The sequence below is a fragment of the Pinus tabuliformis genome, chromosome 4_1 (genome assembly GCF_031772625.1).
Source record: "Pinus tabuliformis cultivar Carrire ecotype Pingquan chromosome 4_1, CPIR1, whole genome shotgun sequence".
Classification (NCBI taxonomy): Eukaryota; Viridiplantae; Streptophyta; class Pinopsida; order Pinales; family Pinaceae; genus Pinus; species Pinus tabuliformis.
The window spans coordinates 360018345-360090433 of NC_142303.1; the positions used below are offsets into that span (position 1 = coordinate 360018345).

Below are 72089 nucleotides of genomic sequence, written 5' to 3' on the forward strand. Positions count from 1 at the left end.
ATGTCCATATGGGGTATTTCCCAGTGCAGAAGGTTGAATTCATTACCCAAGTGATCTCTCAATTGTATTTTCATAGCAAGCACCATAAGTGTCTGCAGTCCACTTTGCATGTGGTTAATAACTCTCTCCAACAAGAATTATAATGACTCAAATTTCCCTTTCTAGGTGGTTAACAACTATACAACCAACTACATAATGATTTGGCCATCCATTAAGATTCCATTAACCAATTAGGTTTGGACACACACACTCCAACAACCTCAAGACATCAATATAGGGGATAACACCCCAATTTTAGAGCATAGGGCTCAGTCACAACTCCAACATTGATTGATGTGCTCAATGCTTAGCATCCAAAGAAAATTCTCTTTCTCCAGTCACATCCTTCTTTTCTAGCATTCCTCTTTTTCTTTTTCTTTTTGCTATGTTCTCTACGCTTTTCTTGCATCTCCTTGTGTGTCTGCGAGAATTCAGAGCTCCTCCCTTCCATCATGTTGCAGAACACGAAAATGTGGATACTTTTCCCCATCCAATCATGTATTTTCTATCTATCAAGTGGTGGTTCAATCTGTTATGCCACCTTCTCCATCTTCAAAAGTGAAAGTGTCGTCCTCCAATTCTCCACTTTCCCTTAAACTTTGATCCATATATCCCTTCCTTCAGACAAACATTCTATTTTTTATTATTTTAAAAAAAATAATTTAATATTTAAATTGTTTACAAAATTTGTTCCAACTAACGATAGTTATAATCACATATACAAAATAGCAATGATTTTTTTATATATTAAAAAACACACTATTCAAATCATATGATTGAAATTGAAATCATTTACATATATTATTTCAATAGGCACTTTGATTATTAAATAACTTCTCCGTTAATTCATGCAAAACACTCATATTTGAACTTAAAATCTCTTGAAACTTATATACTATTTGGAAAAAAATTCAACTTCAAACCTCTTAACGTTATATACTATTTGGAAAAATAACTTTTATTATACAAATTTGGAATAAGATGGTGTACCAATCAAGACACACAGTCCATTCAAATCATTCTTTGATTGAAAGTGCAATCATATATTATTCGGTACAAGAAATTTTTAACCATACATTAAGTACGCTTGAATTTTATAACTATAATTTTTTAAAGTAACGTTGAATACTGTTCGGAACAAAATCTTTTTAATAACTTTTCAGTCTCTTCCTAAGAGAAATTAAATTGAAGGGTTTTAAATTCTCCACAGACATCCGATAAAATTGCAATAATGCAACACATCCGATAAAGATGACACGCACAAATCGAACAATAGTCCAAATTGAAGTATTTTCAGCCACAAAAGTCGCTCAGAAAACTAAACTTTTACACCATTTCCAAAACGGAGTGCTTTTTATATACGGCAATGTCGATAACCAGATCGACAATTACGTCCACGACACACCTAGATTGAAACTTTTGGAACCTCACCCTGTGTACAATGTTTGATGTTTTTGTCCTAATAATTTGTTTATTTCGAGCATTATTTAAAAAATTTAATATTATTTCAAAGATTTATTTAAAGAAGTTTAATATACAGCTTGATGTTTACTTATGGATTTTTATGCAAAAATAATGGATAACATTTATTGAATATTTGAACAAATTCATAAAATAATAATGAATCACATTTGAATATAACAAAGAGAAGTAATTTAGATAATCTTGGAGCAAAATAGAGATATGTGCACAGATAATTTTGGTTGAAACATTAGCCCCAACATCATCGTTAGTTACGAATGTTAAGAGTTTATTGAAATTTGTTTGTGCACGTTTTATTCCATCTTTAATTTATAAGACCAAATAAGGAGAAGAAATTACAATATCTAGTATTTCATATCAAATAATGCGAGATCCTGCTCACGTGCAACACTATTAATCGCTGGAGTATGCAAGCAACATTAACTCATTTACACTTTCAAATTACTTTTCTCATTCATTGAATCTCCAACAAATTTCTAACATATATTTTTATTTTTTCTTCAAAATTGCAAAAAATGAATACATACTTCCATAGATAATCATTTATCTAATTCTTCTTCTATCGTTACTAAAATTACTAAAATTTGGATGAGTTGAAATTTTTCAAAAAGGAATCCAAGCTCCCTGTTTTTCTCCAAAAAGCCCTAAGCTTTCTTCAGATTTTTTTTTTTTTTTTTCACAATTCTAATCTATTTTCTAAACTTTATAAAAAAGCTACTTCCATCTCTATCCACAAAAGAAAATAAGATTTCTTATCTTTTTCTAACATCATTCCTATCCAAACATTCCAATCTTTAAACTAAAACAAAGTTAATTTACTAATAAAATAAAGGAATCAAATTCCGTTCGCATTTCATTTGTTTTTTTTCCAATTTCATTTGTAAGATGCTCTTGCATCAGACTCCCGGGGAAAGAAATTATCCATGATCTCTTGAACATTTAAGCAATGGTTTGACATCTTTGCAACAGTCATCCAAGTAGCATCCTCCAATGGCTGATTTCTCCACTTCACCAAATATTAAAAGTACTCTTTTCCTCTAGTTTTCTTCACCACTTTTCGATCTAATAGCCCTTCAATTTCCTTTGGAGTTGCTTTGGGCAGTTGTTGCTTCCATTCAACAATATGATCTACTTCACTGGAAGACTCATCATCTGAAACTTTTCTTGTTCCCTAAAAGGAATACAAATCAGAAACATTAAAACTTGGGGAAATACCAACATTGCTTGGAAGCTCCACTTCATAAGCATTTGAGGAAATTTTTCTTAAAATTTTACAAGGTCCAATCTTCTTGAGTTTTAGCTTGTTGTAAGTTCCTTTAGGAAATATTTCTTTCCTCAAATGTACCATCACTAAATCACCAATCTCAAAGTTTTTCTTCCTTCTTTCTGAATGGGCCTTTTGTTTGTATTTGTTGATGCTTTCTTGTAGTTGTTACTTAACTCTTTCTTGCAATTCTTGCATGCTCACTGCAAATTCTTCACCTTTTGCACTTCTTATATCTTGTTTTCCCAAATTCCTCAATTCGTATACTCCCCTTGGACGAATTCCATATAAGAACAAGAAGGGAATCATACCTGTACTTCTGTTGGGTGTATCATTGTATGAAAATTCCGCTTGAGCAAGAACCTGATCCCATTTTTTGGGAGTTCACTTACCAAGCTTCTTGGGATGTTTCCCAAGATCCCATTCACAACTTTTGTTTTCCCATTAGTTTGTGGGTGATAGGCTGAATGGAAATTAAGGTTAGTACTCAATTTCTTCCATAGTGTTCTTTAAGAATGACGGACAAACTTTCTATCTTTATCCACGAGGGATTCACTTGGGGAGAAATACCATACCACGTGGGTTCATATTGGGGGATATTTATTGAGGAAAAAATGACACAATATATTGAGCATATAATAGGGGGTAAGGGTTTTTAATATTGGGAGGTATAAAAAATGGAGCTCAAAATTAATCAAAAAATATAAAGGGGTATAAAAAATGTTAATAAAAAATGGAAACCTACAATATCTAATGAAAGTAAGGGTTTTTTAAATTGGGAAGGTGTATTGGGTTTGTATTGGTAGGGGTTAAATAATGTGATTTTTAGAGGTATTTTCCAATATGTAGTCAAATTAAGGGTATTGTTTAGTATGCCACGAATGCACGTGCTATGTTAGAGGTTCATTGAGTGAAGCCCCTGTGTCTTTATCAGATACAATGCTTCTAGGAAATCCGTGGAACCTCACCACCTCTTTAAAGAACAAATTGGTAACATTGGTGGCATCACTAGTTTTGCTACAAGGTATAAAATGTTTCATTTTAGAGAATCTATCAATCACAACATAGATAGAATCATTACCTCTTTGAGTCCTTGGCAATCCCAATATAAAGTCCATGCTCATTGAATCCCATGGCCTAGTAGGAATCAGTAATGGCTGATATAAACCTGTATTTTGACTTCTTCCCTTCGCATGCTAGCATATCCTACATTTTGAAACAAACCTTTTCACATCATCTTGCATGCCTGGCCAAAATTAAAAATCATTCAATTGACCAAATTTTTTATCTTGCCCAAAATATCTTGATAATCCTCTGCTATGCTTTTCCCTGATAATATTTTCTCTCATAGAACATTTGGGTATTCACAATCTGCTATCTTTAAATAACAATCCTTCCTATAACATAAAAATCAACCATGAAGTTATATGACCACTAACTGGATTTGTACAAGCAACATATGAATATTTAAAATCAACGTCTTCCTTATACATTTCCCTCATTTCATCAAATCCTAAAGTGTTGATTTGAAACTCATGCAAAATCAAATTTATTCTACTTAATGCATCTACAACCTTATTTGATTCACCACTTGTATGTTTGATGACAAATGTGAAATTTTGCAAGAACTCCACCCATTTAGCATGCTTGTCATTCAATTTTGCTGACTGTTGATAAAATGTAGAGCATGGTTATTAGTATAAAGAACAAACTCTTTGGACATAAGATAATGCCTCCATTTTTTTAAATCTTTAACTATAGCATAGAACTCTTTATCATTAGAGGAATAATTTTGTCTTTCTTCATTTTATTTTTCACTGAAATATTCAATTGCCCTTCCTTCTTGACTTAGTACAACTCCAATAGAAACTCCACTTACATCTGTCTCAACTTTAAAAAATTTGTTAAAATATGGTAAGACTAATACATGTTGTTTAGTTATCCTTTGCTTAAGTATTTTAAAATTTCTATCAACTACTATAGTCCATTTAAATGATTGCTTATTCTCCTTGATTGTGTCAACAATGGGTGCACACAAACTACTAAAATTCTTTATAAAATTTTGATAGAAACTTGCAAGACCATGAATGAATCTTACCTCAAACACATTCCTTGGAATAGGCCAGTTAATGATTTCCTTCACGTTAACTAAATCCATTTTCGATCCTTCTTCCAAAATCACAAATCCCAGGTATACCAACTCATTCTTCATGAAGCTACATTTCTTTAAATTTATCAACAACTTCTCTTGCTGCAGGGTGCTCAAAACTAATTTGAGATGCTTGAGATGCTCTTATTTTGTTTGGATATACACTAAAATGTCATCTAGATAAATAATAACAAATTTACCTGTAAATTATTTCAAGAATTCATTCATTAATCTCATAAACGTGCTAGGTGAAATTGTAAAGCCAAAAGGCATTACCGACCACTCATACAACCCATTGTTTGTTTTGAAAGTTGTTTTCCATTCACCCCCCTCTCTAATTATAATATGGTGATAACCAATATTTAGATCAATTTTAGAAAAATACTTAGCACCACTCAAACAATCAATCAGATCTTCAATGCAGGGAAGTGGAAATCTATACCTGATTGTAATTTTATTGATGACCCTTGAATCAATACACATTCTCCATCCACCATCTTTCTTTGGGCTGAGCACGGTGGGAACAACACATGGACTTAAGCTCTCTTTTATTAATCCTTTGTCCAACAACTCTTGCACCTGTTTCTTTATCTCTTCATTTTCTTGTGGAGTCATGCGGTATGTTTCTTTATTCAGAAGACTTGCCCCTAGAATTTTATCTCTCTCTCTCTCTCTCTCTCTCTCTCTCCTATATATATATATATATATATATATATATATATATATATATATATATATATATATATATATATATATATATATATATATATATATGATGACTAATGCTTCGAAAAGGAGGCAACTTACTTGACAACTCATCAACAATTATATCTACAAACTCATCCAACATAACCTTGAATTCTTCAGGAAAATCGTTTAAACTTGTGCTGGTAAGAATTACCTTGAGGTTAAAAATCAAAGGAAAATGAATTTCTTCTTTCTTTTTGAGCTCTTGGAATAGTTCCTTCCCATCCATAAGTAGCACATTAGGACTAGCTTCCTCTTTCAGATCCTTATCCTCTAAAGGTACTAGTGGATGCTTTTGGCCATTTTTCTCAAGGTGTAGGTGTTTTGCCTGCCATCATGAATGGTTTTATTGTTATACTACCATGGTATTCCCAACAACACATGGCACACATCCATTTGCATTATATCACATAATACCTCATCCTTGTAATTACCAATCTAGAACTCCACTTTACACTGCTCATTCACCAATATCTGATGGCCTTTTTGCAGCCAAGACACCTTGTAAGGTGTAGGATGTGCTATTCTCTACAACCCCAACTTCTCTACCATTTCTATGGAGAACAAGCTATCTGTGCTACCACTGTCAATCACCACTTTGCAACACTTGCCTCATGAGTTGCATGTGATTCTAAATAAGATTTTTCTTTGTGCTGGTTCCTTAACTTCTTTTTCAGACTTAATCAATATTCTCTTCATCAATAATGATTCTCCTACCTCTAGTGTTTCTTCATGGATAACTGCAACTACATTTTCTTCTTGTGCTTCTGCTATATTTTCTATTTGGCTTGTAGGATTATTTTCTGGACAATCCCATGACATATTTCCCAATTTCCCACATTTGTAACATTGAACTTGGTAGCCTTTGCCTCAACCACATCCTCTTGAGAAAGGCCTTCTTCCTCTTGATTCACCTCCTATTGATGGTTGATTGCTTGAACTACCTTTGCCTTCCTTTGGAGATGAGTTTTCTCCTGGTAACTGGTTTATCGTCCCCCCTTACAGGACTTCTCCCTCTATTCCCTTGGCTCTACTTTCTAGCCAATATTTCCTCCGCTTTCAAGGCAAACTGGTAAGCATCTTCTACAATTTGGGTGAAAATAGGTTAAACTCATCTTGAATCTCGAACTGCAGCCCATTGATATATCTAGCAACCTTTTCAGGTGTTTCTTCGATGTATCCTGCTCTAATATTCACCTTGTAAAATTCTTCAGTATACTCTTTAACAATCAATGACCTTTGTTTCAAATTTTGCATTTTCTTGAATAAAGACAACTGGTAATCTTTGGGAAAAAATTTACCTTTCAACTTTGCCACCATTTTGCTCCAGCTTTTGATCTTGGCTTTGTTTTTTGTTCTCCTTTCTTCTTGGACTCCATCCAACCAAAGAGCTAGATGTGTCCTTTCAATCTAGTAACAACAAGCTTCACTTGTTTGTCTTCAACTACCTCCTCTTACTCAAAATGTTTATCTCAAGCATTGATCTAATCTATTCATTCTTCCAGTTCCAAGCTACCACTGTAGGTAGGTATCTTCGTTTTAGGCCTCGAAATAACCTCGATCATTGACCTCATCAATTTAATTTCTGCAAACTGTCCGACATGTTCTTCATCTTTCGCTGGATACTCTTCCTTGGATTCGCTAATGTCTCCAACCTCTGGATCTCTTTGCCTATTCATCTCTAAGGCTTATAGCCTTTCTTGGACACGTCTCATGTCCTCCATATCTCCAACATCAAGTTTGGCTTCCCCTTCGACCTTGTCTTCCCCATTGAGCGTGAAATGCCATTTCACACTTTTTTTTATATGTGTTGTAGCTCTGATACCATAATCAATGCTTGACCTGCAACAAGATTAATGGTTGTAGTTTGCAAACAACATTAACTCATTTACACTTTCAAATTGAATTTCTCATTCAAAGAATCTCCAATAAATTTCTAACATATATTTTTAATTTTTTTTCTTTTGAATTACAAAGACTAAAAACATACTTTCATAGATAATCATATATCTAATTCTTCTTCTATAATTACTAAAATTACTAAAATTTGGATGAGTTGGAATTTTCCAAAAAGAAATCCAAGCTCCCTGTTTTTCTTCAAAAAGTCTTATCTTTCTTTAGATTTTTTTTCTTTTACAAATCTAATCTATTTTCTAAACTTAATAAAAAAAACTACGTCCATCTCTATCCACAAAAGCGGATAAGATTTGTTATTTTTTCCTGACATCATTCCTATCAAAACTTTCTAATATTTAAACTAAAACAAAACTAATTTATTAATAAAATAAAGGAATCAAATTTCTTCCACATTTCATTTGTTTTTTTTCCAATTTCAAGAGTAAGATGCTCCAACATCATTCAATTTCCACATTTCATTTGTTTTTTTCCAATTTCAAGAGTAAGATGCTCGAACATCATTAATATATATATATATATAGAATAAGAGAAAATAAATAATTTATGGTAGAATCTCTATGTTGAAAAAATCAAATTGATATGAAGTATCATAAGTAGTCTAAATGGGGTGGCAAAAAATTCATATGTAATAAAATCTCTAATATAAAAAAAAAAATAAAAAAATTAGTTACACAAAGTCTTGCTCAAGGCAAGTGAATTTATTTTAATTTTATTTTTTTTCTCTAAGTTATGATTAAAATTGTGACACAAAAGAGAAAATCTTATTTATAATTGTAAGACAAAAGAGAAAATCTTATTTATTGTATTGTTGAGTTAAATTTTATTTTTGATATTGCATCATGATTTAAAATTGAATTGTCATTTAAAATTAAATTGTGAAAATATATAATATAGGTAAGGTTTATTGAGGAAACTGATTGAACCAATTTGGATTAATTTATTATAGAAATTCATAAATCAAGATTTAAGAGTAAGATTTGATGTTAGGTTGTTATAAAAGAATAAGATTTGTAAGATTTGATGGTACATTATAATAAAAAATCAATATGGATTATAATGATTATAGTAAAAGTGTCAATTTTATGTATTTTTTATATTAAAACTAAAACATTATCACAAATTTATTTTAAATTATTATTATTATTATTAATTATAAAAAATAATATATATATATATATATATATATACATAACAAAATTTTTAAATATAGAGATTTACTTTCACTTTATTATGTAGATTATTAGTTTGTAAATATTCTTTACTACAATAATATGGCTTATCAATACCACATTCCCATAAAACAATTCATTTATCAATTAATTAGTATTAATTTAAAAATATATTTTATTACAATAGTATGGCTTATCAACACCACATCCCCATAAAATCACAATTCACAATTCATTTATTAATTAATCAATTTAATTAAAAGAGAAAAAGAGCATAATTACTACTAAAATATTAAATGGAGATTAAATCCCTACTATCCCTTTAAAAATCATTGATAATTAAATTAAAGTTCTAGAAGCTTTATTCAAAAAATAGAGAAAGTTGAAAATCTTATTCCAAAATTTTGAAAATCCTATTATAAAAATGTATAAATAGTATTTTAAAACATTAAATTTATTTATACTTTCATGTATTTCAAATAAACAAAAATTCATAGTGTATTGGGTAACATTGTGGAGGTTTTTCAAGTGTATTTTTTGTCAAATTTTCACAAAATCTTGTAGTAAAAGCACAAGTTTGAGCAGTTACAATCCAAGTGATCTAGAGGTTTTTGAAAGTATTGACAGTCAAAAATCCATTTTAAATAACAAAAATCAAAATTTCACTAATTTCTTTTAAAAATATAATATTCAAACAAAACCTTATTAAAAAAAATTATACTCTAAATTTCTAAAAAAACCACGAAAACAGATAATAAAAAAAATTATACTCTAAATTTCTGAAAAAACCACGAAAACAGATAATAAGCTTATTCTCAAATAATAAAAGATAATTTTATTTCAAATTTCTGAAAAAAACGACCACTCATAGTTAGCCTTTGCAACCAGACGTGAAAGGTTACAAATCTAGAATACCTTTTTTGAGAGAAATGCAGCAGGCCTGCACGGTAGAGCTTTCCTCATAAACTACTATTTGGAGTAGTCATTTCAATCTAGAATACAATTTGAAAGAGGCAATACATGTAGAAGTTTTGACAACGTGTTGAAAATTGAACAAAATCATGATGCCTTGGAGCACCTGAAAATTTGGTAGGAATTGACTGCTGCTGTGCATTGAGTTATGTGAAATTAAGAATTTTTCTTTTTGACTATTAGCTAAATTATTGAATTATTGATTTTGTCTGTTTCAAAGTGACAAATTTACTTTACAACTCTTTACAGTTGTTAGACACAATTTAAAGGAACATTTGAGACTGAAAAATGTGGATGCCTTACGTTAACGTGGATGCCATACAACGTTAACGTTGAGGGCTAGAATTCTCTGATTTCTCGAACGTACGCCAAGTGCAGCAGCCAGGCTTGAAAATCTGTTCCGTTAAATTGCTATATATGCAAAGAGAAAAAGAGAGAGAACTGTCTGACTGGCATTGGTTAAGTGCTAAAATTTGCTAGACAAATTGGTGGCTAACTACAGAGAGAATTTTTGGTGATGGAAGGTAAGATCGAGGATAGAAGGGTTTGTATCATAGGGGCAGGAATGAGTGGTCTCCTTGCAACCAAATATTTACTGAGTCGAAATCTGAAGCCCACGGTGTTTGAAGCAAAACAAGGAATTGGCGGCCTGTGGAGAGAAACATTTTCTTCAACAAAGCTACAGACTAGTCGCCCAGCCTTCGAATTTACTGATTTTCCATGGCCAAGCCATGTAACTAACCAATTCCCAACGCACTCTGAGGTGTTGGACTACTTCCGGAGCTATGCCATGCATTTTGGATTGCTTGATTACATTCACTTCAATTCCAAAGTTGTGGAGATTCGATATATTGGCCAAGAATATTATGAGAAGAGTCTGGAACATGCTGGGTTATGGGGTAAGAACGGAGGTCCATATGCCAATAATGCAGTTTGGGAAGTGGGTGTGCAGAAAACCAATGGAGAATCCACAGAGGTAGAGACAGATAGAGGATACAATATGGTTGTTTCCTTTTATGCATGGTACCAGTTAATTAATCACTTCAACCAAATATCATAATTATGAAGGCAATAGTAAAATAAATATAGCAATTTATTATTATTATGACTATCGTGTATAACAAATTGGATAAATTGGCGAGTACAACCTGAATACTTTTTCATATGAAGTTTAAGTTTAGTTGATTTTTTAATTTTTTTTAGTAGAAAAAATATTATTTTTCATTAATAAAGGTGATTATAATAGCTGGTTTCTGATATATATTTTTCACAAAAATATATTTTTGTCATTTTACTGAATAAAAATTTAGTTCAAAATCTTATTTACTTATCATATCTCCATTATCGCTTATGATTTCATTTTCAAAATATATTAGCATACCTTTTTTTTTCTGAAGTGTCTCTGTCCTCTATTTATACATAATTGCTTTGCTACAAAATCTCAATAGTTCCTTCATTTATTATTGCACCTTGCTGGAAAGAATGAAAGTGAATGAAACATGTTTATGATGCAATGCCCCTTTTTGATAACATGTGTGCAACCCCATTCTGTTCCTAGTACACATGCCTATATGTAATCTGTAGAAGGGTCTGCTCCAGAATCTGGATACATCCATGCAGAAAGATTGATAGGATTGAATTGAATGTTCCCTGTACCCATTCAATGACACATTTTGAGTCCCTGAATATCTTTATGGTCTCAATACCCAACCATTTTTCCCATAGTAGTGTCCCCTATAATGCTGTGATTTCTGCCAGACTATTTATGCCACTTCCTCTTTCCCACTAAAAATGATAAAACTTACCAGGTTCCAATACAATATATATCTCACATCCATATTTCCCTAAGTACACCCCATAAAAAAACCACTAACAATTCACTCCAAATATCAATTTAAGTGTAAATCCAAATATCAATTTAAATGTAAATCCAAATATCAATTTAAATATAAATTTAGTTTAAATGTTTTAAGTTTTAGTTTTTAAAATTAATTTTGAAGTTGTTAGAATTTTTTAGGATTATAATTTACATTTGAGTTATTTATATATATATATTTTGAAATCAAATGCTTTCAATGAATTAATGATTATACCACATCTTCTAATTTGAAAGAACAGCTAGATTCACTTGGTGCCACGAAAATTTCCCTGCCATCGAGGAATATATTGAATTGTTTTGGTTTCCCTTGGTTCATGCAGTGGCATCATTTTGAATTCTTAATACTATGCATTGGTAGATATGGGGATGTGCCCAAGATCCCATCACTTCCTCCTGGTAAAGGGCCGGAAGTATTTCAAGGAAAAGTTTTGCATACATTGGACTACAAAGGGAAAAAAATTGTAGTTATCGGTATTAGGAAGTCAGCAATGGATTTAGCGGTGGAATGCGCTGAGACAAATCAAGGTATATATCGTTAGATAATATAGACCTTACACCATAAATGTTTTTTGATTCATTAAGTATACTAGGGTTACTGATGAGCTCTCTTTAACATTTGATGGGGAGAAGGTGGCCATCCCTGTACGCTGGTGTTCAGAGCAGCGCACTGGACAATTCCTTCCTACAGCGTTTGGGGAGTGCCCCTATCATTTTTTTACGGTACACGTTTTGCCCAGTTGTTACTTGAAAAACCCGGGCAAGGGTTTCTGTACAGCCTTATATCGCGCCTATTTGCACCGATGGTATTCTTTTCTCTATTTCATTGGAATCTCGGATAATATCAGGAGTAATTTGTAGAAGTTGTTTCTAAAAATTCTGATTTTTTTTAAATTACTGGTAATATGTGTGAAGTTTTTCACTTACTTCTACACAACACCAAAAATTCCATACATAAATCTGTATAGACACACTTAAAATTCACAATAAAAATAGTAGAGTGAAGATAACGTTATAGAAAGTAGCCCCTATTTCAACAATTTTATTATTTAAATTCATGTAGCCCCTATTTCAACAATTTTGTTATTTAAATTCATGTACAGTGTAGGAGTTCATTGTTTGTCTCCCTTTTTCTGCAGAGATGGGCAATGTTCAAGTTTGTGGAGCTCTACCTTATTTGGAAACTTCCTTTGCGAAAGTACGACCTTGTTCCACGTCACAGCTTTCTTCGGGAGTTAACTTCTTGTCAAATTTCATCGCTTCCAGATGGTTTGTTTTCAAAAGCAGAGGAAGGTTGCATACACTTTCGAAAATCTACCAACTGGGGTTTTTGCAGTAAGGGGATTGTATTAGATGATCAAACAGTGGTGGAAGCTGATCTTGTGCTGTTCGCTACTGGTTATGACAGTGAAAAGAAACTTAAGAGCCTACTTCCAAAGATTTTTGCAGAACCTCTCGAGAAATCAGCTGTAGTTCCTCTATACAGGTTAGTTATTCACTACAGCTCTGGACTCTTTAATGTTTTCCTGTTTATTGTCGTTGTTAATACAAGTGCTTCAATTGAGGTGAAAATGTTGGTGACTGATGAAGGTCTGACCCCTAACGCCTAAGTCACTTTTCTACTGAGAATAAACAGGGGGCTCATCCATCCACGCATTCCTTTTATGGCAATTCTTGGCTATCCGGAATGTTTATCAAATCTACATTCTACTGAAATACGTACTCAGTGGCTAGCCCATTTTCTGTCGGGAAAATTTGTCCTTCCAAGTATCAGGGATATGGAGGCAGATATCGATAGCCATTCCAAGCATATGAAGAAATTTACACCCTTGTATTCGAAAATCTGTCTCGACAGTTTTCAGATATGGGACAACGATACCCTTTGCAGAGACATGGGACGGAATCCAATGAGAAAGAAGAATTGGTTTTGCGAGCTTTTCTCTCCCTACAGTAATTTTGATTATCGAGAGTTGTAGACAGTAGTGTGTCGAGGAACATATAAGGCTGTCTGCATAAAGTGCATGTGTATTTAACGTAGGAATAAGTTTGCTTAACTTGCTTTTGACTGTTTTCGGTCGTTGAAAATCTCTAAATAGGGTAGAAGTGAATCAATTTCTTATTTAACTGCTGCTCTGAAATTTGAACGATCCCATTTCTATATAACTGTATCTGATTGAATGATCAAATGAAAATTAGCATTGTACACACTTGCAAAAGCACTCAATTTATGAACTTGGTCTTTACACTGATAATCTTTGTCAAACTCCTTCGCGCAGCATGTCCAAGAGGGTAGTAAATGCATCTATGTATAGAAAAGACAAATATCAGACGGGGTAATGAGCTTAATGATAGCTTAATCGATGCATTCTAATGGGATTACATCAAAACGAATAAAAAATGTTGGATTTCTCAACTTGGTCTTTATACACATCGAATCCTTATCAAAATGTTCCATGTCATTATACTATGTTGAAAAATTGAATAGGATCATAATGGCTTGGACCCACCTGACACTGGTAAGAATTGAAATGACCAGCAGGTTACTGTGCATTGAGTTCTGTGAAACTAAGGATTCTTCTTTGGACGAACGCTAAATTATTGATTTGGATTGTTTCAAAAAGACAAATTTACTTTACAAATATGGTGTATAATTGTACTAAAATTTAAAGAGACATATGAGACTGAAAAATGTGGATGCCACGAGCTAACGTGGATGCGACACAATGATAACGTTGAGAGTTGGAATCAGTGATTCTCGGATGTAACATTTTGAGACTGAAACGTGGATGCCATAGAAGGTTAACGTCGAGAGTAAAAATTTCTGTGGTTACTCGAATGTTACTCCGAGTGCAACAGCCAGGCTTGTGGTTACTCGAATGTTACTCCGAGTGCAGCAGCCAGGCTTGGTAATCTGCTACATATACACAGAGAGAAAAAGTCAAAGCAGGGTTCTTTTTCTTTTTTGGGGGTAAATGTCAGGCTGGATATCTATTAATAAGAAAAGTTTACAGTTTTACAAAATTACTATCATAGATTTATTTCTTTAGGAACCTTGGCATTTTTATCGATTTACATATTTGAGACTATTAATAAGAAAAGTTTACAATTTTACAAAATTACTATCATAGATTTATTTCTTTAGGAACCTTGGCATTTTTATCGATTTACATATTTGAGACTATGTAAAAACTAGGATGTACTAGGAGCATAAGCTGGCTGTCGCCTGTAGCCAGTCATTTATAAAAACACAATATATGTAGATCAGCACCTAATGAACAGTTAAGGAATAGCTAGAGAATAACACGACGAACAGCTAAATAACAACTGTAGGCTAATAGCATTAGACACAATAAACATGACTGAACAAAAAAATCAAAACCTATCGCTAGACTTCTTAATCACAAAGCTAGTGTTGGTGCATTGATGACACCAGGTCCTTCACGATTCAGGCTTATTGGCACTGTGGGTTTGTAGTTTGGTTAAATGCTAACAAACTGCAGTGGGTAGATAGACTGTAGTTTGGTTAAATGCTAACAAACTGCAGTGAGTGGATTAGAAGGGCGTGTATCACAAGAGTAGGGATGATTGGTGTTTGAACCAAAACAAGAAATTGGATGCCTGTGGAAAGAAACATCTCTTTAACAAAGCTACAGACTAGTCGGCCTGCCTTCCAAGTAGGGTTGTTTCATGTTATGCATAGTATATGTGAGGTAGTCACTTTAACTGCATGGCTATGAGGTAGCTAGCGAAATAATTTTGCTGAGAGGGGCGAAAATATTCTCATAGGGTTTTAATTAATTAAAAGATACATAATTAAGCAGCACAATTTATTGGGGCAACAACACTCCAAACAACAGGAGGAAAACGACTGTTCTCAACAGTTAGTGGATGACTATAGCGAGAGAAAAACTTTTAACCGAGCAATGATTCCGTTACTCTTGATATGGTTGCTCTTTCTGGCAGAGCAGCTCAAGGGACAACAGCAGCGGCCGCTCCGTGCTCACTACGGCTAGGGCTCTTTATGAATGGTTCATTCCATCGACTATTCAAATTGCGGGGAATTGCGGTTGTGCAAAAGGCACAACTAGGGATTTTTAAATGGCAGTAGGTCTGCGAACCCTTTTCTGATAGAAATCGAGAGATGAGGAGGATTGATTATGCCCACAACAAATCATATTATAATATTTTTATTGATTATAATAATATATATATATATATATATATATATATATATATATATATATATATATATATATATATATCAAAGACATAACACAATCGCATCTAGACTATGATTTCAATTTCTCTGATAGAAATTAATAGGTTCTAGACTTAAGTTTAGAGACTTAAATGATAATCACATATGACATAGAAGCATTACTTCCAACTTTATCACACTACTATATGAAAGATACGTTTAAAACATTTTTTTTTATGACAAAAGAGATGTTTGTCTTAAAAAGTCATTTTTTTATTTTAATTATTTTACATTAAAATTTAGTATTAATTGAAACAATTTGAGACAAAAATACTATAAGATAAAAATAGCTTTCTTATTTTAAGACAAAACTTTATATTTACAATGACAACTAAGACAAAAACAATTTAAGATAGTTAACAATTAACGAAAACAATTTAAGATAGTTAACAATTAAGACAAAACCATACCAATTTAAGACAATATTATCTAACACCTGCAAAATTGACTCTACTACTAAGTCCTCAAGTTTGCAGGCTACTATTGTTCCTACTTCATTTACCATTCATGTTATCTTATATAAAAACAACAATTTGTTGGGGTCTTCTTTTTGTGGGGTAGCTGAATGTGAAGAAGGCGACAAGATTTCCCAAACATCAATTCCTCTTATGTCATCTCAATCCCTGCTATACTATTAGAGACAACTTATTTGTCATTGCATTGAGGAACTTTGCACAAAGATTCCATGAGTGGAAATGTAATAATTATATTTTTAATTTTTTAAAATAGATATTCAAACCACATTAAATTTAATCATATCAATTTATTATTATTTATTATTAATTCTTTTTAATTAAATATGAAATTAGAATATGATAATTATATTAATTTTTTAATATAAAATTAAAATATAACATTTTGAAAAGTTAGAATATCTTAAACTAATTTTTAAGTATTTAATTTAATGTATATTTATTTGAAAATTATATTAAAATTTATATAAAGATAATTTGATTTGGAAACAATTACAATATTCATACTATATTCTAAAAATATAATAAATAAATAGATAAACATTATTATTTTTTGGTTGGCTTAACTCACATACCACATTCTAAAAATATAATAAATAAATAGATACAGATTATTATTTTTTGGTTGCCCTAATTCACAGAATTTTGAACTTTGAATCTCATGATTTTACATAATACTTAGTAACAAGGTGATTGTCAATTGTGATTTTTTTTTAATTACTTCAACTAAAACTTTGATATAAATTTGTAAGAAATTAGATACAATATAACTATAAAAATAATTAATATAATTAAATATTTTATCAATTGTTATATATATATATATATATATATATATATATATATATATATTTCAAAACTATACATAAAGTAATCCAAAAAAAAAATACAAATTCATCCGTATATGCATTTTAAACCTTCATTTTTTCTTTCCAAATAAAAAGTGAAAAATTTGATTCTTGCATATGTCTTATACTCACATTTCAATTTTCTTTTCACTATTTAACAAATATATCAAAGAGATAAACTAGCACAACCATATTTACCAATACAGTTGATATACGCGGATAGGTGTATATGAAGCATATATACAACCACATATTCCAATGTGGTTGATATAGGCCGATAGGCTTATATCAACTACATTAATAATTATTATCCGTATATAGGATTATTAATAACTATATAAATAACTATATAGGATTATTAATAACTATATAAATATTAACAACCAGATTATTTATATAGGATCTTCCATCTCTCTGAGAGTAGGGACATCGATGATGAAAACCACTTCCTCTTAGAGTGCCTGGGGTACAACTACATTAGATCTCAGTTTCATAATATTTGTCACAATATTGACCTTCCTAGCCTTTTGCAATGTCAAAATTATAGTGAGCTCGGGAGGCTTCTCTCCAAGCTCTTTGAGCATAGGAATAAAATCTTAAATAAAACTAAATAATTTGTTTCCTTGGGTCCAATAGACCAAAGTTTGGTCTTGGTGGACGTTACCCATAATATACAAATATAATTACCATATTATCACAATAATATAATCAATATTATTATAATATTATTAGGAGTTTATATTATTATTATTATAATATTAATATAATATTTATATAATAATATATAGAAATAATCTGGTGGTTAATATTTATATAATTATTAATAATATTCAATTATAATAATATTAAATTATTATTATATTATTATAATAATATACAAATATAATTATAATAATAATAATAATATAATCAATATTATTATAATAAGAACACTAAAGACCAATTATTTATTATTTATGATAATTAATAACTATACAAATAATAACAACTATATTATTATATAATTATATATTAATATTATTATATTAATACAAACTATTATTATTATTGTTGTTGTTGCTGTTGTTATTATTCTTAGGCTTTATTATTTTTAATATTTATTTTAGGGTTTGTATACATGGGATTAATTATTAGCAGTATTTAAGATTATTAATAACTATATAAATATTATCAAACAGATTTAGGATTATTAATAGCTATATAAATAAATATATAAGATTATTAATAACTATATAAATATTAACAACTAGATTATTTATATGTTACTGTATAAATATTATAATAATTATATAAACTCCTAATATATATTAATTAATAATAACAATAACTCATAATAATATTAGATTATCAATATATTATTTAAAAAATTTAATAATATAAAATTATAAAAAAATAATAACAATTATAGTTCCCCCATACTTAAATTCAAAAAGAGTCAAGGGATCTCTACCTGAATGGTTCATGAGGCACAATACTTGCTAAGGTTTTGCAAATGGGGTAGCAAGCTAAGTGGGCTTGATTGTGGGAAAAACTCCACAGTTAAGCGCGCTTGAGCCAGAGGAGTTCTGGGATGGGTGACCTCCTGGGAAGTCTTGGTTACCGGGTGCAGGCCCCGGAAGTGATGATTGATGCTATGTGATTCGTTCTCCACATTTCACTAGTTTCAATCCCACTTCTTCACCCCTGTGAGCATCACCCGATGCAATGAGTGCTAAGTGAACTATTCAAGAATCATGAGAAATTAGTCACTTTACGACTACCTCTCATGGAAATGGTCATACTTTGAATGACTTACTTAACGCAGTTGAATCCCAAAAATGATATCTAAAACAATTATAGTGTATAATAATAATAATAATAATAATAATATTTGATTATATTATTATAATAATATAGAAATATAATTACCATATTATCATAATAATATAATCAATATTATTATAATATTATTAGGAGCTTACATTATTATTATAATATTAATATAATAATATATTGAAATAATGTGGTTGTTAATATTTATATAGTTATTAATAATATTCTATTATAATATTATAATAACATTATATTATTATAATAATCCACAAATATAATTATTATTATAATAATAATATAAACAATATTATTATAATAAAAACAATAAAGATCAATTATTTATTATTTATGATAATTAATAACTATACAAATAATAACTTTATTTTTATATAATTATATATTTATGATTATTATATTAATATTATTATAATAATACAAAATCATATTATTATTATTATTATAATACTACTTAGGCTTTAGTATTTTTAGTATAATATTTATATAATAATATATAGAAATAATGTGGTTGTTAATATTTATATAGTTATTAATAATATTCGATTATAATATTATAATAATATAATAATATTATTATATTATTATAATATTATAATAATAATATTATTATATTATTATTATATTATTATAATATAATATTATTATATTATTATAATATTAATAATGATATAATAATATTATTATATTATTATAATATTATAATAATATAATAATATTATTATATTATTATAATAATACACTAATATAATTATTATAATAATAATAATATAACTAATATTATTATAATAAGAACAATAAAGACAACTTATTTATTATTTATGATAATTAATAACTATACAAATAATAGCAACTTTATTCTTATATAATTATATATTTATGATTATTATATTAATATTATTATAATAATACAAACCTTTTTTTTTTCTAAATAAGACTATTCTATTATTCACATTAAAAGTGTACCAGCTGTCCAAAAGAGAAGGCAGCATGAAACAGAAAGTGTCCAGAGCATAGATGTTGGACAAGACCATGTTTTGCAGTCCCGTGCAGGGGATCCAGAGGAACACAATTTAGCCTTCCCGAGCTTACCAGTTTACAAAAAAACAAACATAATTGACCTCGACACAACAACAAATACAAAAGATTATTAGTATTGACAAAAAGCCCTCGCCACTGGGTTGCATAACCTCAAAAGAAGCTGCAAAGCTTGGTTTAAACTTCAGGAGTCTCCTCCACGATCCTGCACCATCCACCATCAGCCAGGTCCTGAGCTTGGGCCTCCTCATTCGCAGTCGAAACCGGGGGCACAGGCTCCATCATTGTGTCATTGACGTTGCTGGCCGGCGTTTCCATGTCTCGCGAGGAACCTGCAATTGGCATCGGAACTGTTCCCTGGTCCTCCCAAAGAACACTGGATTCGCCCTCTTCTTGGGCTTCCTCAAGAAAGAGCACAGATACATGGGCAATGATCCGAGGACGGTTCAGGGAGCAGTTGAATGTGAAGATTGCAGAACCGAAGGAGGGCGAAGACGAGGAACCTGGAGAGCTGGGTTCAAGAAATTGACTGGGCCTCAGAATGCTCCCTCTTCTGCTGCGAGTGCGAGGGTGCTGACTAGAAGTAGCATCACCAGAAGAAGGGCGAGAAGGTGCACCCCGAGAGGTGCCTCTGCGGCTGAGCATTCTTTAGTGGAGCCGAGGCATGACAGCAGAGACAACGCCTTTATGGATTACAGAACAGACCACCGGAGAGATATGTCTAAGACCATACACACAGGCTATCGGACGGGAGCCCAAAGCAGCAGCGGGAGTCGGAGAAGTAGACAGAGGCTTCGAGCTAGCTGAGCCAGAGCCCAACCAACACAACACAAGGAACAACAGAAGAAACCCATGGCGGAGTCTGGTTATTATGCACCTTCCCCTGCCTCGAGACACTCCCGCCATAACTGTGGCATTCATGGGAGCCGAGAGCCAAAACAAGACAGCGCGTGCGGAGGTGAACGGAGTATTAATGTCGCCAGCATACATTCCTTTAAACCAAGTGAAACCCACCTGCTTGTGATCCTCCCTCCACATGGATCCGGATCTGCTGTACAGGGCTGGCAGGTGGCGGCTCTGCTCAGCCCACTCTAGTCCCATCGCAATGAAAGCGGCCTTAGACACCCGCATCCGGGGGGGCAGCATCTCTTTGGACCAAAAGTTTGCATTCCTGTACTTGATCATGGTTCGATATTATGTCTAGAGTTCCTGTGATTAGAGTATGCTCATTTTCCACACCCACATTGGCTAGGAGGTCAGTGACCTTGTTGCCTTCCCTCTTAACATGATTGAAGATGATGGCCCTATTGTTGAGAAGCGCTTGTTCTATGGCCTCCAATCTAGCCTCGAGTCTCCAACTAGTGGCTATTTTCCTCGCATGAGATCCATTTAGGAGTTGCTTGGCCATGTTGACAAGGATCAAGGAGTCACCTTCGACCTCCAGGGGATGGAAGTTGTGTTTCCATGAGAGGAGGAGACCTTGCCATAGACCCTCCAATTCAGCCGAGTTATTGGTGTCCCATCCAATGTTTCCAAAGTAAACCAGTAGAGGCAAGCCTGTGTGATTTCTGAATATTCCGCCGAAACCTGCTTTTCCAGGGTTGCCCTTTGAAGCTCCATCAAAGTTGAGCTTGAAGGTGTGCTTCGGAGGAGCTATCCAGGAATCCTTTTTTATGTTGATGCTTTTTGAGGGGGCGTTAATGTGAGTTTCCTGAGGGAGTTGCATATTCCAGTTAGCCCAGATGGCTTTCTCATTATCTAGAGAGGGAAGGTCATCCTGAGTCTAGGAGCGGAGCATCAGAGTCTCTTTGAGATTCATACAGAATTTGCTCCAGATGATTTCTAATGGAGAACTTTGATCTTTAAATATGTGCTTGTTCCTTTCTTTCCAGATGCCCCAGATGAGGAGCCCGGGAATCATCCTCCATAAATGGTTGAGGATTTCACTTTTGTAGGGATTCTTTTGCCAATGACGTAAGGAATTGGTGATGTCGTCCGTCACTCTGCATCTTCTTTGACATCTGAAGCTTTCCTTCTTCCATAAATGATTGGCCAAAGTGCATAGTCCAGAAGGTGCTGGAGAGTTTCCTCGTGGGATTTATAGTTGACATAGATAGAAGGGCCATGGTAGTTTCTTCGCCTTAGCTTATCCCAGGTGAGAAATCTCTGATGCCCAACCAGCCAGAGGAAAAGGGAGACTTTGGGCCACGTGCCTGAAGCCCATATTCTACCCCAAATGGGATCGGGGGGCGAAGGGTCTGTGCATATAAGTTTGTAGGCCTCTGAGGTGGAAAAGGTTCCTTTAGGCCTGTAACCCCATCGTAAAATGTCCCTGCCTTTAGAGTATCTTATACATAGTTTTTGGAGCTACCTTTCCAGATCCTTCATAAAAAGGTGATCCGCATTCCTGATTAGCCTGTCACCTTGCTTCCATTGTCTGTAACCTTGCACTGTCTCCTGAGTCCAATGCTGCCAAATCTTTTTCTGTTGCTGTTCCTCCCCGATGTAGCTTGGAAGCGGGTGGAGAATGTTGTTGAGCTTTGGTAATTGGTTCCATGCATCCGTCCAGAATCGAGCTGTTCTACCGTTTCTTACTTCCCAAAAACTATGTTGCTCAATCAACAGGAAGTGTTGCTTGACAACATTCCATATGAGTGAACCTTTTGCATTGGGAGTGAAACTTATTAGCTCCTCCTGAGGTATATGATTGGCATATTTGGCAGTCTAGATGGTGGCCCACGACTTATCAGGGGAAGAGAGCCATTGCCACCAGATTTTGGCGCACATGATAGCATTGCTGTGATTGGGATCCCTCAGGCCAATGCCACCTTTTTCTTTAGGCATACAGGCTGTGGTCCATTTTACCAGAGCCCATTTGCGGTTAGTGGCTGTATTTCCCCAGAGGAAGTTACGCTGTAGATCCCTTATTCTTTTAATTACCCACTTAGGCGCTGCAAGGATAGAGAATAAATAAAGCGGCATTGCCTGAAGCACAGCTTTTATGAGCACCACATGACTTGCAATGTTCAGCGTTCTGTGCGTCCATAGATTGAGACGGGATTCAAGCTTCTCGATGAGGATGCGCCAGGAGGAATGCTTGATGGCCGAATCAATAAGGGGGGCTCCAAGATACTTGGAAGGGAGAGTGTCTACGGGGAAGCCCAATATCCGAGCTATAGCATGCTGCATGACAGGGGGGTATGGAAGAAAAAGATCTGCGATTTTGCTTTATTGATGCTGGTTCCTGAAACCTCAGAGAAGTCATTGAGCAGGGATTTGAAGAGGGAGGCTTCCTGGACTGATGGGTAACCAAAAAGCATGTTGTCATCAACAAACTGCTGATGAGTTATAGCTGGGGAGTGGTGAATGGAGAGACCTTTGAGCTACTGGGTGAGGAGGGCCTGTTTGATGTGACGACCCAGGCCTTCAGCCATTAACACAAAGAGGAAGGGGGAGAGAGGGTCACCCTGCCGAATTCCTCTAGAGGGACTGAAGGGACGGGAGGGGATGCCGTTCACAAGAATGGAGAAGAAGGATGAGGAGATAAGACTCATAATCCAGCGAACCCACATAGGAGAGAATCCAACTGAGCTTATCAAAGGCTTTTGAAAGATCAAGCATAAGTATCATACCTACCTGTTTGGAGTGCTTAAGGGAGTGTATGATTTCATGCGTGAGGATAATGCCATCCAAGATCTGTCTCCCTTCCACATAACCAGATTGTTCAGGCAAGATGAGTAGGGGCAGAAGTGGCTTTAACCTGTTGGTGATGACTTTAGAGATCACTTTGTAAATGACATTGCAGAGAGCAATTAGGCGGAATTTATCCGGAGTGTTGGATTTCTCCTCTTTTGGAATGAGCGCAATGAAAGTTGAGTTGAGAGAAGGTAACAGCCAGTGAAGAGCTCTTGATTCCTCCACCACTTGCCAGAACTCAACTTTTATCATCTCCTAGAAAGTGCGGAAGAAGGTGGTAGTGAAGCCATTCGGGCCAGGGGCTTTGCCCTCCTTGAGTTGGTTCATAGCTAGATCCACCTCCTGGGATAGGATTGGGCATAGAAGAAGCTCATTATGTTCCTCAGTGATAATTTTTGGCACATTTTGGGTGATTTTTTCTATAGCAGGTCGTCTATCTGCGAGGGGCTCTTGATGAACTTGCCTGAAATGCCTTAGAAACTCCTCCTCGATTTCAACATGCTTTTCCACTCTTACCCCTCCTTGCTTCTGTATGAATGAGATATTGTTGTGCATTCTTCTTTGAACAGTGGTTCGGTGGAAGAATTTAGTGTTCCTTTCTCCCTCTTTCAACCATCTAATCCTGGATTTCTGCTTCCATAATATCTCCTCCTGCTTTCTCCTCTCCTCCAGTTGATTGTGAATGCGTTGCTCCTGTTCCAAGGTCCATTCAGTGTGTCCCCCTGTAATTATTTGTTGCTGGAGATCTGTCATTTCCTTGTTTAGGTCTTGTTGCACCTTAAAGATATTTCCAAATGTCTCTTGATTCCAGTGCTTTATTTGGGATTTTAGATGCTTGAGTTTCTGTTGGAACTGAAACATTTTGGATCCCTCTGGCGGTAGGAAGGTGTTCCAAGTAGATCTGATGAAGTCCTTGAATGAGGGGTGGGTGAGCCAGAACTCTTCGAAGCGGAAGGGCCGTTTGGTGGCGTTGCCTGGTCTTTGCCACTGGAGGGAGATAAGCCAGTGATCAGAGCCGGAATGAGGGAGAATTGCTGCCACTATATTCCCTCCCAAATGAACTGAGTTGTCAGATATGAGGAATCTTTCTAGTTTGGAAGTGATTTGATGCTTCCCGGCTCTGTGATTGCTCCATGTATGCGTGCCATTACAAAATTGCAGGTCGATTAGAGAATTGTTTTGGATGAAATCTTTGAAGTGGCCATTTTCCTGTTCCATCCTAGTTCTCCCTCCTTGCTTTTCCTCTAGCTTAGTGATCATATTGAAGTCCCCTCCAATGATCCAAAGAGGATGCCTTCTGTTAAGATTCAGAGCTTCTATTGTGTTAAGTAAAGAAATTTTGTTCCCTGCTTCCTGTGGGAAGTAAACATTGGTAAGGTGGCCATGAATGTTAGTACCTATAATGTGAAAGGTGGCTTGGATAATGTGGTGAGATGCATGAAAGTCGGAGAGAGTTAGCGATTCCGTATTCCAAGCAATGGCTAGCCCGCCCGATGCGCCCGTGGCATCCACTGCAATTGATTGACAACCTGGCCAAGCTCTAGAAAGGATGCTCCCTAGAGTGCTGCTATTACTCTTTGTTTTTTGAAGAAAGCATATTTGCGGCTTCTCCATCTTTATCATGTTTTTTATTATTCTTAGTTTCCCTGGGCTATTGAGCCCCCTTAAATTCCATGAAGTAAGCTTCATGATTCACTACTGATAGAGGGTTTGTAGTACTTCGTCAATTTTGCATAACTGCCTGAGTCCACCAGGATTTTCCCTACTGTAGTTGTTCGTTGGAGATCCGTTCTTCTCCCTCTATTTTTGGAATATTTTGGGGGGAGGCCACCATCCCAATAACTACTTGGCTGGATGCCTAGCTGTTTCTGCTGATAAGCCTTCGAAATGACAACTTCCAGTTTGTTGAGTTGAAGCTCTGGGATTTTATCATAGTCCTTCTTTTTGCATGCTAGTTCAAGCTCAAGAATGTCTAGTCCTTCCATATCAATACTTTCTGGATCTTCATCCATCTGTTGCACCTGACTATTTTCTGCTGTAGATGTATCTAAGCTCAGGGGTTGGTTTGGAGTGCCGTCAACTTCCATATCATTTACTTTCCCATCAAGTCCCTTTTGGCTCTCCTTGGGGTTTGCATTGTCATCCTTGGGGGAATGTGATGCGGGGGAAGAACCAGGGGGGGGAGGGAATGCAGAGGAGGAGATGGGCATGGAGCTGTGCTTTGAGTTCAAGGGTTGCTCTTCTGAGGCTTGAGCAAGAATTTCAAAACTATTGCTCGTAGAAGGGATAGAAGCAGTATCTTGCTGGGGTTTTTTCTCGGTGGAAGGTTTTTTGTGCGCTCGTTTGCGGCTAGGAACTTTGGTAAAGCCATCTTGGGCCGACAATTCAGAGGGGTCGGAGGCGATGGCTTTGGCATTTAGCAGACAGTCCCTAAAGAGATGCCCGTGAGCATGACATTTACGGCAGCGAAAAGGTACATGTTCATAATCCAAGGGTTGAATCCATTCATAATCATCATGAAAGAGACTTACCGAGTCCGGCAGGGCTTTGTCCAGGCGCATGAAGACACAGATGCGGGCATAGGATGTGTATCTTCGAAGCTTCGTCTCTTCCGCTGCTTTTATGTATTCCCCCAGCCCATTTCCAATGTCTTTGAGCAGCCCTTCATCCCAGTATTCCTCTGGAAGCGAATACATTCTGATCCACACTGGTGCCCAGGTGAGGTCTTCCTTGTCCGGGTTAAATCTTGCTACCCAATCCCTTAGATACAATCCTGCTGAATTGAAAAAGTATGGCCCCTCGTCCATGATTCTGTACTTGTCTTCTAGGCATAAGAAGATCACAGTAAAGAACCCTTTCGGTCCTAGCTGCAATGTGATATGGCCCTTGGGTTTCCATTTAGCAGCGATCCAGCCATACAGGGTTTTTTCTGTCGGCCAGAATCCTATAAATTTCCCGATGAGTGCATGATCCATCATATATTGGATTCATTCATTGATCTTCTGACTGGGCAGTTCTATCTTGGGTCTTTCAGCTGCTATTGGTTTGCAGGTTTTCGAGGTGACCTTGGGCATTTCCTCTGGCTTGTCTTTTCTTTCTGGTGTTTCACTGCTCTTGTCTGACTGACTGGCAGATGCATTGGGCTTATTCTGCTGCGGTATCTCACTGTTATTCGCTTCTTCATGGATCGACCCAAAGACTAAAGACCCCGTTTGCCCTGGCGGCGCGATATTGGACAAGGGGGAGGGCTTTGAGGCCCCCCCCTGGGGGGATCCATGTGCTCTGTTGTTATGCCTGTGGTACTCTGTCGAAACCAGGAAGTCAGACCCTCGGTGAATGCTGAATCGTGCCTGTCTGCGCCGTCTCAGAAAGTCGCCAGAACCCTAGTTGCAGAGCTCATTCGATTCTTCATGGTCTTCATCTCGTGGAAAATTTATTTTAATACAAACTCATTATTATACTTAGGCTTTAGTATTTTTAATATTTATCTTAGGGTTTGTACATAGGGTTAATTATTATTAGTATTTAGGATTATTAATAACTATATAAATATTAACAACCAGATTATTTATATGTATTACTATATAAATATTATATTAATATTATAATAATTATATAAAATCTTAATATATATTAATTAATAATAACAATAGCTCATAATAATATTAGATTATCATTATATTATTTAAAAAATCTAATAATATAAACTTATAAAAAAATAATAAAAATTATATTGTATTATTATAATAATAATAATTATATTTATATTTATATTTGTTTATAATATTATAATAATATTATATTATTATAATAATATACAAATATAATTATTATTATAATAATAATATAATCAATATTATTATTTATGATAATTAATAACTATACAAATAATATCAACTATATTTTTATATATTTATATATTTATGATTATTATAAGAATTTTATTATAATAATATAAACTCATAATAATATAAAATCTATGATTAATACTATAAACCTAAAGAATCTATATTAAACATTGGTTAATATTATAAACTCTATCAATAATATTATATGCTAAGAATATGAACCCTTAGATTAATAAATCCAAGGGATTGATATTATAAACTTAAGGAACTAATAACAACAAGGGATTAATACTAAAAACCTAAAAAATCAAAAGGATTGATAGTATAACCCAAGGTATATAAAACTGATGTAGGGATACCCCCGCACATACCCATAGTATGCATAAAAATGAATAAATGCATCAGTCCCAGGTATTTAACTCTCAAAGGAGTCAAAACATCACCCAAAAATGGTTAAGGCCCTCTTTTATCAATTCCTTTATATCAAAACCCAATCACCCCGCTAAAACCTCCTATCGGAACTTTAATCAACCTTTGAGCCTTCATATAAGACTTTATTGAAGTATTTCATTAAACCTTCCTATCAGCACCTTAAAACCCTTCATAACCTTTGTTTATGACTCTTAACCCCGTATATATAACCTTTTCCTTTATGAACCATTTGTTATATATAATTAACACATGAAAACCCTTTATCGTCGCTATTTCTCTTATAGCCCATTTACAATGGAAAATACATGCAAACCATACCTTTTCCGCTTTTGGTACGATCTTGGCACACCTAACAAGGATCACCTTTATCACTATTGCAACTTTCCATTCCCATGGTCATTTTAACACACGACTCCATCTCCTCCGATATGCGATTAACATAACAAACATCAATTCATATAAGCCGCGCCTAATAAATCTTCGGGTGCACTCTTATCATATACCCCAATACTCTTTACCCCGATCAAAATACACTGAGAAATCACGCAAAAACACTTAGCGGATCTGTAAAGTGGACTTGAAAACTTATAAAAGTTTCCCTATACCCTTATCAAGTCCGAAAGTTTGGTCAGATCGACACTTTGGAGTGAATGGGGACTGACCATTAAAAAGCCAGATTGCGATAATGCGATGCATCATGGACTATCAGATTAAGAGTCCAGATCAATGGTCCAGATGCGATCGACGATCGCATATCGGGAGGTCAAGGACTAACAGTTTATGAATGTTGTGATAGCGCGATGTGGTGGAACGCTGATACGCCAATAGCGATAAATTGGTGATTGGAGGAATCGGAAGTCGGGTGTCGGCAATTGGAGCTGCGGAAAGGTCGGAAGAGCGGACCCGATTGTCTTTATAGATGTGGGTGTATGAATTTTGAAGTCCGAACTAAGGTTTTGGAGCGGGTTTTCATGGTTTTCCAGTGTATTTCCCGTATTCCGATAGATGAATGGTTAAAAGGGTTTTAAGGCTTAAAGGCCTATATGTAATGCTTCCGATAGTATAAAAGCCCCGATAAAGTTATATGGCTCCAATTTAATGTAAGTGCACGGTTGAAAGACTCAAGGCCTAAAGAAATTCTTCTGATAGGCTTAGTGGGCCATAATCCACAGGCCTCAAGATTGATATTTTTTTAAGGAAAGGGATTTTGGTTAACCCCCAAGATCTCTTTCCATCAAAAACCTAAGATAAACAAAAGAGACTAATATTATAAACTCAAGGAACTAATAAACCCAATGGTTTAATATTATAAACCCAAGGAATTATTGAACCCAACAGATAAATATTAAAAACCTAAGGGATAAAGAAGTGGAAGGGATTGATATTACAAATACAAGAGATTAATAAAGATGACCATGATTGATATTATAAACCCAAGTTAATAATAAACCCAAAGGATTAATACTAAAACCCCAAGGGATTATTGACCTAAGGAAATAATATTAAACCCGAGGGACTAATATTATAAACTCACCATTGGTAAACCCTAATATAAATTTTAGAAAAACTAAAATAAACATGCTTTATTTTCATGGTGAGACAATCCTTGTCACGATGTGACATTCAACCATGGTTGACCATGGTTGTCTATGATTGACAATGGTTAACCATGATCGATATTATAAACCTAATGGAATAATAAACCTAAGGGATTGATATTATAAAGATGACTATGATTGATATTATAAACCCAAGTTAATAATAAACCCAAAGGATTAATACTAAAACCCCAAGGGATTATGAACCCAAGGAAATAATATTAAACCCAAGGGACTAATATTATAAACCCAACATTGTTAAACCCAAATATAAACACTACAAACACTAAAATAAACATGGTTTATTTTCATGGTGAGTCAATCTTTGTCAAAATGTGACATTCAACCAAGGGACTAATATTATAAAACCAACATTGGTAAACCCAAATATAAATACTACAAATACTAAAATAAACATGGTTTATTTTGACACTAAGAAAAATCTTGTCACAATACGACATTCAACTATGGTTGACTATGTTTGGCTATGATTGAGAATGGTTTACCATGATTTGTATTATCAACCAAAGGGAATACTAAACCCAAGGGATTGATATTATAAACCCAAATGAATAACATACCCAAGGGATAAATACTAAAACGCAAGGGATTATGAAGGCAAGGGAATAATATTAAACCCATGGGACTAATATTATAAACTTCACATCGAGTAAAGGAAAATATCAATACTACAAACACTAATTATAAACCCAAATGAATAATAAACTGAAGGGAGTAATACTAAAACCCCAAGGGAATATGAACCCAAGGGAACAATATTAAGCCCAATGGACTAATATTATAAACCCAATATTCGTAAAACCAAATATAAACATTAAAAACACTAAATTAAACATGTTTTATTTTCATGGTGAGACAATCTTTGTCAAAATGTGACATTCAAGCATGGGACTAATATTATAAACCCAACATTGGTAAACCCAAATATAAATACTACAAACACTAAAATAAACATGGTTTATTTTGATGGTGAGACAATTCTTGTCACAATGTGACATTCAACCATGATTGACCATGTTTGGCTATGATTGGCAATGGTTTATAATGCTTGATATTATAAACCAAATGGAATAATGAACCCAAGGGATTGATATTATAAACCCAAATGAACAATAAACCCAAGGGATTAATACTAAAACCCTAATGAACAATAAACCCAAGGGATTAATACTAAAGGCCCAAGGGATTATGAACCCAATGGAATAATATTAAACTGAAGGGCTTAATACTATAGACCCAACAATCGTAAACCCAAATGTAAATACTACAAACATCAAAATAACATGATTTATTTTGATGGTGAGACAATCCTTGTCAGAATGCGAGAATCAAACATGGTTGACCATGATTGATATTATAAACCTAAGGGAATAATAAACCCAAGGGATTGATATTATAAACCCAAACGAATAATAAAACTAAGGGATTAATACTAAAATCCCAAGTGATTATGAACCCAAGGAAATAATATTAAACCCAAGGGACTAATATTATAAACCCAACATTGTTAAACCCAAATATAAACACTACAAACACTAAAATAAACATGGTTTATTTTCATGGTGTGTCAATCTTTGTCAAAATGCGACATTCAACTGAGGGACTAATATTATAAAACCAACATTGGTAAACCCAAATATAAATACTACAAATACTAAAATAAACATTGTTTATTTTGACGCTAAGAAAATTCTTGTCACAATGCGACATTCAACCATGGTTGACAATGTTTGGCTATGATTGAGAATGGTTTACCATGATTTATATTATCAACCAAAGGGAATAATAAACCCAAGGGATTAATATGATAAACCAAAATGAATAATAAACCCAAGGGATAAATACTAAAACCCAAGGGATTATGAATGCAAGGAAATAATATTAAACCCATGGGACTAATATTATAAACTTAACATCGAGTAAAGACAAATATCAATACTGCAAACACTAATTATAAACCCAAATGAATAATAAACTGAAGGGAGTAATACTAAAACTCCAAGAGAATATGAACCCAAGGGAATAATATTAAGCCCAAGGGACTAATATTATAAACCCAAATATAAACATTACAAACACTAAATTAAACATGTTTTATTTTCATGGTGAGACAATCTTTGTCAAAATGTGACATTCAAGCATAGGACTAATATTATAAACCCAAATATAAATATTACAAATACTAAAATAAACATGGTTTATTTTGACGCTAAGAAAATTCTTGTCAAAATGCGACATTCAATCATGGTTGACGATGTTTGGCTATGATTGACAATGGTTGTGTGTTTATTTGAATTAAATATGTTTTTGTTTTATGTTAAGGAGGGATATTTATGATGTGTTTTTAAAATGCATAATGTTTGATGAGATAGTAAGAATTTATTATTAATTATAATATTGTGAGTGTTGTGTATTTTTGAAATATATTGCGATATTGCTAGTAACTTATATATTTTAAAAGTATTGTGCTATTCTTATTTTCATTGAAATTCTGTAATAAAACAAAAAAATAAATACATTATACAACACAAAAATAATTAAACATTTAAACTTCCATCATTATAAAACATTTTCTAGTAAATTAATTTTTAAAGTGTATATGTGTTATTAAAATGTAAAGTGTTTCATTAGGTTTTTTGAAAAAAATATTATTAATTAGATTATTTTGAGTGTTATGTATTTTTGAAATATATTGTGATATTGATAGTCACTTATATTTTTAAAGCACTGTTATATTATTTTTAATTTTTCCTATACACTTTTGTGATCTACTAACCTCACAACTCTATAAGTTATAAGATTATTTGTGATCTACTAACCTCACAACTCTATAAGTTATAAGATTATTAGCATGTAGTCCTTTCTTATTGAATAAAATGGATGGCTTTTCCCTTATGGTTAATATTGATAATGTTTTTTTTGTTAAAACATAATGTTTTATACTTATTTAGTGTTTACTATATTCAAACTCTTTATATATATCTAAAATATTATTTTCAACCGAATATCATTATAAAGTGGATACAACATTTAATTTACTTCTTGTAAAATATAAAATTTGTACATTTTATTATATATACTTTTATGAAATTATAGTGATTATTTATATTTTTTGAATGTATATTGATTAATAGTTTTAAAAAATAAAAAATAAAAAATGTTGAATTAAATCAAAATATAACATTTAATTTGATAGTTATTTGTATATATTATTTGATTTGTTTTAAATAAATTTATTAAATTAAACATTTATATAAATTAAGATGCAACATTCAATTTATCACATAAAATGTGGTGTATGTATAACATTATTAAACACATAGAACATTGTTGAATTGAGATTTCTATGATCCATAACAATTATAAGAAGAGCTTCGGCATAAATCACATATAGAAAGACCTTTGTTGACGCGTTTTGAACCAACCAGTGTGGTTTATCGTCAAGACAATTTGAAGAAACAGATCCAGCTTAATAGGTTAAATAGTCTGAGCAGAGACTCCAACGGCTAAATCGACCAACGAACACATATTTCATTAAATTTGGAATTTTTTTGTTATAATGACATCACTATAATTGATCTTTTTGGTTATTTTCAAATTCTATATACATTATTTTATTCTAAATTTAGTGAAATATGTGTTAACGGCTAATTTTGACCTTCAGACCCAGGTCAAATTATTATTCATTAATTTAATATTATTATTATTTTTAATATTAATACATAAAATATTTTTAATGGTTAGTTTTAAAAATTAATTAAGTAATTAATTAATGATTATATATATATAAAAGTTATAACATTAGATTATTAAGATAATTATCTTCTTAAACTAACCACTATAAGTATTTTATTTATTTTTTAATCCTAACTTTTATCTTAATAACCTAATATTATAACTTTAATTTATATATATATATATATATATATAAATAATTATTAATAAATAAATAAATTAATTTTTAAAACTAACCATTAAAAATATTTTATGTATTAATATTAAAAATAATAATAATATTAAATTAATGAATAATAATTTAACCTGGGTCCGAAGGTCAAAATTAGTTGTTGGTCGATTTAGCCGTTGGAGTCTCTGCTCAAACTATTTAACCTGCTAAGTTGGATCTGTTTCTTCAACTTGTCCTGATGATGAACCACAATGGTTGGTTCGAAATGCGTCGACAAAGGTCTTTCTATATGTGATTTACGCCGAAACTCTTTTTATAATATAGAACATTATTATATAAAAGATATACTATCAAAAATATACAAACAAAAAACATGTAATACAAAATAAAAATACAATTATTAGATTTATATTATACAAAATAAAAATACAATTATTAGATTTATATTACAAAATATTAAAATATATATTTATTAATAAAACATGAAAAAAGTGCTATGTTAATTAAATTGAATACTAATATCGAATAAATATAATATTAATTATGTTAAAAGTAAAATAAAAATTCAAATGTATTGAAATCAAATATAAATTAAATTAGCACATTTAATCTCATAGTTGTGTATTTTTGAAATGTATATTATTTTTGAATTTTTTTTTATTAAATTAAATATAAATACAACATATAAGTCTTATATATATACAAAATTATTACATGCATATGAAGACAAACAAATCAAATTATAATTAACAAACATATGCAATAAAATTAAAATCCATATTGTAATTAAAATACAACATTTAATTTGATATTTGTTTTTATTCTTAGGAAAAAATAATTATATGAAATTAATGAATGTGAATTACAATATAACTATGCCGTAAAACTGCTTCTGCTTGGCTAAGAGCTCGTCTTCCTCGGACGTAAGGAAACAGGTTAACGGCCCAAGACCCAGAGGCATCTCGCAGGAGTGAGAGCCTGCTCCCGATTACGGACCACCAGCAGGGTTATGCCAGGTGGCGTGGTTTTCCTATTTAACAGTGATGAGTCAACCCAGCATTCGCGGATAGCAACCAGAGATGGCTGTCCTCACTGTTGGTTTGACATCTGAGTTGATAGGTTTTACCACCTTCGGAAAAAAACATCCAACTTCTTGCATATGATTTTGTGTGCTTAAAATTATTACACCTATTCAACGTTTCATTCCAATTTTTTTTACCGTAAATTTAAAACAATATTTAAACAACAATTCATTTTGTTAAATGAAAAATAATTTTATTTATATTCCAAATTTCTTCTTACACTTAATTTAAAACGATACCTGATATATATTTAAACAAAATATTATTTTTTAAGTTTCCATTTCATATTTCTGATTACACTTAATTTAAATCTATATCTAATGTATATTTAACAATGCGTTTGATTTCGCTGAAAGAAAAATATTTTTATTTCTATCTGAGATGTCTTCTAACACTTAATGCAAAACCCAAAAAACAATAGTAGTCCCAAGATCGAACAAGAGTAATTAATTTCAACGGCAGTCAAATAATTTCTTCTTAAATTCTCTCGTCCCAAGATAGGATTGACTGGGCGTTGCTGGGATGATATTTCTAATCAAATCATCAAATCTCTTGACCACGCTTGGAACTGTCTATATATTAATTTTGATTTTAAAAAGTCACTAATTAAATTTACTTGCACGACAAACCTGAGTAGTTGATCTGCTTATATTAGATCTTACCGCTGTTAAGAATATTGGGCGGAAAAGTAGCGCGAGGAAAACCCGCCCGATAACGGTGGTTTCCTCTCTCCTCCCTGCAGCTACGTGTTGATTGGTGAGTGACATCGGATGCATTCCCTAAAAAACTACTTAGGGGATCGAGGTCGCCTGAAAAGCACTTTAACTATAGCGAAACAACTTAAAAATGATAATTATAATAAAAATTTAAAAATACAATGTATCCATTGTTACAAAGATTAAATTAACACCTCACACAACCTAATATTAGAAGAGCCATAATTTTTCAATATTATAATCTATTAAAATAACTCCTACCCTATAATATCTAAAGTCGAACGTTTCTTTCCAATTTTTTTTTACCGTAAATTTTAAACAATATTTAAACAAACATTTCATTTTGTTAAATGAAAAATATTTTTATTTCTATTCCAAATTTCCTCTTACACTTAATTTAAAACAATATCTGATATATATTTAAACAAAATATCATTTTTTTAGTTTCCATTTCATATTTCTTATTACACTTAATTTAAATCTATATCTAATATATATTTAACAATGCGTTTCATTTCGCTGAATGAAAAATATTTTTATTTCTATCCAAGATTTCTTCTCACACTTAATGTAAAACCCATAAACAATAGTAGTCCCAAGATCGAACAAGAGTAATTAATTTCAACGACAGCCAAATAATTTCTTTCTTAAATTCTCGTCCCAAGATAGGATTGACTGGGTGTTGTTGGGATGATATTTCTAATCAAATCATCAATATGCCAGGGCCTCGGTGATATTAGAGCCTTTGTGCAAGCAATACGCCGGAACCTCAGCGAGATCAAAACCTGTTGGAGAGCAGAATCAAAAACTCCGTGAGATGAGGATGTATTGGAGATTCTATCTCATGGAGATATGAATCAAAATTTTTGCAAGATCAGAGGTATCGGGGATCGGCACCTCCTCGGCTTTCTTTGTAGCACTCCACTTCCGTGACCCGATATGCGATATTGTCTGACGGACTTCAAATATTTTATACTTTTGTGCATGCTCATTTCAGGTCCACGCCCATCGATCCTTCTTAAAGCTCTTAGCTCTGACAATGTTGGGTTCTTTTGATCCATTTATAATGAGAATTTCCATAGCACAATCTTGGCTCACTGTTCGAGGTTCCTCCTTTATCGCTGTCAGGGATCGGGACATCCTCGGTTATCTTTGCAACCTTCCATTTCCACGACCGATATGCGATTTGAACTCGCTGTAGAAATTTCACCTGTAGAACAAACCGATATATGCAATGTCCTAAAGCATAATACTTGTTCTACTTCTACAAAACATTAAGCGGAAGCATAATTGAATTCATGAGCAACATCAAGTAGAAACATGCATAACTGATCAAGAGAAATAATCACACATAACACAAGATATATCCAGGAGAAAGCACCAGCATAAAACCCCAACCATGTATTATCAATCAAGTGGAAATCCTCTTCACAGTACAAAAAGAATTAGCTCTCAAGCTATTCAGTTCTCAATGAACTATGAAGATATGAAGATATGTCTCATGAACCAACCAAGCCTTGTATATAAAGGCTTTACCTATAGTCCAATCCCTATTTCCTTGTGCAATTTGCTTAGGAATTAATAGCAAAAGCATATGCAATTAATTCCAAACATACCAAGTTAACCTATGGTCCAACTACGCAATCCTTGAGGACACTAGTTCTTCAACCATACGAAAACTACTTACTAGAAATAGTCAAGCATCTGATAGTACACTGGTCCACATCTGATCTCAACTGGGTCTCTGACAGAACTGACATGCAACAGTTATCCATGAGTGAATTCTCAGTTATCTAAAATAATAGTTTTCACATGCATGCAAGCATTAACAAACTATATTTTATTATTTTAACAACTTGTTAAAATAATCTAACTGGACTTGACTAGTTAAAACTGAGTCAACTGATTCTCTCATTATAGAACTCATACTTTTTCCCTCAATCAGTGGAGGAAATTAAGGATAAATTCTTCAATCAGTGGGACAACTCATGTGCATGCTCACAAAGACTTCAAATTCGAATTTCCTTAACTAATTAACTCAACTGAATTAATTAATTAATATTTCCAACTGTTGTTAAGACCAAAATTAATTTTACTTCCTATAGATAGACTAGGGACTGCTATAAATAGGAAGGGACCCAAAAATTCTATTTTTAGCAGTTTCACCTCTCACGCAATGTTGCCAATGATCTCACTGGCCAAACTGTTATTTTTAGATATGCTATTTTTAGCAGGTTTGTTTTTAGCGCATTCTAAATTTAACATTTCTTGTTGCACATTTTTCAACACTCCCTCTCAACAAGAGAGGCTTGAACCCGATCCTGTAACTTTGGAATGTTCTGCATGCAACACATCTACCCGGTCCAGTTGCTCCAACAACACTTGGAACAAAAACACTTCCAACTGACTACTCTGTTGGGTTAGGAACATACTCTGATGCTGAAGCTCTACCTGCTGTTGACAGGTGCTCCCTCTTTGACATCTGCACTACTGCAACATATCCATGCATCTCGCACCTTTGCACACCTCTCTGTGCCACCTAGCACTGTGCAAAACACTTGTGCCTCTTGCATTGCTGCAGCCTGCTAGCTATGCGTTGTCCTAGGATTCCCTGCACTGTCGCTCTCTCTACCGCTCCATCTGCATCTATCTCTACCCAATCAGTCAGTTCCTGCTACTCCACATCGGGGCTCCTGTAGCAAGGTCTCATCTAAGAGGTTGGGTACCTCAAAGATCTTGCCCCTCCTCCTTGGGACGATCACTCTATATCGCCCCACCTCCTACCTGGAGGTATGGCTGCATGTGATCCATCAGCCCACCTGGCTCGAAGTTTCCCCCTACTAGAGGTCTCTGCATGAGTAGATGTCTCTACTCGATCTCCACTCATATTTCCTTGTTGTGGCTACTCCACAACCTCCTCAAGTTGTTGCACCAATCGTGGCTCCTCCACAATCCTCTGAGACTTCTTCTGGCTCTGCATGTTGAGAGGTAATATACCCTCCCTCTCAACCACCAAGTTTCCATCAGTTGCCTTGCTGCTCAAGGCTTTGCATGCATCTTGAACCTCAAGAGCATACAGGTTCTTGACCCATGAACCAATCTACTTCACCTGTCGAGTGATGATGTGTCTAAGGAAAACCTTTCCCTTACTGAAGACTACATCATAGCCTCTGTCTTCCAGCATCGTGATTGACACCAAGTTTCTCTTCAGTTCTGGTACGGTAAGGCGAGATCCATGTTCCCTCTGAAAAATAGCCGTGCCTACACCTGAGACACTATACTTCTCATCATTACCCATCACTATGAGTATCTGGAGATCTTTCTCCTCCAAAGTACTGAACAAACTCTTATCGCCGGTCATGTGGAAAGAAGCTGCACTATCAAGAAACCAACCACTTCCCACCATGGATGAAACCATGCATGCGAAGAGTGTGAAATTCAACTCAAATTGTGAAGCAAGTGCCTCACCTTTAGATCCTTCCTCGGATCCCTTCTTGGATTTCCTCCGTGGACAATTTGCAGCATAATGGCCCACCTCATGACAATGAAAGCAACACACTTTCGATTTGTCAACCTTCTTCCCATCATTAGAAGACCTGGATTCAGAAAGAAAAACCTTCTCCTTCCCCTTCTTTGCCTTACTCGCTAAGGCACAGATCTCCTCATCATGCATGGATGAAGAACTGTCTCTGGTGCTCCGTCTGATCTCCTCCTGCATCAAATTCGACCATAGTCATTCCCAATCTGGCAGTTTCTCCCTTCCATACACTAAGTCCTGGTAGCTATGCCAGCTCTTAGGAAGGCCAAGGAGTGCTAGACTCACCATATCCTCATTTGATGTCACGACCCCTACACTTGCAAGCTCATCCCTGCATGTGATGAGCTTGGTCAGATACATAGAGACCATCTCATCCCTTTCACAGTTGATCTTTCAAAGTTTGTCCTTCAGTGCTAACTTCCTCTGATCACTACTATTCTGATATAAATCTTTCAATGTTTTCCACATTGCATGCGGAGTCTCTTTCCCATGGAGGCTCGAGACAATGTGATCTCACACTCCCTCCAAGAGAATTCTCCTAGCTCTAGCCACACACTTCCTCCATTCCACCTGCTCAGTCTTGTTAGTAGGCTTAGGAATTTCTTGAGCAATGAAATCCTTAAGGCCATTATCTTCCAAAACTGCCTCCATGCGATCCTTCCAAGCTATATAGTTTGAGCTGCCATCAAGCGCATACTCAAGCCTCAAACCATAGAATGCCATCGATGAAATAGATGTGATAAGAACTTGAGATCTATATCCCGAATAATAAACTTCGAATTTCTCCTGCTAGTGTACTGTTCTTGCTTGATCACCTGTGCTCTGATACCATTTAGAAATTTCACCTGTAGAACAAACTGATATATGCAATGTCCTAAAGCATAATACGTGTTCTACTTCCACAAAACATTAAGCAGAAGCATAATCAAATTCATGAGCAAAATCAAGTAGAAACATGCATAACTGATCAAGAGAAATAATCACACATAACACAAGATATATCTAGGGGAAAGCACTAGCATAAAACCCCAACCATGTATTATCAATCAAGTGGAAATCCTCTTCACAATACAAAAAGAATTAGCTCTCAAGCTATTCAACTCTCAATGAACTATGGAGATAAGAAGATATGTCTCATGAACCAACCAAGCCTTGTATATAAAGGCTTTACCTATGGTCCAATCCCTATTTCCTTGCACAGTTTGCTTAGGAATTAATAGCAAAAGCATATGCAATTAATTCCAAACATACCAAGTTCACCTATGGTCCAACTATGCAATCCTTGAGGACACTAGTTCTTCAACCATGCAAAACCTACTCACTATAAATAGTCAAGCATCTGATAGTACACTGTCCCAAATCTGATCTCAACTGGGTCTCTGACAGAATTGACATGCAACAATTATCCATGAGTGAATTCTCAGTTATCTAAAATAATAGTTGTCACATGCATGCAAGCATTAACAGACTATATTTTATTATTTTAACAACTTGTTAAAATAATCTAACTGGACTTGACTAGTTAGAACTAAGTCAACTAATTCTCTCATTATAGAACTCACACTTATTCCCTCAATCAGTGGAGGAAATTAATGATAAATTCCTCAATCAGTGGGACAACTCATGTGCATGCTCACAAAGACTTCAAATTCGAATTTCCTTAACTAATTAACTCAACTGAATTAATTAGTTAATATTTCCAACAGCTGTTAAGACCAAAATTAATTTTACTTCCTATAGATAGACTAGGGACTACTATAAATAGAAAGGGACCCAGAAATGCTATTTTTAAAACTTTCTATTTTTAGCAGTTTCACCTCTCACCCAATGTGGCCAATGACCTCACTAGCCAAACTACTACTTTTAGACATGCAATTTTTAGTAGGTCTATTTTTAGCACATTCTAAATTTAACATTTCTTGTTGCACATTTTTCAACACTGGTGAACTTCAAAATTTTTTAGGCTCTTGCGCATAACCGTTTCAGGTCTGCGCCCATCAGCCCTTCTCAAAGCTCTTGGCTCTGCTAGACCCCGATCCCGATCGGTAAACTTTAAAAATGAACTTCCACCATTGTAATTTATATATAAAACCATGAAATTCTTGTGAGATACAAAAAAATACAATTTAGAGAAAAAACTCTTATAAATCAATATTAACCCCAAAAATATCAAATCTTTTAAAATACAGACAGTATATAAATAATTTGCATCTCAAAAAATTTCTATCCATCTAAAAAGGATAAATACATGATATTATTATGAAATTAGGCACTTTCCAACTTTGCTTCTTAGACAGTGATGCATACACTCCCATATAAACAGTTAACAGTTGCTTGTGATAGACATGCGAGCAGCAAGAACGTAGTAATCTTACAGGCTATTATCATGTGTAATTATCCTAAAGCTTTTACATAGTATTAACAACATGAATTCTTTCCTCACTGCTTCTAACGTAGTGCAAATAGTTCAATCCACCGAATTATTAAGTTCAATATTCACAATACCATACTTACACCATACCATGTATAATTTTCTTCAATGGTCTTGCATAGCAATGGGGCACTATTTGAGAGCAAACTCAAACACCAGGAGCACATCCTGGAGGTGTGACAGGGTACCTGGACCTATCAGTGCAATAATCATATATCACGTGATTCTTTCTCACCCACTCGTATCTCTCTGTTTTTGAAGCACTGAGCTGTCTATAAGCCAGACCTTCCCACCAGTTCTTAGGGTTCAAAGCACACAATTTATTACCAGGCATTGTGCATCCTTCAATGTCAAAATTGCTATATTATGCAGAGAAGGGCGCTTTGCTCCAATCAATCTTCTCCAACCCTCCTCTTGTAGCCCAGTCATCAACTTCCCACAGAATTGAATGGATTCCCAATGGCTGAGACTTAGGGTAAATGATCCCTTGCGCTTCCTTGTTCTTGAATACCCTAATAGGGGTGTCGTCCACAAAGAATCTGCAGTATATATTAGCTATTACCTTGAGCTCCATACTGAGTTGCAGAATTTATCATAAACCAATCAATCTGAAAAACCTTTTGAATTTAGACTTACACGACATGATAATGGTTCCATATAATAGAGTAGGAGTGAAATGCTCAAGAAGGATCGAACCAGAGGTTCGTTCTCTACTCTCTGTTACCCTTGCCATGAGTGTATATATTGGTTTGGACTGTTTATGGTTGTCCAGATCTGTTCCCCAAGAACTCGAAGTCCAATTCATCTCGGACTGTATCAGTGTCGGATTTCATCTGCAAGCACATAATTTATGAAGGATCGATGAATTAGAGGGTTTCTTTTCACTTATTATCAGCTTATATAAACAATAAGATCTTACATAGAAAGTAGTAACTGTTCCTACAGAATCACTGGGAATGAACTTTATATATTTCTTCTAACACTTAATGCAAAACCCATAAAACAATAGTAGTTTGAAGATCGAACAAGAGTAATTAATTTCAACAGCAGTCAAATAATTTCTTCTTAAATTCTCATCCCAAGATAGGATTGATTGGGCGTTGTTGGGATGATATTTCTAATTAAATCATCAAATCTCTTGACCACGCTTGGAACTGTCTATATATTAATTTTGATTTTCAAAAGTCACTAATTAAATTTACTTGATCATCCAACTTGCACGAAAAACCTAAGCCGTTGATCTGCTTATATTAGATCCTACGGCTGTTAAGAATACTAGGCCGAAAAGTAGCGCGAGGAAAACGTGCCCGATAAAGGTGGTTTCCTCTCTCCTCCCCGTAGCTACGTGTTGATCGGTGAGTGGCATCGGGTGCATTCCCTAAAAAACCGCTTAGGGGATTGAGGTCGCCCGAAAACCACTTTAACTATAGCAAAACAATTTAAAAATGATAATTACATATAATAAATATTTAAAAATACAATTATTACATATATATACTTTTATGAAATTATAATGATTATTTATATTTTTTGAAGGTGTATTGATTAATAGTTTTTGTAAAAAAATAAAAAAAGTTGAATTAAATCAAAATATAACATTTAATTTGATAGTTATTTGTATATATTATTTGATTTGTTTTAAATAAATTTATTAAATTAAAAGGGCCATAATTTTTCAATACTATAATCTATTAAAATAACTCAGTGTTGAATTCTTATATACCATTATGATGGGGATTTCCGCAAAACACTCCTTACTGCCATAGTACAGTCTTGGCTCATTGTTCGAGGTTCCACCTTTATCAGTATCGAGGATCGGCACCTCCTCAGCTTTCTTTGTAGCACTCCACTTCCGCGACCCGATATGCGATATTGTCTGATGAACTTCAAATATTTTATGCTCCTGTGCATGCTCATTTCGGGTCCGCGCCCATTGGTCCTTCTTAAAGCTCTTAGCTCTGACAGTGTTGGGTTCTTTTGATCCATTTATAATGAGAATTGCCATAGCACAATCTTGGCTCACTGTTCTAGGTTCCTCCTTTATCGCTGTCGGGGATCGGGACATCCTCGGTTCTCTTTGCAACCCTCCACTTCCATGACCGATATGCGATTTGAACTAGCGAACTTCAAAAATTTTTAGGCTCCTGTGCATAACCATTTCGGGTCCGTGCCTATCGACCCTTCTCAAAGCTCTTGGCTCTGCCGGACCCCGATCCTGATCAGTCAACTTTAAAAATGAACTTCCACCATTGTAATTTATATATAAAACCACAGAATTCTCGTGGGATACAAAAAAATACAATTTAGAGAAAAAGCTCTTATAAATCAATATTAACCCAAAAAATATCAAATCTATTAAAGTACAAACAGTGTATAAATAATTTGCATCTCAAAAAAATTCTATCCATCTAAAAAAGGCTAAATACATGATATTATTATGAAATCCGACACTTTCCAACTTTTCTTATTAGACAATGATGCATACACTCCCATATAAACAGTTAATAGTTGCTTGTGATAGACATCTGAGCAGTAAGCACGTAGTAATCTTACAAGCTATTATCATGCATAATTATCCTACAGCTTTTACATAGTATTAGCAATAATAATTCTTTCCTCACTGCTTCTGACGTAGTGCAACCAGTGCAATCCACTGAATTATTAAGTTCAATATTCACAATACCATACTTACACCATACCATGTATAATTTTCTTCAATGGTCTTCCATAGCAATGGGGCACTATTTGAGAGCAAACTCAAACACCAGGAGTGCATTCTGGAGGTGTGACAGGGTACCTGGACCTGTCGGTGCAATAATCATATATCACGTGATTCCTTCTCACCCACTCATATCTCTCTGTTTCTGAAGGACTGAGCTATCTATAAGCTAGACCTTCCCACTAGTTCTTAGGGTTCGAAGCACACAATTTATTACTAGGCACTCAACATCCTTTAATGTCAAAATTGCTATAATATGCATAGAAGGGCGCTTTGCTCTAGTCGATCTTCTCCAACCCTCCTCTTGTAGCCTAGTCATCGGCTTCCCATAGAGTTGAATAGATTTCCAATGGATGAGACTTAGGGTAAAGGATCCCTTGCGCTTCCTTGTTCTTGAATACCCTAATAGGGGTGTCGTCCACAAAGAATCTACATTATATATTAACTATTACCACGAGCTCCATACCGAGTTGTAGAATTTATAATAAACCAATCAATTTGAAAAACCTTTTGAATTTAGACTTACATGACATGATAATGGTTCCATATAATAGAGTAGGAGTGAAAAGCTAAAGAAGGATCGAACCAGAGGCTCATTTTCTGCTCTCTGTTACCCTTGCCATGAGTGTATATATTAGTTTGGATTGTATATGGTTGTCCAGATCTGTTCCCCAAAGAACTCGAAGTTTAATTCATCTCAGACTGTATCAGTGTCGGAGTTCATCTGCAAGAACATAATTTATGAAGGATTGATGAATTAAAGGGTTTCTTTTCATTTATTATCAGCTTATATAAACAATAAGATCTTACATAGAAAGCAATAACTGTTCTTGCAGAACCATCGGGAATGAGCTTTATAGATTTATTCTAACACTTAATGCAAAACCCATAAAACAATAGTAGTCCCAGTATCCAACAAGAGTAATTAATTTCAACAACATTCAAATAATTTCTTTTTAAATTCTCGTCCCAAGATAGGATTGATTGGGCATTGTTGGGATGATATTTCTAATCAAATCATCAAATCTCTTGACCATGTGTTTCTCCAATGCTGAAACGTGAAAAAATAGTAGGGAATAATTCAATCAGACATGAACTACACCAAATTATCAGAGACATCCGTGAGAGCTTGGAAATAATAAAAAACGCAATGAGATTTTCCACCTCTTTTACCAGATAGAAGCCGAGAGAAGCCAACATTCCAGTTATCCTTCAACAATTCCAACAACCTTAAGTGCTAACAAAGAAATGCATGCATCCACGGAGCGTTTGATTATAATATATCAAATGGGCCATACTATGAGGTTTGAACTTTTGTAATGTAACTAAAAACTCAAAACCCCTGGTGGAGGAGAATACGAATAGGCAAAATGTTTCATATTTCAACTGTACTTAACTGAATTAAAGAAATGTTTCATCGATCGATGCCTACATACCTCATTGTCGTGGTTATTGATGATTGTCGGGCACAAATGCTTCAACTGTCATTGTAATGCATGAAACGTGTCCTTATTACTCGAATTTATGCCTACATACCTCATTGTCATGGTTATGGATGATTGTTGGGCATAAATCCTTCAACCGTCATTGTAATGGATCAAAACGTGTCCTTATGCTTCAACCATGCATACGTTTCAGAATGCAAAGAGACCACTTTCAAAGGCACTGTGAAAGATGGGTGTTCGACACTAATTTTTTTATTTCATTTTTTCTTAATCCTACATATGTGGTTATCAACAAGAGGCACAGTAAATTTTTAATCATGCTTTGTAAAAAATTAATTTAAGTATGGTCTAAACATGTGTTCTAGACATGCAAGAAAGTTACTGTAGCGAATTTCATTCATTGATTTAGTGACGACTACAAGAATATACTGGCATCTTTCAATTCAAGCCATCCGATCAAAAAGATTAATTAAGAAAATGATTAACTTGCCGATTCTGATAGGGGCGACGCCTATCGGCATAATAACAATAATTTAATTATTTCTTAGATAATATTTTAGTATTTAAATATTTTCTTATTGTAAAAAAACTTTCTACTAATATTGTAAAAATAAATAAATACAAAATGCAGTTTAGTATTTTTGATATTAATTTATAGTTAGGTATTAAGATTTTGGTAAAGATTTTCATCTAGTAATTAGAAAATCATGAGTGTATTATTAAGAAACCAAGTAATATTAGTAATTGATATCATTTCAAACTAGGGAAATAACAATTATGTGATTTATATTCCTCACTTAATAGAGATAAATATAAATAGATTATGAAGGAGGTTGCAAGAGTACCTCCAACATAAAATTTAATTTAACCTAAAAAACCATTTTCATACCCTTATAGTGACCCACATCGAAGGTTGACTTAACACACCTAGATGGCCCATGACTATAGGTTTGTTGTGCATCGTGAGTCATTTCATCTCATCGATTTTCTCAATCTGAAACTACGTGATTCCATACTACACCTCACTTTTTATATTTCACGGTTATTAAAATTAATAAGTTTAACACTTTCGAAGTATGTAGATAATCATTCCATACAATTATGCCTTAACATAACAATTATAAAAATTATATAAATGAAATTAATCTTATAGAATAAACAACCCAACTAGCCTAACAATTGTCAAATATTCAAATGTGTTACAACCAAGTGAACTCTAGTCTCATATAGAAATTTAAAAATTATAAGAGCACACAATTAGTACAAACCTATCCCCAATTTTCCTATTTGATTTACTGCCATCGATCACAGCTTTGTCATAGATCAAAATCGTTTCACTTGATAGAAATACTAAGTACTCTTGTATGCATGCAATGTATGAAGAGTTAAGTTAAGTGAAGGAAAGCAAGTTAAGTCTAATATTAGAAGTCAAGTGAGTCAGAGTTAAAAAGTTAATGCCTTGTCAAGAAAATCTAAGTTAAGGAAAATAAAAATGTCGATTTATGTTAAAGTGAAGTTAGAAAATTTTAGTTAAAGCATCAAGTCATAGTTTGCACGAGGAAAAGAAAGTTAGAGTTTGCATGATTCCATACTTAGAAATTTTAGTGCTTATACACTCATGGTTGGGACATTGTAATGTGAAGTAAGAAGAGAGAATAACAACAACTCAGTGGATGTATATGACAAAATAATTAATGAATAGAACTTATTTATCCAAATAGAATCTTGTGTATTATTTGTCTTGTGTTTTCATGTTTATCTCTACCTCTAAATAATGAGTGGTATCAGAGCAAGTTTTATCAAGGTTTCAAAGAACCAAAGGATTTAAGGTCATGAGATACTTCCACTAAGATCCATGGTTATTGTGAGAAGCTCGCAAATCAAAGTTTGCATCCATTGGTCCATAAGTAGAAACTAGAGCTCACTAAGAGTTAATAAACCCAACTACTAAAAGATTAGGGTGAGTAGCCTACAAAGACACCACCATATCAAGAGGAAAGATCCACCACCACTGACCAAAGATGGAGTCTCCACCATAATTTGTAGCCATGAGCCTCCATAAGGATCTACATAGAAGAGCTTAGTAAACTTGGTAGTAGTTGTTGGGAGACACCGTTAAAGTGAAGGTTAAAATGTTTAGTTTTAAAGATAATCAAGTGTATGCGATTTTCATTTCTAGAAGGTTGACACAATAAGGAAATAAGACATAAGACAAAATAAAGACGATAGCCATGGGTCACAAAGCAATACTGAAGAAACTAGAGAAAAACAATCGAAAGGAAGAGCCAAAGTATTTTGAAGAGCTCATATAGGTTCTCGCCATAGGCGGGGCATATAAAAGAAAAGTAGATGAAGTAGAACAATTCAAGGATGAATGGATCAGGATAGATATGATAACACTTCCAAAATTGAATGGTAAAAATTTCAATTTTTGGGAACTGTCAAAATGAAAATTTTTCTTCAATGTAAAGAGTTGATTGAGTACATACTTTTATCCTAATGGTGAGCCTCAGTTGAGGGTTCAAAACGTCGATCTTCAAAATATGGATGGGATGAATCCAGAAAAACTATTACAATAAGTTGATTGAGTATCGGTCTAATAACCCATATGATGAAGTATGTGATGCCTTAGTATTGGATCTTATAAAACATGCATTGAATGAGATGTCCTTATGCAAGGTAGAAAAAGCTACATCTTTCTAGGAAGCATGAATGACCTTGGAAGTAGAATTTGGTATAAAGGAAAGTGACATAAAGCAACAAATTTTGTTACAGTTTGTTGAAGAATCAATAAAAAGTCAACTCGAGGTCTGAGAGTAAATGAGAAAGACTCTAGGAAGAAAACATAGCTTGGAGAATCCCACTCAAATGTGGATGAAAAAGACATAGAAAATATTGCAGAGTGAGAAGTTGAAGCCTCTACGTGTGAAGTAGAGAAAGAGCATATAAATTCTTGAGAACCCCATTGTAATATGGATGGTGATAGTGAAGAAATACGAAGTGGGTGATATCGAGATTGTTTTAGATGTCGATTTCATTGCATACACTACACATATCCCCATCGAAGGAGAGACATGGTACAAAAAATGTGAAGTACACGAGATTCCATGGAAGAAACTTCTCGCCAATAAAGACTATGTATATCATGTGAAATGTACGCCTATTTCTCCTCTGAAACCAAAATGGCAGAACTTAAAACTTTTAATATGTTAATATGTTACTTGTGAAGGGCGATATAGTTTGGTTTTTATTTGTCTTATAAGGTTGTTAATGGCATTTCTTAGCGATAAGCTTAATTTTCCCTTTTATTTGTATAAAAACTTAACTAAAATAGCCTATACGTACCAGTCACACCACAAGAAGTCTAAAACATTATTCTTTCATCAAATTCTTATCTGTATTATGGTTAGACACCAATTGGTGAAGGAAGGGGATTATTGTTCCTGTTTCCTTGAGCAAAATGGTTTTGATAAACCTAAACTCCCTGAAGATTCTGATTCCCCAAGTCTCTCCACACTTAAAACTCCTTTGGATAGTCTTGTTCAATCACCATATGATCATTCATTATAAAATGATTATGAAGAATCATTTCATTAGCTAGACCCTTATGTTTCATACAATAATAGAAGTGAGACCCTCAAACCTACTCTTATTCGCTTAACTAGAAGCATGGCCAAAGGTACCACAGTTCGTTATATGGAATTAAAACAAGAATTTAGGGATGAAAAGGAAAAGAAATTCTCTACGGTTAGTCTGCAGCCCGAACCTATACCTTTAAAACCTACACATTAGGATGAGATCAGTCATGTAGAATAAAATCCTTAATCTAACGTTAAAATTTAACAAATTTAGAGGAAAATTGCTCAAGCAAGACAGAACGAGCATATGAATTCTCTTACAAAGGAAGTGTTTATTTACCTAGACATTTCGCTTGAACCTTCAACCATGAAAACCAAACTTCAAGTTGAGGATTCTATAGAACGTTGTAAAGTTAAGAATGATGTCAAAAACAACACTGAAAGGAATCCTTAGAGTCATAATTCAGATCCCACTTTATTGGAGGTATATTTGCATCAGTAGTTCCTATTTACTATGTCACGTATTAATGGTCATATTAATGAGTAAGTAAAGGAAAATGAACAACTCGGGTCTTCGTGTCAAGCCAGGGAAACAAACAAGGAACACAAATTCCTCAGCACTGAAAATAAATCTCAGGCTAAGGATACACATATTATCATCAAGTCATCGAAGGTCAGAGTAGTTATATATTCTTATATGGATGACTCTGGTCCTAATAAGTAATGATTTTATTGTTATCTATCATTGATATTTTTGAAGTAAATTAAAAAGGAGTTGCTACAAATATTTTGATTCTGTAGCAACCCTAACTTATTATCAATACAATGTTTAATTATCGCTTGTTCATTGAAACATGTCCCTCATGTTTGTTTAATGTTAGTTTTGGATCCTAGGAATACGAATATGCTCAATTGGCTTGTACCTGTTGTGAGCTATGCATGAATGCCCTATCAATCATTTGTCTTCTTTTACTTTTTACAATTCAACTAGCGAGCCAAGAAGGCAATTTGAATTATCTTTGTATTAGACAATTAAAGACCTTTTACAATTTTTTTTTGGATACAATGAGGTCCCTTGACCTATATAAAAACTATGAATTTTCTACAGTACGAGGAGGTACCTATACTATTAGAGAGGGAAATTCTGGAGAAAAGAAATGTTTTTAAATTATAAGTGACTATGGACTATTTATAAATTACACTATAATTTATAAGACTTTGTTTTACTCAAGCAAATACTTATTTTACCTTTAATCATTTCAAAGTCATTGTTATTTATCATCTACTAGCTTCTATGTAATTTGATTTCTCAGAATTCAACAGATAACACTTAATTTTTGTGTGGTTTTATTCCATAAACGATTAGCAATTTATTTCATTTATTTTTTGTCTTACGTTGGTTCAATTTGTATATGTTCTTATACGATCAATATCACTCTCTAGTGGATTGTGTTCTAAGGATGATTGATCCAAATTCTCTCAACTACCAGAACCAAAATCTTTTACTTCTATGATGTTAGCAAAATTGCATGTCAAAGATTATGAAAAACCACATGTGCATACTTTAAGGAAGAGGAAACATAAAGGGAAAAATCAAATCAAAGAACACATACAACTTGATAACGAACTTCACCCAGTGTGGGTTACGTCTCTAGGCTCGGTGTCAAGAGTGGGGAAGTCGCTTCATTGATTGTCACAAGTTGATGGGTACATAATGTATTCTTTGTCAAATACAAGGATGAGCTCCCTTAACTAGAGTGGCATGTCTCTCCATGAGATGTTCTCCTATAAGAGATCTCACTCATATAATCTCTCCTTCAAAATGTTAAAATATCAAACTCTCACATGAAGTGGCATACAAGGATCCTCCAACAAGATGTCAAACAAATATCTCAACATAAAATCACCATCTCAGTAAGAATCAAAAGAAGACATCGCATCAATGCATATTATACCTCCACTTCTAGGGATGACCTAAAAATACATACCTCTGTTGAAGAAACAAGCCCCATAGTTGAATTCCTGGCAAAAAATCATGAAATCTAATTTTAAACTTGACCCCCTTTTGAATTGGTCAAATTTGGGCTCCTCGGGAATCTCAAAGATTCCTCAAAGATTTTATTTCGCAGGCTAGATGAAATTCTGTTGCTCATACAAAAGTATGATCACACCATGATCACGTTCCTTACGAAAAACTGATAAAAGTGAGTATAAAGTCGACATAATTTTGACACCTTCAAAAATTACCCTTTAGGGAATCTCAAAGATTCCTCATAGAGAATGTTTTTTGAAATATTCCCTAACATATGCTCTAACAAAATTCCTAGAATCTTCTTGATTGATCAAGGTGGATATTGGTGGCCACCCGCCTATTCCACTTGGACCCCCACCATTGTTTCTTTCAGTTTTTTAGTTTCCTTAATTGTAGCACAATTTACTATTTTTGGCAGTTTTTCAGGTCCTAAACTTCTGGAGCCGTTTTGAGGCCCTAAACGATGTTTGTTTGGAAAACCACAGACGAGGAATATGATTTTTATTTTCAAACTAGTATTCATTGTCAACAATTATAATCCTTAGATAGATATTTCTAACAAGGTACTGTGTGCATCAAACAAAGATTGTATGCCAAAGCTACGACCCTAGGAAGTTGATGTACCAACTTACCCCAACGAGGCCCATAGTTTGGCGTTTCATCTCTTAGGGTTAGGTTTTTGGATGTTTAGGGTTTTCCATTGTTTCTCAATAATAAATAGGCCTTCAAGCCTCATTGTAGCAGGGTTGAGAGGCATGTATCCGCCACATCTCTTTACAGAGATAAGCTATCATTGCCTAAGCTAGTCTTATTTCCATTCAGTTTGTAAGCATATTTTAGTATTTGATATTAATGAAATGAAGTTTTAATTCTACTACATCTCTGTATTTATTGTTATATCTATAATTTTTTGCGTTCTTGTTTAAATCCATATCAGTGGTATCAGAGCGGTCTACTCTTTCTCTATTTTTCTTTGCATGTCCCCAATGAGGTCGGGGTATATGGAGTTAGGGCTCAATCTGGTCGAACATTTGCAAGATTAGCCTCGCAAACCCCAATGACCGCCCATGGGGGAAGAAAATAAAGACTAGGGAGGAGGAGATCCTATCAAAATATTGCTCCAGGAGGCCTCGAGAAACAAAGGAATGCGATGATGGATAATGTTGCTCAGATCCTTCAATGGTTGCCCACCGGTGGCGCATCCACATCCAACAACCACTCTGGAGGTGCTACTCCTTTTAAGGTATAAGTAAACTTTGGCATTCTGATATTTGAGGGCCAAATAGATGCATACGCCATAGATAAATGGTTAAATATGCTAAAAGGATATTTTTCTATTTTTAGTCACACCCTCACTTTTTTTAGTCACACCCATTTGGAATTCGTTCCGGGATGCCATCAAGGAGTAGTACTACCCTATCGGGAGCTATGAGGATAAATACATAAAGTGGACCATGTTGCAGCAGGGAAGGGACCAAGACATGCCATATTTTACCAATGTTTTTCATACCCTTCGCACGAAGTTGGGTATCAAGGATTCTGAGAAACATTTGGTACTCAAGTACCGCGACTTCCTACATAGGTACATCCAGGATGAGATGGAGTTTTTGGACATCTCCTCACTGGGAACAACATACCGAAACGCTGTCAAGATCGAGTAGAAGCTTAAATAGAAAAAGCGAGACTTTGGATCTGCGAATCCGAAGAAAGAAAAAGGTGCCCCCAAATAGCAAAACAAAGGAAAAATCCAAGGTAGGGCGGCCCAGGAAAACCCACCAAAGCCACAAGCAAAGAACAACACCACGAAGATGAAGAAGGACACAGGGAAGTGGTGTGAGTTCCATAAGAGCTCCACTCACAACACAAGTGAGTGTTGGGCCAAGCAGTTGTTGGTGGCCAAGCTGTAGGCTTCTGAATCAAATTCATGTTTCGACTCCAAGTCAGAACCCAACAAGGGGAATGAAAAATGGAAGCATATTATTGATGCGGAGCCCAATGTCACTATTACCACCATGAAGATCTAGAAGGAGGAATCCGGATATCCAGAGGAGGAGGAGTGCCTCTTCCACTCCCAGATGTGGGTAAAGGGTTCCCCACTATAGTTCATTGTCAACAGTGGGAGCTAAAAGAACCTCATTTGAGTAGAGGTCGTGAAGCAACTAGGCTTACCAACCACATCACACCCACAACCATACACCATCATGTGGCTTCACCAAGGACAAGATCTTTGCGTCAGCCATCAGTGTCGCCTTCCATACAACATCAAGCCCTTCACGAATGAAGTATTATGTGACGTTTCTCCTCTTGATGTTTGTGATGTATTATTAGGCCAACCATACTTGTGGAAGTGACATGCTGTGTATGAGTCAAGGCCTCGCGCAGTTATTGTTACCTTGGGAAATAAATTGTACAGGATACCGAAGGTAGCACCGTGCACCGCCATCTCTTTGGTTACTGTAAAACAATGTAGTAAGCTCATTTCCAAAATCGAAAAATTTGTTTTCCTAATGATATGCCCATAGGGAAAGAAGAAGATGGTGGCCACGATCTCCAGACACGACCCCTCCGCATGAAAACAACAGATGGACAAGGTCATGGAGGAGTATGAGGACATCTTCACCTCCCCCACAGGGGTGCCTCTACACTGTCAGGTCAAGCACTCCACTGATATGACCCCAGGTGCGCCATTTCCCAATGAACCCATCTATCGATGCTCTGTTTTGGAGAACGACAAAATCAAGAGGCAGATTCGCGAGCTACTGCAGAAAGGTCACATCTGGCCAAGTTCATCACCCTGTGGGAGCCCGATCATATTGGTACACAAGAAGGATGGGACTTGGAGACTTTGTATTGACTATCGAGCATTGAACAAGATCACTATCCGGAATAGGTACATGATCCCATGGATTGATGACCTTTTGAACCAACTCAAGGGGGGGAATATTTTAGCAAGATCGACTTGAAGTCTGGATATCACTAGGTACCAATTGAACCCTTCTATGTGTGGAATACTACCTTCAAAGCCAAGGAGGGCCTTTTCAAGTGGCTAGTTTTGCCTTTTAGGTTGACGAATGCTCCTGGAACCTTCATGAGGCTGATGGATGACATCTTGCAGCCATTCACCAACTCATTTGTAGTGGTATACTTGGATGACATCCTAATCTTGAGCCAGAGTTGGGATGAGTACCTTCACCACATCCAGCGGGTTCTCTAAACATTGCGGGAACACAAGTTGTGTGCCAATTTGGAGAAATGCACTTTTGGCATTACCCAAGTTCAATATCTGGGATACATTATTGATGAAGAAGGAGTGCATGTGGATGCATCTAAGATCCAATTCATTCAGGATTGGCCAACCCCAACCACTTTGATAGAGCTATGTAGCTTTTTGGGTCTTTCCATTTTTTACCACAGGTTCTTGTTGGGGTTCTCCCCTATCACTTGGCCCTTGAGTCAAGTCACCAAGGGAGGAGCGAAAGGAAAATTATTTTGGTATGAATCTAAATAGAAGGTGTTCGTAGACTTGAAACATCGCCTCTACTCTACACCAATGCTCACATTACCAAACTTGCAACAACCATTTGAGATCAAGACAGATGCCTCTAACTCTGCTATTGGGGCATTCCTTACTCAACAAGGGCATCAAATGGCGTATCATATTGAGACACTTTCAGACATAGTTCGAAAGTATCCAACTTATGACAAAGAGATGTATTCCATTGTGCAAGTATACTGACAATAGAAGCATTACATTTTGGGGAAGGAAATGGTCATCCACACAGACCACAGACCCCTGCAGTTCATATAGATGCAATGGAAGTTACAAAATGATCGTCATCAAAAGTGGTCCACATACTTGCAACAATTCCATTTGAATATCAAGTACAAGAAGGGAAGCACCAATAACATTGTAGACTGCCTCATTTGACCTCTGATCGTGGCGTTAACCACCGTGCTCAACTCTTGTGGGCACGAGACATCTGATTAGCCACTTCTCTACAAAAGTGACCCAAAATTCAAACACACATACTAGACGCTCTTGGAGGGTCAACAAGTGCCATATTTTCACTACCAAGATGCACTGCTATGCTACTTGGGACACCTTTGTGCTCCTTCAAGCGAGTGTGCCAAGATGATTTGGGAAGCGCACTACAATTGGGTCGCTGGACATTTCGGGATCGAGAAAACATTCGTAGTACTTCAGAAGTATTTGTACTGGTTGAATCTTCGATAGGATGTCAGGAAGTACATCAAATCATGCACTACCTACACCATTTCCAAACCGGCCATCAAAAGGCAAGGCCTCTATACTCTGCAGCCTACCCCTAGTTGACCTTGGGAATCCATCTCCATGGATTACATGTCGGGCCTTCCTTATACTAAGCATGGGAATGGCTGTATTTTGTGGTCATCAATAGATTCTCGAAGATGGCCATTATGGTGGCCTGCAAGAAGAATATCACAACAAAAGACACTGTTAAACTCTTCTTTGAACGAGTGTGGGTACAATTTGAGATCCCACAGTCTATCATCTCAGATCGTGACAACAGGTTCCTCAGTACATTTTGGTCTAGTCTCTGGTCGATGCTGTACACCAAGCTCACTAAGTCCACAACTTTCCATCCCCAAACTAATGGCTAGGCTGAGGTCATCAATAGGATGATCGTACACATTTTGTGCATGTACAACTCAAAGCATCCATGAACATGGGATGAGAACCTCCCCTATGTCCAGTACAACTATAACCGGGCTCTCCATAGCTCGAATGGCCACAACCCTTTCCAGGTGGGCTTGGGATTCCAGCCACTATGTCCCATTGATGTGGCCATACCATTTAAAACTACTCAAGCAAATTCAACTCATGTCCGGTCTGAAGCCGACAAAGCAAACAACTTCATTGAGAAAATTCAGCACATCCACCAATAGGTACATGACATCTTGGACAAAGCCAATGCTAAGTACGAGCAGCGACATGATCAGCATCGGGTGCTACACAAGTTCCATGAGGGTGACAAAGTTTGGCTACATTTATAGAAGGAGCACCTCATTGGGTCCCACCGCAAGCTTCACCCGCTCTGATATGGGCCATACACCATCACCAAGGTAGTAGGAGATAATTCCTCCAGCTCAATATCCCACCATTCCTTTTTCTGCACCTAGTGTTCAATGTGGACCGCCTTCGACCCTACTTTCCACCATTGTTGGACACATCCGACATTGCAGAACAACTCACATCAATAGAGTTGAATCCAAACTACATGGAACAAGCCACAACTGATCGAATCATGGAACCAAAGATCAAGAACAACCAAAAACAAAGGATTCAACTATATCAAGTGGTCAAAGTAGGCCAACTCCTTCACCAGGGCAAGTAGCTCACAAGGGACCAAGTTCAATAGAAGTTTCCTCATCTCATGGAGGAACTAAATGCAATGGGGATCATTTATTCCTAAGGGGGGAGGAATGATCTAGGTGGATATTGGTGGTCACCCGCTTATTCCACTTGGATTCCCACCATTGTTTCTTTCAGTTTTTTAGTTTCCTTAATTGTAGCACAATTTACTCTTTTTGGCAGTTTTTTGGGACTTAAACTTCTAAAGTCGTTTTGAGGCCCTAAATGATTTTTTTTGGGACAACCACTGATGACGAAAATGAGTTTTTGACTTGGTATTTGTTGTTAGTAGTTGTAATCCTTGGATAGATCTTTCTAATGATGTACCATGTGCGTCAAACGAAGATCATATGCCAAAGTTACGACCCCGGGAAGTTGATGTACCAATTTACCCTAATAGGGCCAACAGTTTGGTGTTTCATCTCTTAGGGTTAGATTTTTAGATTTTTAGGGATTTCCATTGTTTCTCAATAATAAATAGTCCTTCAAGCCTCATTGTAACAGGGTTCAGAGGCATGTAGCCGCCACATCTCTTCTTAGAGATAAGCTAGCATCACCCAAGCTAGTCTTATTTCCATTATATTTGCAAGTATATTTCAGTATTTGATATTAATTAAATGAAATGTTAATTTTGTTGCATCTCTGTATTTATGGTTATATATGTAATTTGTTGTGTTCCTGTTTAAATTCGGATCATTGTTATTCATGTCTTCATTGGCTTGCTTGTGCCCTCATCTCTCATGTATTCTCCATGATCCCCTTTGAACCATTTGAATGGAATTTTATTTCTATGTGTGAGGGTGAATAATAAAAAGTTTGTTGTTGGCACAATGGTTTGCGTAGTCATATTAATTTACTTCCTGTTAGGGATCTTTTGTGTTAAAAAACTATGGACTCCCAATTTTGGTTTTAATATGGTTTTAAAGCTTAATTTTCGTTTTAATATAGTTTTCAAACCATATAATATATGGTATACGTATGACCATATTGTAATGACTCCCCAAACCATGAGAATAAGACAAAAATGGAGGTTTCACCATGCCAAGGCCACTTGGGCCTAATTTGAGGTGCCATGTGGCACCGTGTGATTGGGAAATGTGGCAAGCTGTCATTGGTCCACATCCTATGCCACTTCTGTCACCTACATGCCATGTGTCGACTTGTGATATTTCCACATCACCTGATGTGGTCCAACTGGTCTGCTAATTGGGCTGCCATGTGGTAGCCTATGGTAGTGCCACATAGCAACCTCTAGTTGACTTTTGACTTTTTTTGTTTTGTTTGGTACAAACTTCAAACTACAATAAATTTCTCATACATACTTAAATTTCAATGTCGTCTACACAATTGGAATTAGGACGAAGAGCTCTTTGATCGAACCATGGTTTCACTATAATCCAAAAACTTTCATTTTTGAGCCTTTCCTAAGCCCTCTTTGATTTTTGAGTCTCTCTTGAGCCACCTAGATCATTTCTCCCCACAGAGGAGCTTTTGGTCCTCCAAAAGCATTAACATGATTTATGATCTATTGTACTCCCTTGTATGCACAACAAGTGCCTTAACATGCCACACTTATTTCTCCTTCACATTTTTTCTTCAGAAACATAAGTGATGAACCGACACCCGTACTCTTTACAAACCCATAGTACATATTTACAAAATACATGTTCAATTACATGACCAATCATGACCCAAACAACTCCATACTTTACAAGAGTTTATAAAACACTCTTTGGTCAATTTTACATCAAGATTATAACATAAACCAATACACCAACTATCAACAAAAAGGCCAAAAACATCATCATGTTGCTTTCATTAGTGATGGAAAACACATCATCACTTTTACAATAATTTGATAACATGTGATTTACAAAATGCAGCCATGACAAGCTACTATATCTAATAAAACTGTCTCTTACTTAACAAAGTGAATGGATCACCTCCCTGTAGCTGATTCATTTGTTAAACAACCTCATTGGCTAGGTCCTACACATGCAATTTGTCCTTCTTGAGATGCTAATTTGGATGGAGCCTCCAATATGTGGCTCTCTAATGTTCACATTTGTTGCAATGACTACAAAATTTCTTCTTCCTCCATACCTTCTTAACCTTCTTCCTTCCCTGATGTGGAGAAGGGCTTTCACATCTTGTCCTCTTTCTTGCTACCATTCTTTTCCAACAATTAGAAACAACATGGTTATAAAAGCCACAAAAAATACATGGTTTCCTATGCCATGACTTCTGCTCATCATTAACAATCCACTTGTAATCAAAAGGAACATTAGAATAACAAGAATTTTTATACCTCACTTGGTTGTCACTCATGCAACCCTGGTGATGAGAGCTTAACTTAGCGCTTCCTCTACAATGCACACTATCATGGGAAGATTGTGATGTGTTCCCATAATTCTCTTTCCTTGATGATTTAGGTAATGGCTTGGATTGTTTTCCTAAAGAACCCCTTGCTTCTACTACCTTAGAGCATTCTCTTTCAATGCACCCCAATCCTGAAATGGGTACCTCAAGGCTTCCAACATAAATGACATCATGTGAAAATGAAAGTGAAGAACTATCAAAATTGTTTACCTTAGTTGTTGATTCTGAAGTAGGTGATGATGGCTTTAGTAAGCCTTTGTTGCACTTCATATTTTCCAAGGCTTTGTTTGTGGTGTGTTATTGAAGCTGCAATCTATGCTTCTCCCCTTTTTCTTCTTGTAGAAGTCTCCTCATTTCAACATTATATGCTTGAAGGATTTCGTTGATCTCTTCATTTGAACGATGAGAAGAAGACGAAGAAGAAGAATATTCTCCTGAATATGGAGATGGAGAATTGTCCTCTGCTCTCTTTTTCTCTTGTTCCTCTTTTGCCATTTTCTCCTCGTAATTTTCATACATTATATCTACCATTCTTGCCATCATGTAAAAGACCTCGTAGAGATCTCTGTGATCCTCCATTTTATTTTTCGTTGCATGTTTAATAATTGGTTATTATTCACACTCACAATTCACATCAACAGAAGATGGCTTTGATACCAAACTTGATATGAATTATTTTGGCTACCAGAATTAACCAAGATATTTTATTTCTGTGATGTTAGCATAATTTCATGTGAAAGAGTATGAAAAACCACATGTGCATACTTTAAAGAAGAGGAAACATAAAGACAACCATCAAATCAAAGAACACATACAACGTTTAGCAGACTTCACCCAGTGTGGGTTATGTCTCCGAGCCCAGTGTCAAGAGTGGGGGGGCCGCTTCATTAATTCTCGCAAGTTGATGATGAGTACATAATGTATTCTTTCTCAAATACAAGGATGAAATCCCTTAACTAAAGTGGCATGTCTCTCCACGAGACGTTCTCGTATAAGAACTCTCGCTCATATAATATTTCCTTCAGCATGAGAAAATATCAAACTCTTACATGAAGTGGCATACAAGGATCCTCCAAAAAAATGGAAAACAAGGATCTCAACATCAAATAATCATCTTAGTGAGAATCAAAAGAAGACATGACATCAATGCATTTGATACCTCCACTTCTGGGGATGACCTAAAAATGCACACCTCTGCTAAAGAAACAGGTTACACAGTTGAATTCTTGGTGAAAAATCACGAAATCTAATTATAAACTCGGTCCCCTTATGACTTTGTCAAATTTTGGCTCCTCAGGAATCTCAAATATTCCTCAAAGATTCTCTTCTGCGGGGTAGTTGGATTTATGTTGTTCATGCAAAAAATATGATCACACCATCACGTTCCTTACGAAAAAACTGAGAAAAGTGAGTATAAAGTCGGCATAATTATGACACCTTCAAAAATTTCCCACTAGAGAATCTCAAAGATTTGTTAAAGATTCCTCATAGAGAATATTATTTGAAATATTCCCTAACATATGCTCTCACAATATTCCTAGAATCTTCTTGATATTCATGTCTTCATTAGTTTGCATGTGCCCTCATCTCTTATGTATTCTCCACAGTCCCCTTTGAACCATTTGAATGAAATTTTATTTCAAAGTGTGAGGGTGAATAAGACAAATTTTGTGGTTGGCACAATGGTTGGCATAGTCAGATTAAGTTACTTGTTGTTAGGGAGGTTTTGGGTTCAAAACCCATGGACTCCCAATTTTGGTTTTAATATGGTTTTAAAGCTCAATTTTAGCTTTAATATCGTTTTCAAACCATATAATATATAATATATGTATCACCATATTGTAATGACTCCCCAAACCATGAAAATAATACAAAATTGGAGGTTGCGCCATGCCAAGGCCACTTGGGCCTAATGTGTTGTGCCATGTGGCAGGCTCTCATTGGTCCACATCCTATGCCACTTCTCTCACCTACATGCCATGTGTCGACTTGTGATATTTACACATCACCTGATGTGGTCCACATGGGCTGCTGATTGGGTTGCCATGTGGTAGCCTATGAAAGTGCCACGTGGTACCCTCTAGTTGACTTTTTTTTTGGTACAAACTTCAAAACTGCAATAACTTTCTCATACAAACTCGAATTTCAGTGGCGTCTACACCATTGGAATCAGCCCGAAGAGCTCTTCGATCTGAACTTGGTTTCACTATAATCCAAAAAATTTGATTTTTGAGCCTTTCCTGAGCCCTCTTTGACTTTTGAGCCTCTCGGGAGCCACCTGGAACAAAAATAATTGATCTGGGCATCTGTTTGGTCTAGGATCCTACGGTTTTATTCCAAAAATTTAGAACACAAATAATGTCATCTCTTGCATCGGAATTGAATTAATTTTTATGCTATAGTAATTTCTAAGTCTATATGTTTGTTTTGATTATTTTTTTATTGATTTAATTCATAAGAAAGTAATTGAATGATTATTCTTTTTATGAGATTGTTACAATAACTCTCTATATTTCGGCCGAGCAATAGGAAGTAGTGTGCATTGATTATATTCTTTTGCATTGATTCTTGATGCTAATAATAAGAACCTATATAGTTTGATCCACATTTGTTCAAAAAATAAGAAACTTTCATTTTAGTAGTTATCTGCCTTTTCCTTTACTTTAGGAATTACTTTCTCATTTTGATTTTAATTTTAATTTTTAATTTCATATATAAAATAAAATCAGGGATTACATTTTTTATTGTCTCTATAGATAATAACATTTCAATTATTTTATACTAGTTACATTTTGTTTTGATTTTTACTTTGATGCATTTTAATTTTGTTTGTATAGATTTTAATGTATTCTTTTGCTAACAATTACTAGAATTATGTATAATATTTTTATAACTTATATTTTCCTTATATAATTAATAGTCTAGATTTACTGTACTTTTAGTAGTTATTAATCTATACATTGTATTTAATTATTTAACTTGTAGTTTTAGGTACATCTAACATTAGTTTTAGTTTCACTTAAGTTGTATAAATTATGATTAGTTTTCCCTTGATGTTCTTATTCGCAAGAGGAATCCAAAGGCTAGCATATCCTTACAATCAGTCAAGTATGAACATGCCATGTAAGTAGGGATATTTGAAAAATTATGGTTTGGATTGTTTCTCACTTGTTAACTAAGGTGCACAAAACCCATATCAACAATTACATAAAATACTTATCATAATGTTAAAAAAATTTAAAATTTAAAATTAAAATATATAATAATTAAAATATTTAGTTTTCAAATTAACGTGACTATATAACATTATTTGAAATTATTACTATTATTAGTATTCAAATTATTATTATTATTTTATATATAATTTAAATGTTTATTTTAAATTATATTATTTTTATTGTTTTGAATAAATAAATATATATAAGTCGGCATAATTATGACACCTTCAAAAATTTCCCACTAGAGAATCTCAAAGATTTGTTAAAGATTCCTCATAGAGAATATTATTTGAAATATTCCCTAACATATGCTCTCACAATATTCCTAGAATCTTCTTGATATTCATGTCTTCATTAGTTTGCATGTGCCCTCATCTCTTATGTATTCTCCACAGTCCCCTTTGAACCATTTGAATGAAATTTTATTTCAAAGTGTGAGGGTGAATAAGACAAATTTTGTGGTTGGCACAATGGTTGGCATAGTCATATTAAGCTAGTTGTTGTTAGGGAGGTTTTGGGTTCAAAACCCATGGACTCCCAATTTTGGTTTTAATATGGTTTTAAAGCTCAATTTTAGCTTTAATATAGTTTTCAAACCATATAATATATAATATATGTATCACCATATTGTAATGACTCCCCAAACCATGAAAATAATACAAAATTGGAGGTTGCGCCATGCCAAGGCCACTTGGGCCTAATGTGTTGTGCCATGTGGTAGGCTCTCATTGGTCCACATCCTATGCCACTTCTCTCACCTACATGCCATGTGTCGACTTGTGATATTTACACATCACCTGATGTGGTCCACATGGGCTGCTGATTGGGTTGCCATGTGGTAGCCTATGAAAGTGCCACGTGGTACCCTCTAGTTGACTTTTTTTTTGGTACAAACTTCAAAACTGCAATAACTTTCTCATACAAACTCGAATTTCAGTGGCGTCTACACCATTGGAATCAGCCCGAAGAGCTCTTTGATCTGAACTTGGTTTCACTATAATCCAAAAAATTTGATTTTTGAGCCTTTCCTGAGCCCTCTTTGACTTTTGAGCCTCTCGGGAGCCACCTGGAACAAAAATAATTGATCTGGGCATCTGTTTGGTCTAGGATCCTACGGTTTTATTCCAAAAATTTAGAACACAAATAATGTCATCTCTTGCATCGGAATTGAATTAATTTTTATGCTATAGTAATTTCTAAGTCTATATGTTTGTTTTGATTATTTTTTTATTGATTTAATTCATAAGAAATTAATTGAATGATTATTCTTTTTATGAGATTGTTACAATAACTCTCTATATTTCGGCCGAGCAATAGGAAGTAGTGTGCATTGATTATATTCTTTTGCATTGATTCTTGATGCTAATAATAAGAACCTATATAGTTTGATCCACATTTGTTCAAAAAATAAGAAACTTTCATTTTAGTAGTTATCTGCCTTTTCCTTTACTTTAGGAATTACTTTCTCATTTTGATTTTAATTTTAATTTTTAATTTCATATATAAAATAAAATCAGGGATTACATTTTTTATTGTCTCTATAGATAATAACATTTCAATTATTTTATACCAGTTACATTTTGTTTTGATTTTTACTTTGATGCATTTTAATTTTGTTTGTATAGATTTTAATGTATTCTTTTGCTAACAATTACTAGAATTATGTATAATATTTTTATAACTTATATTTTCCTTATATAATTAATAGTCTAGATTTACTGTACTTTTAGTAGTTATTAATCTATACATTGTATTTAATTATTTAACTTGTAGTTTTAGGTACATCTAACATTAGTTTTAGTTTCACTTAAGTTGTATAAATTATGATTAGTTTTCCCTTGATGTTCTTATTCGCAAGAGGAATCCAAAGGCTAGCATATCCTTACAATCAGTCAAGTATGAACATGCCATGTAAGTAGGGATATTTGAAAATTTATGGTTTGGATTGTTTCTCACTTGTTAACTAAGGTGCACAAAACCCATATCAACAATTACATAAAATACTTATCATAATGTTAAAAAAATTTAAAATTTAAAATTAAAATATATAATAATTAAAATATTTAGTTTTCAAATTAACGTGACTATATAACATTATTTGAAATTATTACTATTATTAGTATTCAAATTATTATTATTATTTTATATATAATTTAAATGTTTATTTTAAATTATATTATTTTTATTGTTTTGAATAAATAAATAAATAAATAAATAAATAAATAAATAAATAAATAAATAAATATATATATATATATATATATATATATATATATATATATATTTAAATAATTGTATGTGTATGTGTGTGTCTATATCTATATATATATCTATATCTATATATAGAGAGAGAGGGGGGGTTATTTAAGAAAAATAATAAAATAATAGTTAAAATAATAAAATAAGAGATGAATTTTTAAATATTTTTTTTATTAAACAAATTTTTTTATGGATTTATTCAAATGTCAGGTGTAGGCATCTGTTGGAAATAGAATCAAATTATGTATCCAACAAGTACAAACTCTACATACTTTTGTGTAACCCACAACAAATGTTTTGAAAACACATCCAGAGAACACGTTTATTGTAAAGAAATATGCTTTTTAATGTATTTTTATATATTTTTCTAGTGTGGTTCTATTAAAAGTATGTATAGTGGATAATCCACATCCACCAGGTATCTACACTTGACATTTGCGTAAATCTATAAGGAGATAAGTTGAAAATACAATTAAGAAAAGTAGTTAGTCGAAAATAAAATTAAAAAAATTATGTAGAGTGGGTGATCATTGGATGAGGGATTCAAATCCATATCCACTAGGTATCTACACTTGACATTTGAGAAAAACTAAAAAGAGATAAGTTGAAAAGACAATTAAGAAAAATAGTTTTCTTCCTTTCTCTCAAAAAAATATTTACGCTTAAAGAGTGATGTTATTATCTTAAATCTTATTGGTTCTTTTAAAATTACTTTTGTTACCTACACTTTTTAAGCTTATTTTTAACCTCAAAATCCCTCTAACGATGAAGAGCAAGTCTCCCACCTTAATAGTTTATAAACTTGAATTTACGTATAAAAAAATAAAATCTCAAGAAAAACTATCAAAATTCTTAGAGCATCCATCTTCAACAAATTCATAAAGATGGTGTTGGAATTGTATTATACTTTAATAGTAATCACTATTTCTCTTTAACATTCAGAGTTAATATTGAAATAAATAATAAAATAGAATTCATTGATATCTAGGAAGTACATAAATTTGCATGAGACAATGGTTCAAGGATTTGTTGGCGGTAAGAAAATCTAAACTAGTAAAAGGTGTTCACAAATTTCTATCCCAACTTTGTCCTAATTTAAGATTAGGAAAATTAAAGAGGTCATCGATTTAATTAAAATAAATAATATTTATTTATTTTATATGAAAATAGATATACTATCAAAAAAAATAATATATATATATATATATATTCCAAAAAGAGAGAATTCACTGAAATGTATTCATTAAAAAAAAAATTGTTTCCGTTGAAAAATTATAATTTCCGCAAACCAGTTGGAATACACGCATCATCCCTTCTCGAAGGTGGCAAAACCTATCAAACTCAAGTGTCAAACCAACAGTGAGGACAACCATCTCTGGCTGCTATCCGCGAATGTCGGTTTGACTCATCACCGTTATCAAGGAAAACCACGCCACCTGTAATAACCCGCTAGTGATCCGTAAGGGAGCAGGCTTTCACTCCTGCCAGATGCCTCTGGGTCTTGGGCCGTTAACCTGTTTCCTTACGTCCGAGGAAGACGAGCTCTTAGCCAAGCAGAAGCAGTTGGAATACACGCATCATACCTATTATATATATATATATATAAATTATACTTATTTCTTATAATAATAAGTATATTTAAATATATATTTTAAAGAAAATATATACTATATATCTTTAAACGAGAGGTTGCTTTCCATGTTAGGCTTTAAATCTCACAAAAAGGGCGGTAGATAATAACATGGTTTTGAAAGAGCACATCTTGGGTGAGGGTTTTAATTTTTGATGTTATTTAAATGTAAGTTTGTCATTATTTAAATTTAATTTTAATATTATATAAAAAATAAATAATTTTTAAGATAATTAAATGATTTTTTAAAATTATATATTATTATTAATTTTATTTAAATTAAAAGAAAAATTCTTGAGAAATTTTAGATAAATTTTTAACATTTTTGTTTCAAATTCATTTTAATTGAAATCATAAATATGTTCAATTCCAAATTTAAATAAATTCTCTTATAATTTATTTAAGACATGTTTTGATTATTAAATAAATTCTTTATTAATTTACCTAATTTGATAATTAGAAAATTTGAATTTATTTTTTTTAATAAATAAGTTGAGAGAACTCTACATAATAATGTAAAAAATATTAATGCATTAAATTATGTTTTAATATAGGAAAATTATCTTGGACATGCAATCAATTGGTTGAAGGAATATGTGAATCATACTTCATTCTAGGACAATAACTAGTTGGAGAGAATCTCTCAACTAATTAGGCCTCAATAACCTCCTAACTAATAGAAATTGATTGTTAGAATTAATGAGCACACAAAAGAAAAGTAGGTGTTATATTCTAGATAACAATCCCCCCTTAATGACTACTTGTCTTAATCTTGATCAACAAATTCTATCTATTTTCCAACCTTGTATTTACAACCATTATATAAAAATGTCATCGTCCATATAAAGGAACAACCATCCACCAAAATGCATGGGTACCTAACCACTGCAACTATTAGTCTATTAGGATGTCCTTCGTGTACATAGTTCATTCAACCATATATATGCATACATGTACCTGTACATCTACCTTTAATTCCCCTTGCACCATCATCACTCCATGTTTCCTTGGAATACCCATAATAATGCTCTTGGTTTTGGCAGCTTACCCTCAACCATGCTTTGGGTTATCTTGGCTAACCCTCAACCATGCTCTGGGTTTTCTCAAATAACCTTTAACCATGCACTAAGTTTTCTTGGTTGACCCTAAACCATGCTCTGAGTTTTGTCAACTGACACTCAACTAGGTTACATGATTCCTTGCCCACTTCCCTCTCACAAGTGGTTTCTTGCTTACTGCAAACCTGAACTACAAAGTGGTTTTTGGCTTACTGCAAAACTGCACTAGAAATTGATTTCTAGCTTACCAAAAACTTACACTTACAAGGTTGTTTTAAGATCACCACGAACTTCAGAAGGATACACATGCCTTATCAGGATTACATCACAATTGAATTAGGTACATACTATTACAAACTTTTCAAGGACCCGTACAAAACATCATAGACTTGCTTACAATTACAATGTGTGGCTTACAATATAATCTGATTATGAGTATGTTATTATTCAACTTACCACACAATCTCATCCACCATATCTACTGCTACCACAACCACTATTCTTTATTGTTGCACTCTTTCTGCTGACTCTGCATAACACAAGAGATCATATCACACATGTATGACGAGAATATGATCTTCTTGCTCTATATTTATTCATGTCATTGGCATCTTGATGTTTCATCTTCATTCAATCTTTGTCTTGGAGTTTCTCTTCTTCACGAGGTAGTTGTTAGAGAGGTCAATTTTAACAAAATCACACTCATATATTGAGTTGACCAGACTCAATATGCCTCTTATACAAACTCCAAGGATTCTAAAAATTGAAAATTACAAAAAAATAAAGTCTCACCATAAGAGAGTTTTCAAAGCATTTATTAGATGAATGCCATTTTATCTCTTCGAAATACCCAAACAAAATGTGAAAATGGCACAACCTTTGGAATAGGGGATCCCTGTCTTGAGAATATATAACCATTTATTATGTGAGACATTGGTCTAGTGAATGCTTCAACAAGCTCCGCAATTAATGTGGCTCACTCAAGCCCATACTTACTAGGTACATGAGATAAATTTTCTAATAGAGATGAAGGTAGACTTCTCTATGGACCAACATTAAAACTTACAAAGTAAGCTTATTTGTGCCATCTATCCTCTTTATCCAAGTCCTTTCCAACCAATAATTTCTATAACCTATTCAACAATGAAAACTCCCACTAGGCCTCTCGAGCCCCCCAAAATTGAAATCCACTCGTTGAGCTTGATGTTGAGCCTTCCACACACAAATAATTGTTGTTTTAAGTCAATTATCCAACAATTGTTCTCCTTTTCATGCAATTTACAATTGGAAAGGGTGCATGATGCATACCCATCAAGGTTGTGCATTGGAAACTTACAGGGACATGAAAACACCTCAAGCATCCAATAGAGAATGACATATATCATTTCATGGTACCTATGAATCTTAGCTCCCTAAGGAAAGCTATACTCTATCCTTTTCATTTTTTTTTCTTCTTCCTACGAATAGTTCTAGCCCGCGACATCATTATTTGTTGTCATGCTCAATCCAAGACTTACTTCCCCTAATATAATGTAATGTATCTTGCTTTTCTATCTCATGAACAATAATTCCCTTCATGGCTTTATCCGTAGTAGTGCATCTACAAAAAATTACCTAGTGAATGCAACAACACTTCACTTTATGCTTTAGCTGACTCAATCTTCGATCTGGAAACCTCTTTCAGTGGTGTCTTCAAATGGTTGTGCCTCTAGACGGTTATGATCCTTGCTCCAAGCAACAAATGGCGATGAACAAATGTATAATCACAACAAATATCACTACAAGAAATCTACTCTTACCATGTCCCTGGGCTTTGTCGTGAGGGAGTATGCCTAGGTTTTCTCTGATACCAAAATAAGTTGAGAGTACTTTACATTAACAACAATAATGTTACAAATATTAATACATCAAAACTATGTCTCAAGATATGAAAATTATCATAGACATGCAATTAATTAGTTGAAACCAGACTCTGATCTAGAAGACTAATTAATTGGTTGAAACCAAACTCTAATCTAGAAAATTAACTAGTTGGAAAATATCTTTCAACCAACTAGACTTCAACAACCAAACATAAGTAAAAATTATATTTTTTAATAGTCATAAACTATTTCAAAAAAACTTTTATCATATATATATTTTTAAATACATTAGTCTCACAATTAAGATGCACTCCATTGGAATCATACTTCGATTGAAAGTGAAATCATTTACCTATATTATTTCACAACAAAATTTTATTATTACATAATTTCTCCATTAACTCCTCCAAAATACACTTTAATTATTAAAATATTTAAACCAAAATCCTCGTAACCTTAAATACTATTTTATAATCACAAATTTTAAATAAGTTGGTCTCTGAATCAAAACACACTCCATTCGAATCATACTTTGATTATTGCAATGGAAATCATTTACATATATTTTTTTTAAAGTAACGTTGAATAAGTTTTCATGGTCCCTCCGAACTTTGATTGAATTATTTTAAATTCCACATCAGTTCAAATTTCAACGTTTCCCATGCAATAACTTAGACAACATTTACGCCATTTCCAAAACAGGGTACCTTTTCTATACGGCAATGTCGAGAATTACATCCACGACACACTTGATTGAGTCTTTTGGGAAAACATCATGTATCGGCATTAGGAAGTCAGCAATGGTTGAGTTCGTTACTGTTGGAAGTGTCCTATTTGTATTTAAATTGTGCAAAACCAAAATCTCTAAGATTTTTCAATAGAGTTTAAGTAGAATAAGTTCTCTAAATTGATTGATAGAATCTAGTACCAAGTGGTAGATTTTTGTAATTAATGATATGATGGTGGTGTTACTCTATATACGTGTAATTTTTTTTTGACTCTAAGAGGGTGGATCGATAATGTGAGAAGCTGAATCTATGTAAGATTTTGATCTAGCTAATATATATTGCAACAACTCTGTTCTTATACCTGAGACTCATGTTATGGCTTTATGTGTTCTTATCGTGTTTTCTATGTTGCTATCAATGTTCATAATATTTTGATTACTTGGAATTCATGTCAAGTGCTCCAACTTCCTTCATTTGCTATCTATGATTGTGAATGTTTATTTGACACTAGTTTTAAAGCTAGAAATGCCTCAGTTTCCATTAAACACTGTTGTTTGCCAATGATTTTCATTTATTTGTCTCAATGCCCGATGGTGGCAGCCATCACATTCTCCTTCACCTGTAAAACTACATAAAAAGAAATTAGAGTTAGCCATCTGTAGTTTTGAGTTGATTAAAGTGAAATTTATAAGTTTTTTGAGAGAGCCCTCTCAAATTGGAAGGGCTAACTTCCAGTCAAAGTTGTTTGAAATAGTTATGGTGGGTTAAAGGTTGACACAACCCAGCTCGTTCTAACCTAGTGATAACATTTTGGTGCATCTACCGGGAGCCAAAAAGCTCCATTTCCCAGATTTTCTTTAAGTCTCTTCATTTTGATTCCTGAGGGTAACAGGAAAGCAAAGTTTTCTGAAGGCTGTGATATTACCTTGGTGACTCCATTCTCAAAAGATCCAGAAGATAAAATCTTCATGGCGACTCCACTGCTTGAAGATCAGTAGCTTAAAGAAGTTCCAAGATAAGTTCTACTGCAAGAAGAAATGATAGGTATGCTCCTATGGATCGATCTCATATCTATGGTTTTCGAAATCCCATGCCTCATGTTGATTGGTTAACCCATCAGATGATGTTGTTCCGCATTTGGTTAGATATCATATGCATGTATGTAGACTAAGGGTTGAGTTTCTTGAGGATTGTCTCATAAAGATGTTTATGGCTACCCTAGAAGACAGAGATAGAGTATGGTATGAAGGGTAGCAATTAGGAAGCTTGTGTTCTCTTAAATATTTCCATAGAATATTCTTTGGACATTATGGGAAGTCTCATCCTTCCTTACCATTGTTTCAAGACTGTTGTAATTTTTGTAAAGGTTTCATTCAATATCTTGAAAGTATTGATAATGATGTAGAATGTATGGATGATGAGGAGATGTTAGAGGCACTTTATGAATTTTCTTCTCAAGCTAGTTGTCATTATGATCAAGAGGTTTTCCAACAAGAAGATGTCTCTTCTTTAGTTGAATATGAAATGGATCAACAATTTGACAGTCAAGTCATATTACATGAAATTTATGAGAATTTGTAGCCTTGTCAATCTATATACAGTCAAAGGTATGAGCCAAATCATTCAAATTATTTTTCAGCCCATTCCTTTTCTGAGATTTTATGTCAAGAAGAAACTCCTCAAGATCATGTTGTTGAAAATACATGCATGAAAATTTTGAATAGTGAGGTAACATGTGATGAAAGTTGTCTACCTAGACTAGAACATTTTTCCGTTGAAAATCATAATGATGTTGTCCCAGTTAAAGTGCATGAAAGTTCACTTTTAGGTAAACTTGAGCTACATGAAGAGTTGAATATAAAGGTTTTACCTATTCTATTTGAGGATCATCAAAATGACATGGATGATATGCATCAATTTGTTTGTATAGGAGTTGTTAGTGTTCAGAATCAAGATGATAGTCCTCAAGCAAAATTACTAGAGGTCAAATCAGAATTGTTCGATAAGAAAAATATTAGTTTTGACACACACAATATGGATGTCATGTTTGAAGATGTTCAAGAATGTATGGATGTTTTTGTTGATTTACATGGAAGGGAAGACAAATCTATTGTTGCCTTTTTATTTGATGATGTTTTTGGAATTGAAGACATAGGACAAAAGAAGCCATCAATTACGAATGAATTCAACCCTCATCGTTTTACTCATCATGAAAAAGGTGACTTTATGATTATCAAGGTCATTTGGTAAGTCTATTTCAGGCATCAGTGAAGTCGGAGTTTCTTTCATTTATAAGTACAGGTTATGGATTCATTTTTTATTCTAAGTTGCCAATAGATGGTCCACTTAAGAAGAGTCAAGGATCTCGGGTGTTGGATCAGCTCTTTGACTGGTTATACTGGAGGTTTCATATTGCTTGAATTAAGAAGGTGGATTTGAGATCCTAGAGTAGGGTTATTGG

The 72089-nt window shown here is 34.2% G+C and overlaps 2 protein-coding genes and 2 pseudogenes across 2 annotated transcripts; 1 reads left to right on the top strand and 3 right to left on the bottom strand.

The window, feature by feature from the left end:
* Positions 1–10101: 10101 nt before the first annotated feature.
* On the top strand, positions 10102–13827 carry LOC149175775 (putative flavin-containing monooxygenase 1). Its single transcript, XM_089422956.1, has 5 exons — positions 10102–10715; positions 11939–12143; positions 12249–12421; positions 12755–13101; positions 13252–13827. Exons 1-5 carry the CDS (start codon positions 10257–10259, stop codon positions 13589–13591), a joined length of 1524 nt encoding a protein of 507 aa, XP_089279082.1. The 5' UTR covers positions 10102–10256; the 3' UTR covers positions 13592–13827.
* Positions 13828–24010: 10183 nt separating this feature from the next.
* LOC149175776 (uncharacterized) lies at positions 24011–25369 on the bottom strand. Its single transcript, XM_089421238.1, has one exon. It carries the CDS (start codon positions 25367–25369, stop codon positions 24011–24013), a length of 1359 nt encoding a protein of 452 aa, XP_089277364.1.
* A 16107-nt stretch (positions 25370–41476) lies between these two features.
* Positions 41477–43333, bottom strand: LOC149175777 (putative xyloglucan endotransglucosylase/hydrolase protein 6; annotated as a pseudogene).
* Positions 43334–44085: 752 nt separating this feature from the next.
* Positions 44086–45488, bottom strand: LOC149175778 (putative xyloglucan endotransglucosylase/hydrolase protein 6; annotated as a pseudogene).
* Between the last annotated feature and the right edge of the window lie 26601 nt (positions 45489–72089).

Excerpts from the sequence above, each read along its gene's own strand:
- LOC149175776 (XM_089421238.1), bottom strand. The coding sequence starts at position 25,369 with ATGGAGAAGCCGCAAATATGCTTTCTTCAAAAAACAAAGAGTAATAGC.
- LOC149175775 (XM_089422956.1), top strand. The coding sequence starts at position 10,257 with ATGGAAGGTAAGATCGAGGATAGAAGGGTTTGTATCATAGGGGCAGGA. Across the intron at positions 10,716-11,938 it reads CCAATGGAGAATCCACAGAG|TGGCATCATTTTGAATTCTT; the intron begins GTAGAGACAGAT and ends TGGTTCATGCAG. Across the intron at positions 12,144-12,248 it reads ATGCGCTGAGACAAATCAAG|GTGGCCATCCCTGTACGCTG; the intron begins GTATATATCGTT and ends GATGGGGAGAAG.